Genomic DNA, 72,089 nt, shown 5'->3' with positions numbered 1-72,089 from the left:
AGATAAGCGTCCACATTGAACCAAACATCAGGGAAAAACTAATCAAAGCACTTATCGAATTCAAAAATGTTTTGCATGGTCATACGACGACATGTCGGGTTTAAGCACCAATCTAGTGGTTCAGAAATTGCCCTCTGACCCGGCATTTCCTCCCGTCAAGCAAAATTGAGGAAGTTCAAAACCGACATGAGTGTGAAGATTAAGGAAGAAGTAACCAAATAGCTGAATGCTAAGGTTATTCGGGTCGCTCGATATCCTAATTGGTTGGCTAATGTGGTGCCAGTGCAAAAACAAAGATGGAAAAATCCGGGTATATGTTGATTATCGCAATCTGAACAGAGCAAGCCCAATGACGCTTTATGTTTAACAGATATCTAAGGGAAATGCGTCGACATGGCTATCAATTCTGACGCAGTTAAGGGATATTATGTATGATTTATTATAATTGTAATTGTTGTTTGTTTGTACTTAGCATTTATCGGAGAATGAAATGACGGAGGCAATTCATTCTTCTATCCAAACACTTTAACCTTTGCTTCCCCTTTTGAGCTGTATTTATTCTTTTATACCCCTCTTTTTGGAATCAGTAATGAAAATGAAAGAAAAAGAGAAAAAAAATGATAATAAAGACAAAAGAAAAGTCACAAGAAAAAAAAACAAAGGAATTACGAACTACGTTTGACCTGATTCCTCAAAGAAGGATACGTAGGTGCCTCACGGCTCGGTCATGGTGTAACAAAAAAAAATCCCCAAGCAAGAAAACTGGGGCAGAAGTTGTGTTTGTAATTTTGGGAACAAAGTTCGATTCCAAGAGTTGTAATGTTTTACCCATCAAAATGATTTCGAACCCTCTTGATACCCCTTTTCTTTTAGCCATACACAAAAACCCATATTGATGTCCAAAAAAGACCTCCTGATCAGTATCCGAGAAGTGCAAGTCATGCAAACGGAAGTCGGGAATAACATTCTGATCCCCAGCAGAGAAGAGGATCATAAACTGGAAGTGAATTGATAACCGAAAAGAATCCCCAGTAGAGAGACTCATATCGGCAGCACTCTAATCCCCAGCTGAAAAATAAAATAAAATGAGAGAGTCTTATCGGTAAAAACCTTCACAGGCACCATAAGGCGACGAAAGATGAGAGAAATAAAACGAGAGAGTCTTATCGGTGAAAACCTTCATAGGAACCATAAGACGACGGGAGTTGAGAGAAACAAGAGAGTCTTATTAGTGAAAATCCCTCGAAGGGCACTATGAGGCGACAAGACAAGATTGGCGGAAAGGATCCGCATTTGGCAAAGAGTTGAGTGTCTGTTTATCCCTAGCAACATGAGGTCGTCTGAAGGGTTGATTGATATAAATAGACTGGGTTGATTAATCCGGAATGCGCGACATGATCGTTGGGATCAGTTATATCATTCAGATAAGTTCTTTTCTTTCCTTTTCCCCAGCATTTGTTCAGAAAGACTTCTTCTTTTTCTATTTTTTGAGATCATCACTTTTTCATTTCTTGGTTTAAAGACTTTACCACCCCATCAGTTTGTTTTTGAAAAGGATTTTCAGAGCTTACTACCAGTTGCCAAAATGATGCAAAGCAAAATGCGAATAGGACATGCCAAAGATAAGGCGATAAACCGAAAAGAAGTTGGTCGCAACACCAAATGATGAATGGGTCTAGATCCCAAGAGGACCAAATTTCCAAGGGAAGTTGGAGAAAAACGGGAAAACAACAGTTGAGAAAATTGTGGACCTAATTCCAAGAGGGCCCCCAGCAGATCATCGAGATGTAGGAGCATCCCCGACAGATTTTCGACCAAGTTCCAAGAGGGTCGGACAACACAGAGTGGGGAAGGAAGAAAAGGAAAATTCATCCCCAGCAAAATAATCCTCAGCAAGTTTTGATAGCGTAATGAAACACAGAGCGGGGAAGGGAGAAAGGGAAAAACCATCCCCAGCAGGAGTGGCACGACCACTCACCATGTTTTAAAACTAACAAATTTTCTTTGATTTGAAGCAGGAAAAGGAAATCTTATTAATGGCGAAAAAACATGCCACAAGGAAAAGCACCAAAACTGGGGCAAAAAAATTTCTGCCATTGTCGAAAATTTTCTCGGAGGAACGAGGAAATCAATTCAAGTTTTAAGAGATAGCACGATTTTAAGAAAAACAGTCGGAGGTAAGACAATTTCAAGTTTTGAAGTCGGGAGCCCACCCGTATAATAGAGGTATACAGTTCACTCTTTAAATTTCAAGTTTTGAAGATGGGTCTATCCGCCCTCGAATAAGATATGATGGGTCTATCCACCCTCGAATAGGATATTTTGGGTTCATCCGCCCTCGAATAGGATATTTTGGGTTCATCCGCCCTCGAATAGGATATTTTGGGTTCATCCGCCCTCGAATAGGATATTTTGGGTTCATCCGCCCTCGAATAGGATATTTTGGGTTCATCCGCCCTCGAATAGGATATTTTTGGGTTCATCCGCCCTCGAATAGGATATTTTGGGTTCATCCGCCCTCGAATAAGACAGTCGGAGGTAAGACAATTCCAAGCTTTTGAAGATGGGTTCATCCGCCCTCGAATAGGATATTTTGGGTTCATCCGCCCTCGAATAGGATATTTTGGGTTCATCCGCCCTCGAATAGGATATTTTGGGTTCATCCGCCCTCGAATAGGATATTTTGGGTTCATCCGCCCTCGAATAGGATATTTTGGGTTCATCCGCCCTCGAATAGGATATTTTTGGGTTCATCCGCCCTCGAATAGGATATTTTGGGTTCATCCGCCCTCGAATAGGATATTTTGGGTTCATCCGCCCTCGAATAGGATATTTTTGGGTTCATCCGCCCTCGAATAGGATATTTTGGGTTCATCCGCCCTCGAATAGGATATTTTGGGTTCATCCGCCCTCGAATAGGATATTTTGGGTTCATCCGCCCTCGAATAGGATATTTTGGGTTCATCCGCCCTCGAATAGGATATTTTGGGTTCATCCGCCCTCGAATAGGATATTTTGGGTTCATCCGCCCTCGAATAGGATATTTTGGGTTCATCCGCCCTCGAATAGGATATTTTTGGGTTCATCCGCCCTCGAATAGGATATTTTGGGTTCATCCGCCCTCGAATAGGATATTTTGGGTTCATCCGCCCTCGAATAGGATATTTTTGGGTTCATCCGCCCTCGAATAGGATATTTTGGGTTCATCCGCCCTCGAATAGGATATTTTGGGTTCATCCGCCCTCGAATAGGATATTTTTGGGTTCATCCGCCCTCGAATAGGATATTTTGGGTTCATCCGCCCTCGAATAGGATATTTTGGGTTCATCCGCCCTCGAATAGGATATTTTTGGGTTCATCCGCCCTCGAATAGGATATTTTGGGTTCATCCGCCCTCGAATAGGATATTTTGGGTTCATCCGCCCTCGAATAGGATATTTTTGGGTTCATCCGCCCTCGAATAGGATATTTTGGGTTCATCCGCCCTCGAATAGGATATTTTGGGTTCATCCGCCCTCGAATAGGATATTTTTGGGTTCATCCGCCCTCGAATAGGATATTTTGGGTTCATCCGCCCTCGAATAGGATATTTTGGGTTCATCCGCCCTCGAATAGGATATTTTTGGGTTCATCCGCCCTCGAATAGGATATTTTGGGTTCATCCGCCCTCGAATAGGATATTTTGGGTTCATCCGCCCTCGAATAGGATATTTTTGGGTTCATCCGCCCTCGAATAGGATATTTTGGGTTCATCCGCCCTCGAATAGGATATTTTGGGTTCATCCGCCCTCGAATAGGATATTTTTGGGTTCATCCGCCCTCGAATAGGATATTTTGGGTTCATCCGCCCTCGAATAGGATATTTTGGGTTCATCCGCCCTCGAATAGGATATTTTTGGGTTCATCCGCCCTCGAATAGGATATTTTGGGTTCATCCGCCCTCGAATAGGATATTTTGGGTTCATCCGCCCTCGAATAGGATATTTTTGGGTTCATCCGCCCTCGAATAGGATATTTTGGGTTCATCCGCCCTCGAATAGGATATTTTGGGTTCATCCGCCCTCGAATAACGATATAATCAAAAATTAGTCGCATTGTTCACTTTATTTTTGCCCGAAAGCTCTTCGTGTTTTCGAGCAAAGAGGGGCAGCTGTGAACACCTAATTTTTTACAACATTTAATTTTTTATCACTTCTTTTATGTAAATCTTTTAGGGGGTTTTAACCTACTATTATTTTAGCTTTATTACACTTTTTATCATAGGATAAAAATACCAAAAAAAAATTAAAAGGTGAATTATCACTATTAATATTTTTTTTGTTTTTTTATATAAAAAATCCGAAAATATTTATTTTCTTTTTTTTAAAAAATAATAATAATAAAATAAATTCTGGAATGATTTAAAAAATAAGAAAAAGGGAAGTATTGAATAAAAAAATATAAAAGTAAAAATAGGTGGAATTCTCTTTTTTAAAAAAGTAAAAGAATGTAGAAATTTTAAAAAAATAAAAAGTTTTGTGGAAATTTTAAAAAAATTAAAAAGTAAAAGAAGGTTGGAATTAAAAAATAAATATAAAGGAATCTGAAAATTTTAAAGATTTAAAGTAATTGAAAGTAGCATTTTTAAAAGAAAAATAAAAGATAGTGGTTTGTTTTTTTTAAAGAAAAGTTAAATAAAGTGAGATTCTTTTTAAAAAAAATAAAAAGTGGGATTTTAAATAAGATAAAAGTAATTAAAGTTGGAATTTTAAAAATAAAAGTAAATAAAGGTGAGATTTCTTTTTCTAAAAAAATAAAAGCAATTTGTAAGTGAGATTTCTTTTAATTAAAAAATAAAAAAACAAATCTGAATATTTCGAAAATTTTGCTATAAATAGAAGAGAAAATTTAGGAAGAAGGGGGTTCCAAAAAGAAGAAAAACTAGATAGATAGAAGAAAAAAGAGGGGGCCAGGAATGTGACCGAGCCTTGGTATCTGAGCTGCCTACATATCCTTGGTTATACAGGAATCAGGCCACGTGTAGTTCGGAAATGAGAGAGATGGTAGAGTGTACCGAGGTGAGGAGCCGATCGAGGTGCCGTTCCGTTGAGGTTCCGGTCCGCGGTCCTGTCATTACATCAAAAATGATAACTGAAAAGACTAACTAAACCTATCAGCTACTAGTTACAAGGATTCCTATCTCTGAGTCTTCTGAAACTTGATCTTGAGTCTTGAATGGTGCTTCATACAGACTTTGGATTTGAACCTTGATACTTGTTAGTTGTAGGCGCTAGTTCTTGAGCAGACCACCTCTGTTCTCCACTTCCGTGCTTTGGATTCATCATTCATTTTTTCTCTTTTTTTCTTGTTTTTTTTTGACCAGCCTTTTGTGAATGCTGGGGATTTTTATTGCTTCCTGCTGGGGATTCCTGCTGTATTCCTCTGCTTTATTGATTCTAAGTGTGCTCCTTTATCATATGAGCGGGCTTTTGACTTCAATACTTCAATTGTATTCCCTTATTCTCCAGGTGGGTGCTTGATTTCTATTTCTTTTATCCTTGTTCTCCAGGTGGACGCCTGATTTCTTCCTTCCTTTGTCCTTATTCCCCAGGTGGACGCCTGATTACTTCTTTTCTTTGTCCTTGTTCTCCAGGTGGACGCCTGATTTCTATTTTTCTTTGTCCTTGTTCTCCAGGTGGACGCCTGATTTCTTCTTTTCTTTCTATGTCCTTGTTCTCCAGGTGGACGCCTGATTACTTCCTTTCTTTGTCCTTGTTCTCCAGGTGGACGCCTGATTACTATTTTTCTTTGTCCTTGTTCTCCAGGTGGACGCCTGATTTCTTTCTTTTCTTTGTCCTTGTTCTCCAGGTGGACGCCTGATTTCTTCTTTTCTTTCTATGTCCTTGTTCTCCAGGTGGACGCCTGATTACTTCCTTTCTTTGTCCTTGTTCTCCAGGTGGACGCCTTGATTACTATTTTTCTTTGTCCTTGTTCTCCAGGTGGACGCCTGATTTCTTTCTTTTCTTTGTCCTTGTTCTCCAGGTGGACGCCTGATTTCTATTTTTCTTTGTCCTTGTTCTCCAGGTGGACGCCTGATTTCTTTCTTTCGACATTCGACAACCTTCGTTCTACAGGCGGGTCCCTGACAACCAAAACAAACAAAACAAACGAAATTTCCTAACCCAGTTTGTGTTGGGAAGATTTGTGAGTCGTTAGCAAAATTGTAACTCATTTACACTACTGATGCAATGATGCTAGCAAATACGTCTGCTAAAATAAAACCTCAATGACTCAAACTAGGAAGTGTGTCTCCTATTGTCGAATCGGAATGACCTAAACTAGGAAGTGCATCTCCTATTGGTAATGACATGCCTGCATTTATACTTGTGGGCGACCTAGAATATGGAATGAACAGACAAAATGTATTCCCTCATTATACTGGTGGGCGACCTAGAACTGAAAAGTATTCCCGCATTTTACTGGTGGGCGACCTAGAACTTAAATGTATTCCCGCATTATACTGGTGGGCGACCTAGAACTTAAATATATTCCCGCATTATACTGGTGGGCAACCTAGAACTTAAAAGTATTCCCGCATTATACTGGTGGGCGACCTAGAACTTAAATCTATTCCCGCATTATACAGGCGGGCGACCTAGAACTTAAATGTATTCCCGCATTATACTGGTGGGCGACCTAGAACATAAATGTATTCCCGCATTATACTGGTGGGCGACCTAGAACTGAAATGTATTCCCGCATTATACTGGTGGGCGACCTAGAACTTAAAAGTATTCATGCATTATACTGGTGGGCGACCTAGAACTTAAAAGTATTCCCGCATTATACTGGTGGGCGACCTAGAACTTAAATCTATTCCCGCATTATACTGGCGGGCGACCTAGAACTGAAATGTATTCCCGCATTATACTGGTGGGCGACCTAGAACATAAATGTATTCCCGCATTATACTGGTGGGCGACCTAGAACTGAAATGTATTCCCGCATTATACTGGTGGGCGACCTAGAACTTAAAAGTATTCATGCATTATACTGGTGGGCGACCTAGAACTTAAATGTATTCCCGCATTATACTGGTGGGCGACCTAGAACTTAAATGTATTCCCGCATTTTACTGGTGGGCGACCTAGAACATAAATGTATTCCCGCATTATACTGGTGGGCGACCTAGAACTGAAATGTATTCCCGTATTATACTGGTGGGCGACCTAGAACTTAAAAGTATTCCCGCATTATACTGGTGGGCGACCTAGAACTGAAATGTATTCCCGCATTATACTGGTGGGCGACCTAGAACTTAAAAGTATTCCCGCATTATACTGGTGGGCGACCTAGAACTGAAATGTATTCCCGTATTATACTGGTGGGCGACCTAGAACTTAAAAGTATTCCCGCATTATACTGGTGGGCGACCTAGAACTGAAATGTATTCCCGCATTATACTGGTGGGCGACCTAGAACTTAAAAGTATTCCCGCATTATACTGGTGGGCGACCTAGAACTTAAATGTATTCCCGCATTTTACTGGTGGGCGACCTAGAACATAAATGTATTCCCGCATTATACTGGTGGGCGACCTAGAACTTAAATGTATTCAAATTGTTTCCCCGTTCTTCCGAGAAAATTTTCGACAATTGGCAGAAAACTTTATGCCCCGGTTTTTGGTGATTTCCCTGGCGTTGCGTTTTGCTGCCCTTATCAATCCTTTGTTTTCCTGCAGCAGACAAAAGGATTTATTTAGTGGTGCCTTTCCGGCGGATGATTTTTCCTCTCTTCCCCTTTTCTTGCTCTATGTCCCCATAATTGGTTGGTGGGCAAAATCGCCTGCTGGGGTCTCTAGCCTGCTGGGGATTGGTTTTCAATTTATCCCCTTTTCTGCTTTCTCTTTAAGCATATGCTGTGGGAGTCTGCTTTTAACTCCAGAAACCACTCCCTTTAGGAGTTTACTTCCTCCAAAACTGCCGGGCACGATCACTGCATTGCCTGGGACCGACCTTTAAGACTGTTTGTATTATCCTGCATTGGGTGAATTCCCCTTCGGTTTCTGGTAGTAAGCTTTGAAAAATCCTTTTCAGACAAATTTTTTAGGAAAAGTAATAAAAGATAGAAAAGGAGAAAATCTTTCTGAACCAATATTTGGTAGGAGAAGAAACTCAGAAGAACTTATCTTGGAGGACATGACTGGTTCCCGTGATCATGACGTGCACCATAGGTTCCCGACCCAGTCTATTTGTATCAATCGATTTGCCCGATGGTCTGACTTGCTGGGGATGATAAATGAGTGTCCATTTCGTTGCGAATGTGGAAGCTTTTGTTGATCTGTCTTGTCGCCTCATAGTGCCCTTCGAGGGGTTTTCACTAATGAGACTCTCTTTTCTCTCATCTCCCGGCGCCTTATGGTGCCTGTGAAGGTTTTCACCAATAAGACTCTCTCATTTCATATCCCTCATCTTACGTCGCCTCTCGGTGCCTGTGAAGGTTTTCACTGATAAGACTCTCTCCTTTTATTTCTTTCGAGGAATCGGGGTGTTGTAGATACGACCCTCTCTTCTGGAGATTCCTTTGACCATCAATTCATCCCCAGTCTTACGATCCTCTTCTTTGCTGGGGATCGGTGTATTATTCTCGGCCTTATTTGCCTGACTTGGCATCCCTTGGACATTGATCGGGAGGTCTTTTGGACGTTGATGTTGGTTTTGGTGTGGGGTTAAAGAAAGGCTAAAAAAATGAAAATAATTTGATGGGTGATGTGCTACAACTTTTGGAATCAAACCTTTGTTGGAACTTAAAACATAACCTCTGCCCCAATTTTCTTGCTTGGGGAATTTATTATTATTATTATTTTTTCTTTACACTTGCGCGTTACGCACACTGTACCTATTATGCACACTAAGCTCATTATGCATCCTATATCCACTACGATGCACACTATGACCGAGCCGTGAGGCGCCTACGTATCCTCTTTGAGGAATCAGGTCAAACGTAGTTCCCAACGGTTTTGTATTTCTTATGATTTTTATCTTCCTTTTTCTTTTTCCTTCTTTTCATTTTCTTTTTCTTTTCTTTTCTCCTCTTTTTTTTCTTTTTTTTCCATTAGTGATTCCAAAAGAGGGGTATGAAAGAATAACTTAAGGCTCAAAGGGGGAAGCAAGGGTTAAAAGTGTTTGGATAGAAGAAAGAATTGCCTCCGTCATCTCATTATCCAATAAATGCCAAATACAAACAAATGAACCAAAAATTGCCATAATTAAAGAAATTACGCATAATATCTCTTGACTGCATCTGAATTGATAGCCATGTCGACACATCTACCCTCGACATCTGTCAAACACAAAGCACCGTTGGACAATACTCTGGTCACGATATAAGGCCCTTGCCAATTTGGGGCGAATTTGCCTTTTGCCTCGACCTGATGTGGGAGGATCTTCTTCAATACCTGCTGCCCTACTTCAAACTTCCTGGGGCGCACCTTCTTATTATATGTTCTTGCCATTCTCTTCTGGTACAGCTGACCATGGCACACTGCTGCCAATCTTTTCTCATCTATCAGGCTCAACTGTTCCAATCGAGCTTTGACCCATTCATCATCATTAATCCCGGCTTCAGCGACAATTCGGAGGGACGGAATTTCGACTTCCGCTGGTATTACGGCCTCAGTTCCGTACACCAACAAATAAGGAGTTGTGCCTATGGAAGTTCGGATGGTAGTGCGGTAACCCAACAAAGCAAAGGGTAATCTCTCGTGCCATTGTCTGGACCCTTCCACCATCTTTCGCAGTATCTTCTTGATATTCTTATTGGCTGCTTCGACTGCTCCATTCGCCTTGGGACGATATGGGGTGGAATTGCGGTGTGTAATCTTGAATTGTTGGCATACCTCTCTCATCAGGCTGCTATTAAGATTCGCACCGTTATCCGTGATGATCACTTTTGGGATCCCAAATCTGCAGATGATATGGGAATGCACAAAATCCACCACTGCCTTTTTAGTTACTGACTTGAAGGTTTTAGCCTCAACCCATTTGGTGAAGTAATCAATGGTCACTAGAATGAATCTATGGCCGTTGGATGCTGCTGGTTCGATAGGTCCAATGACATCCATGCCCCATGCTACAAACGGCCAGGGTGCTGACATCGTATGTAACTCTGTTGGCGGAGAATGAATCAGATCTCCATGTATCTGGCACTGATGGCATTTCCTCACGAAAGTGATACAGTCGTGTTCCATGGTGAGCCAATAACACCCTGTTCGAAGGATCTTTCTTGCCAATACATATCCGCTCATGTGTGGCCCACAAACTCCAGCATGTACCTCTGCCATAACCGTCGTTGCTTGACTGGCATCTATGCATCTCAACAATCCCAAATCCGGGGTTCTTTTGTACAATACTCCTCCGCTGAGGAAGAAACCATTCGACAAACGCCGAAGGGCTCTTTTTTGGTCTCCAGTGGCATGTTCTGGATATATCCCCATTCTGAGGTATTCCTTGATATCATGAAACCAGGGTTCGCCATCGGCTTCTTCTTCTATGGCATTGCAGTAGGCGTGCTGATCGCGGACCTGGATGTGCAGAGGATCAACATACATTTTGTCAGGGTGGTGCAGCATTGATGCTAAGGTGGCCAAGGCATCCGCAACCTCATTGTGAACTCTCGGGATGTGTTTGAACTTCACCGATCGAAATTGCTTGCTCAGATCATGCAAGCATTGTCGGTATGGTATGAGTTTTAGATCTCGTGTTTCCCATTCACCCTGAATTTGATGTACCAAGAGGTCCGAGTCTCCCAAGACCAAGACGTCTTGGACATCCATGTCAGCAGCCAAGCGCAGACCCAGAATGCAAGCCTCATACTCGGCCATATTGTTGGTGCAATAGAAGCGTAGTTGAGCCGTAACAGGATAATGCCGTCCTGTTTCAGAAATGAGTACTGCTCCTATTCCAACCCCTTTCGCGTTTGCAGCTCCATCGAAGAAAAGCTTCCAACCCGGTTCCTCAGGCAATTCCAACTCATTTGTATGCATTACCTCTTCGTCAGGAAAATACGTTCTTAAGGGCTCGTATTTTTCATCAACGGGATTCTCTGCCAAATGGTCTGCCAGCGCCTGGGCTTTCATGGCCGTCCTCGTTACATAGACGATATCAAACTCTGTGAGCAGAATTTGCCATTTTGCCAACCTTCCCGTGGGCATAGGTTTCTGAAAGATATACTTCAATGGGTCCAAACGGGATATGAGATAAGTAGTATACGAAGACAGGTAGTGTTTCAACTTCTGAGCTACCCAAGTTAGGGCGCAACATGTTTTCTCGAGTTGAGTGTACTTGACCTCATGTACTGTGAATTTCTTGCTAAGATAGTAGATGGCTTGCTCCTTCCTTCCTGTGTCATCATGTTGCCCCAATACACAACCAAATGAATTTTCCAAGACCGTCAGGTAAAGAATTAGGGGCTTCCCGGGCTTAGGCGGGACCAATACGGGTGGATTAGACAGATACCCTTTGATTTGGTCGAAAGCCTCCTGACACTCTGCCGTCCAACCTACCGCAGCATCCTTTCTCAGCAGCCGAAATATGGGCTCACAAGTTGCTGTGAGTTGAGCGATGAACCTGCTGATGTAATTGAGTCTACCCAGCAAACTCATTACCTCTGTTTTGTTCCTTGGCGGTGGCAAATCTCGGATGGATTCAATTTTGGATGGGTCTAACTCAATCCCCCGTCGACTGACGATGAATCCTAGCAACTTTCCTGATGGAACCCCGAATGCGCATTTGGCCGGGTTAAGCTTGATATCATACCTTCGGAGTCTTTGGAAAAATCTCCTTAGGTCTGCCACATGGTCCTCCTGACGCCAAGATTTGATGATCACATCATCGACGTACACCTCGATTTCTTTGTGTATCATGTCATGAAACACGGCAGTCATTGCTCGCATGTACGTTGCCCCGGCGTTCTTTAACCCGAACGGCATTACCCGATAGCAGTAGGTTCCCCATGGCGTAATAAACGCTGTCTTCTCAGCATCCTCTTCGTCCATTAGGATCTGATGATAACCCGCATAGCAATCCACAAAGGATCCGATCTCGCGCCCAGCGCAATTATCGATCAGGATATGAATGTTGGGTAACGGAAAATTGTCCTTGGGACTTGCTTTGTTGAGGTTGCGGTAGTCGACGCACACCCTGATTTTTCCATCCTTCTTTGGGACTGGTACCACATTGGCCAACCACTCGGGATATCGAGTGACCCGAATGACCTTTGCCTGCAACTGCTTAATCACCTCTTCTTTGATTTTTACACTCATTTCTATTTTAAATTTCCTTAGTTTTTGCTTGACCGGAGGGTATGCCGGGTCAGTGGGCAATTTGTGAACCACTAAATTTGTGCTTAATCCAGGCATATCGTCATAGGACCATGCAAAAACATCTTTGAATTCCATGAGGGTTCTGATCAATTCTTCCCTGACATTCGGCTCAATGTGGATGCTGATTTTGGTTTCTTGGACGTTATCAGCGTCTCCTAGGTTTACAGCCTCAGTGTCATTTAGGTTAGGCTTGGGTTTTTCTTCAAATTGGCATAATTCTCGGTTTATCTCTTCGAAGGCTTCACCTTCATCACATTCAGATTCATCATCACAAACGACCTCTTGCATCATTGAGTCAGATTCAGATTGATTTATTAGACTAGGTCGAAGATCCGCTGTGCATGCCATGTCATTAGAACCAGTAAAAAGAGAACTGTTCAGAAAGAAAAAGAACAAAACAAAATTAAAATGGGACAAAAGAAAAGAACTTTATTAAACTTGCGGGATAAAAGGGTTCACACTTTTACAAAAACGAAAGTAAAATTTGGATTACACCCTTGAATAATCCGGACAAAACAAAACACACAAAACATAAATCAAAGCCTACTACCAAGACTCCCCTCGGACAGGAAGAGGAGTAACTGTCCAATTGTTGGTCTTGGCCTCAGGCCCCACAAACTGTATCTCTGCTCTGCTGGAACCTTCTCCAGCTTCCACCATACTGACATCCGCGAATAGCTTCTCAAAACTCTGATTCAGGTCTTCATTTATACCGATCAAAGGTCCTAGAATCTTTGGGACCGGTGACCCCTTGGCACTTGCTTTGACAAAAGACCTTGAGAGGCGTGGCACTGGTTTAGGCAGAAACCAGACCCTCTTCTTCATTTTTCGCGCTTGCTTCCTATCTGCTGCGGTTGGTTTGAACCCCAATCCGAAAGTTTCCAGATTTTTAGGAAGGGAGACAGGTTGGACAATCCCTTGAAGCTCGACTCCCAGGCCTTTTCCCGGCACAAATCCATTACCCAGCATTTCTGAGACCATCATGACTGTTGCGGCAGCTACCCTAGGGTGCGGGATGATTTCTCCTTCAGAAATTTTGTTGGCCGACCCTGTATCGAAAATCTGGTAGACCCAAGGACCTTTGTCATCAGCGGTCTCTATGAAAGGTACAATGGTTCCGCCCATGGTGCACGTTGTATCCTCGCCGTGTAACACGACCTCTTGTCTTTCCCACTCGAACTTCACCATCTGATGTAGGGTGGAAGGCACCGCTTTGGCTGCATGAATCCAGGGTCGTCCCAACAGCAGGTTATAAGATACTGTGGCGTCCAACACCTGGAATTCCATGGTAAACAGGACCGGACCAATGGTCAGTTCAAGTACAACATCCCCTACAGTAGCTGTTCCGTTTCCGTCAAACCCTCGGACACAGATACTGTTCTTGTGGATCCTTCCGTGGTCGATCTTTAACTGGTTCAAGGTAGATAGTGGGCAAATATTGGCGCTTGAGCCGTTATCCACCAATACTCGAGTTACCACCGAGTCTTCACATTTGACAGCTAGGTATAGAGCTTTATTATGCTCCGTACCTTCCACCGGCAGGTCATCATCTGAGAATGTTACCCTGTTCACCTCGAAAATCTTGCTGGCAATGGTTTCCAGGTGGTTTACAGAAATCTCACTGGGTACATGAGCTTCGTTCAATATCTTCAACAGGGCCCGACGATGCTCCTCAGAATGGATCAGTAATGACAACAGTGAGATCTGGGCCGGTGTTTTTCTCAGCTGTTCGACCACAGAATAGTCTTGTACTTTCATCTTCCTCAGGAACTCTTCAGCCTCTTCTTCGGACACAGGTTTCTTGGTTGCAACTGGGTTGGTTCTTCTTAGCTCCACCGGAGCAAAACATCGACCTGATCGAGTCAGCCCTTGCGCTTCACAACTGACTTCTTCCACCTGTTTTCCTTTGTACATCACCACCGCCTTTTCATATTTCCAAGGCACAGCCCTGCTGTCAATCATCGGCAGCTGGACCACAGGCTTTATGGTCACCAGTTCTCTACATACCCCTTTTAACACGACTGCCGGTGTGGGCGGGATTCCTGATATTACCAACTTGCTTGGCTCGGGTTTGCTTGTTATGGCGGACGGGCTCTTTCCCAATATCACTACCGGCTTGATGCCTTCTCCCTGCGACTGTACACTCGTCCCTCCACTGGTCGAGACTTCTTTCGGGGCGGCTTGGATCATCATCACTGTTTGTGAGGGTTTTCTCAACTCTCCTCCCTCACACACCAACTCAATCATGTGAGTTTCGTGGTGCGCTGGCAGTGGGTTTTGGTTGATGTTAGGAGCTTCTGGTGTCTGGACCTCGATCTTATTGGTGTCGATAAGATCCTGTATGGCATGCCTTAACTTCCAACACTTCTCGGTGTCATGCCCGAGCATCCCTGAGCAGTATTCACAACTTATTGATCGATCCAAATTCTGAGGTGGGGGATTTGGTTCTCGAGTCTGGACAGGACTAACCAAACCCAATTGCCTCAGCTTGTGGAACAAAGCGGTGTAGGTTTCTCCCAACTCCGTGAAAGTTCTCTGCTTCCGCAACCTGTCATTCCTAGCATCTGGATTTCCCCGGAAGCCTGCCCCTGAAGGGTTTCTATACGCCCTCGGTGGAGGATAGGTGTTTTGTGGTGGTGCATATATGTTCTGGGGAGCCGGCGCGCGCCATTGTGGGCGAACCGGAGGCTGAGTGTATGCTTGGGCCTGGTGTACGGAACAATGTGGTTCTCGAGGTGGATAGAAATTTTGTGGTGGGTTGTATGGGTAGTTTGACCTGTGAGGTCTGGGTTGGTTGTAGTGCGGCCTGCCAGCCCTGGACCAACTGCCTGCCTCGATCGTGGCAACCTCTTCTTTCTTTCTTCTCAGCGCACCTCCCGTGCCGCTTTGAATAGCCTGGGTTGTGGCTTTGAGTGCCGAATAGTTCAAGATTTTGTCAGACCTCAGACCCTCTTCTATCATGACCCCTATCTTGACCACCTCGTTGAAAGATTTTCCAACTGTTGTCACCAAGTGACCAAAGTAGGTTGGATCCAGTGTCTGCAAGAAATAGTCCACCATCTCTCCCTCTCTCATGGGAGGATCGACTCTAGCTGCTTGTTCTCTCCAGCGGAACCCGAACTCGCGAAAACTTTCCCCGGGTTTCTTCCCAGTTCTCAATAATGTGAGACGGTCAGGGACTATCTCGAGATTGTACTGGAAATGACCTGCAAAAGCCTGCGCCAGATCATCCCACGTGTACCACCTGCTGGAATCCTGCCTGGTATACCATTCTAGTGCAGATCCGCTCAGACTTTGGCCGAAATAAGCTATCAGCAGCTCATCCTTGCCGCCTGCCCCTCTCATTTTGCTACAGAATCCCCGCAAATGTGCCATGGGATCACCGTGTCCTTCATATAAATCAAACTTAGGCATCTTGAACCCAGCCGGGAGTTGGACGTCTGGGAAAGGGCACAGATCTTTGTATGCTACGCTGACTTGGTTGCCCAGCCCGTGCAAGTTCCTGAAGGACTGCTCCAGGCTTTTGAACTTTCTCAATACTTCATCCTGTTCAGGGGCCTTAGCCGGCTTCTCAATCTCTGCCGGCACTTCCAAATGTGGATTGTAAGCCTGTGGTTCGGGGGCATGAAACGTAGGCTCGGGGGGGTAGTATTGTGTATCGTGAGCCTGAAACAATGGCTCACTGGTCGTTCTTTGCAAAGGGGCTGATGTTGGTCCCACAAAAATGGGAATATTGGGTGTTGGGAGAGGTTGATGGGGTGGTGGAGCTTGGGAATCATGAGGGCTTCTTTCTTGATGATAAAGGGGATTTGGGCGGCTTGTGGAAGGGCCAGAGTGAGGGTATTCCGGCATGTGTCCCAGTGTTTCAGGGCTCTTTTGTGTTTTGGCTATGGCTAGCTGCATTGCATTCATCTCTAGTCCCATCCTTTCAATCTTTTCCATCGCTTCTTTTAGCAACTGGCTCATCGGCCTCTCTTCCTCATTACTATTCTCTGAAGTAGTCATGCTGGTTGCTATCGGTCCTTTAGATCTGGTTTGATAGGAGTGTGTTGCCAGAGTTCTTTAACAACTAATTTGTTTGATTCAGACAATAACAAACTTTGTTAGCGTTAGAGTTTAACAGATTTGATCATAACACATAGAGGATGCAATGCACCTAGGCAGTTAATCGTTTCTACATGCTTTGCTTCAAACAACATGCGTCATCCCGGTTTGCTCATTCGTCCCCTTTTAAAGTACTTTGGGAAACCCTGTGTTTTATTTTATTTTGTATTTTCTTTTCTTTCTTTATTAAAAGCGGTCGAATCTTATGGGGATTGCCTACGTATCACGTCCCCGCGTGAATCAGACCAGGCGTAGTTCTGCCTCAAAGTAAAGACACATAGAAATTCTTCTGGAATCACTTAATTTCATTATCAAAATTTGCTATTACACATTACTTCAAATAAAATAGCAACAGTACAGACTCCACGGTTTTAAACTTGGTTTGAAGAAAAGAAAACAACATATAGGAAAACAACAAAAGCCAAATAAACAAGACTTGACCAAAAACTAATTCTCCAACTTAAGGGCCCGCGAGGCATCATTCGGCCTTTCCGCGGCTCTAGGTGTGAGGTCTCTTTGCAGGCTCTTCAACTCGTTCATAATCCGGTGGACCCAGCCCATGATGGAGACAAGGAGGGTCTTCCGAGGTGTTCGCTCACATGCCAGGCATTTCATATAGATGTAATGCCCGATTTCGTCAATCCTTGCTCGAATGTTATCCCTTTCACTGAACAACTGCCTGATTTGTCGATTTTTCAACCCCAGTGCCTGAGCATTGTCGGCAAGTCGATCCTGGAACAACTCCATTTGTCTTTCCATGCAGGCCATTGCATCGTAGCACTGTCTTCTGTCGTCCTGGGCGTCTCGTGCTTGTTTGACGATCCGATCATGTAGAGTGGAGTTCGTCTCCCTTAATATCCCGACGCTCATTTCATAATCCCTTATGACCTGTTGCCAACGTTTCTTCCGGGCCATTATGTACTTTGCCCATCTGACCTTCATCCTTGCTATGCAAGCTTCTGATTGTTCTAATTCTTCTTGGCTCTGGATGACCTGACTTCTCAAACTTGCTATCAATCTTTCGTCAGAGCGACGCTTCTGTCGGTCAACGTTACTCTTACTGGCTTGGCGAAGGCGGGCCTTCAAGGTTTGGTTTTCTTGGGCTAGCTTGTTTCTTTCAGCCTGCTCCGAGGCGACTTGCACATTGTTCTCAAATACAAGCCTTTCGACTTGTTGCTTTAGCTTCCCGATTTCAACCCGGTAACCTTCCTCCCTTTTTAACCATCCCCATTGCTCTTGTGAATCATCTGTGAAGTGTTGGACGTGTGCCCTTTTAGCAGGTCTTTGCCGAATCTGAAACCTTCTTTCGAACCAAGCATCGTACTTTGGGTCTACCTCACCTTTAGCTAGTTCTCGCACCATGGTCTTGGGCTCCAAGAATCTACATTCATGCCACAGTTTTCTAATCTTCCCCTCGGGGAATATGACTCCCGGGCTTAATTCCAAGGCATGCTTGCTCAGATCTTCATCAGTAGGGACTACTTGAAACCTGCCCAGTTGTCGTAATACCCGATGAGGGGCATATGGCTGGATGCTGCGAAGCCCCATTAAGAGAACATGACATTCTTCAGCCGACATGTAGATCACCTCAGTATCAGTCAACCAACCGAATGCCCATTCAATTTGGTCAGCTGTTGTTGACCTTAACCGTGTAAACCATGCTTCGACACCTTCAGGAAATCTGGCGCCTGTCATGCGCTTCTTGAATCCGCTGATACAATTCCTCTCGGTCAACCCGTGGTTCATGTATCCTACTCGGTGATGGAGATGTTCCTGCATCCATAGCTGAAGTAACAGGTTGCAACCTTGGAAGAACTTGCCTCCTTCTCGGCATATAGTCAGAGCCCGGTAGATTTCGGACAAAATCAAAGGAACCACAGTACTATTGGTTCTTTTGATTGCAACGTCGGCCATACCTACCAGACCTATCTCTATCTTTTTATCCTTCCTTGGACAGACCATGACTCCCAAGAACGCTGTGATGAAAGCCAAAGTACGTCTTGCTTCCCATTTGTTTCTGTTCCCGCCGTGAGTTAGCCCAAGGTTCGGTTCCTCGAAACCCTGCGGGGCTCCGTACCGCTGATACAAGAAATGGAGATCACAACATCCTCTCGATAAATCGTCATGTTGTATCTTCCGACTGATGCTTAGTAGATCCAGAAACGCATGCGGAGACACTGGCCTTGGCGAAAGCAAATATTGCCCTCTTAACCTCTCATTCAATCCCGCATATCCGGCGACTTCCTCAAGTGTTGGTGAAAGTTCAAAGTCAACAAAACGGAATACATTGCGGGTTGGGTCCCAAAATGGTATTAGAGCTTCAAGAATATCTGTCCTTGGCCTAACGCCCAACAAATTTACAAAACCTCCCAATATTCTTCCTACTACCTCTTTGCTATTGGCTTCCAAATCATTCCACCACATGTGGAGTTGTAGGGGGACCTCGCTGAGGGCCGAGAATGGTTCATTTTGCTCTGTGCTCATCCTGCACATTTATTAAGGTGACCTTTTAGGCGAAAACAAAAACCTTTATTTTGACTCTAAACAAAAAATCTTGGAAAACAAAACAAACAATATATTTATTTATATACATGTGTATATGTACATATATGCTTTATGGTATATCATTATTGGTAAAATGAAAAAGGGAGTTGGACCCGATGAGGGTTGCCTACGTATCCCACATCCGGCGAGAATCAAACCGACGTAGTTCGGGTTATAAACTAACTAGTTTATTATTATTATTATTATTATTTTTTTTTTTTTTTTGAAAATAGAGTAAAATAAAATAAAAACTCATTCCTCATTCCCAGCTTGCCATTTTTCTCTTTTCTCTTTTCCTTTTTTTCCTTTCTTTTTTTTCATTCTTTTTTTCATTCTCTTTTTCATTTCTTTTTTTTCCTTTTCTTTTTGTTGTGGTCGAATCTTATGGAGATTGCCTACGTATCATGACCCCGCATGAATCAGACCTTGCGTAGTTCGGACCAATAAGAGATAAACAATAATAAACATTTTTTTTCAATTTTCATATTAAAACAGAGCGGGTTTCAAAGGTTTGAAGATGACCTACAAACTCGAAAATCAAACACCCGCATATTCTAATCAAAAGATTTACAAACGGCCAGTTTCTTTCCCCGTTTGACAAATGCAACCAAACGGCTATTTTTGCAAATGTGGCCCCTTCCAAATTTCACATGAATTTTGAGGCCGGGGAGGATTATTTTATGACACCTTACAAACTTGTCCGTTCTTTTACGAAAATAACCTTTCGACAATTGAAAGATACTCTAAGGCTATTTCGGCAAGAACAGTTTAAGACGCGGCCGAGGCTGGCTCGGCTTATTATGACAAAATTCAAACGGTATTTTTTTTTTCTTTTCAAATTATAATAAAACATGGTGTTGCAAACACGACCCTTCAGCTCCTCGGGGACGAAGATTTTTAAGGCTGTGTGGGTCCATATCTCAAAATGACCCAAAGGCGGCTGTTTATGCCAAATCAGCCTTCCGGCGTCCCTTTCGGGAACATTTGGCTATTTATGACAAAACAGCATCACCTGACTTATTTATAACTCTTTTTTATCGTTTTTCAAATTAGAAAAGTCAATATTGCAAACACGGCCTTTCAACGTCTCGGGGACGAAGATTTTTAGGCTGTGGGGGTCAACTGGACCAAGTCTTAAAAAAAATGACCCAAAGGTGGCTGTTTATGCAAAGTCAGCCTTCCGGCGTCCCTTTCGGGAACATTCGGCTATGTCTTGATGAAACAGCGTCACCCAACTTCTTTATGACAAAATTAAAGTTTGACATATATTTTTTGTTTATTATTATTAATTTGTTTTTGGCTTTTTAGCAAAAGGTGGGGTTGGACCCGATGAGGGTTGCCTACGTATCTCACATCCGGTGAGAATCAAACCCGCGTAGTTCGGGTAAATAAACTATTTTTGAGAAGACCCTTTTCCATTTTCTATTTTTTTATTATATTTTTCCCACAACAATCAAATAGACTATTATTTTTCATTCATAACAAACAAACAAATTAACAAAAAAACATACAAAAACATAAAACATTCCTTCTTTTTCCTTTGTTTTTCTTATTCTAAAGAAAAAGAAATTTTTTTTTTTGGAATTTTTACCTTGCTTAAAAAAATATTTTTTGAATTTTGGATTTTAAAGAAGAATCAAAATATTTTCGGATTTTTTTTTAATTTTGAATTTTCTTTTGAATTTTTTTTGATTATATATATATTTATTTTGGAACAGATAATAAAATCACGTTAACGCCCGACTCTTTTTATTTTTATTTGGCATTTTCATAGACAACCAAAATAAGATTAAAAAAAATATTTTTTTAAAAAAAACAGACTTTTTTTTTATTTTTATTTAATGGCACAACAAACTATTTTCTTTTTGGAAGAAAAAAACAAGACAGAACAATGATGATTTTTTTCTTCTATTTTTCCTTTGCTTTTAATATAACAAACTAATAACACATTTTTTTTATTTTCTCAAAATTTCGGCAGAGTTTCGATACTACTTGGACATTGCTTTTTTTCTAAAAATAAGTAGTTATATCTCTACATTGTTATTTTCTCCTCTTTTTCACGATTTTTTAATTTATGGAAAATGATGACAACATACAAAATCTTTTGAATTTTCATGCTCTTTTTTTTTATATATATATATATATATATATATATATATATTTTATATTTATTGTATTTTTCAAAAATGTGGCATGGGGGACATAGGGAATTCCAAGACTTCTTGGATTCCGCAAATGTTCCCCATGTGCTTTTCCCAAAAATGAAGCATGGGGGACATAGGGAATTCCAAGACTTCTTGGATTCCACAAATGTTCCCCATGTGCTTTTTCCCAAAATGTAAAGCGTGGGGGACATATGGAATACCAAGGCCTCTTGAATTCCACAAATGTTCCCCATGCTTTTGATTAAAATAAGATCATGCTGGAAAAACGTGCGGCCTTCTTATTAAACGTGATCAACATAACAATTCACCCTTGAATAAGTACAACATGTAGCACATAGGATGCCAAAAGATGGTCTATTATTTTCAGGTTGCTTGTCCTAGACGGACCCAACCCCTGTGTTGAGTCCCCTAAGTCAAATGCACATGATGCAAATAAACGTTCCTACTAGGGATCCGGCATGAAGCTGAGTTATTCTAAGTTGATAACCTGGGTATTTGTTCTAGACCTGGCTTACCCGAGCGGACAGCTCGAGCCGAGGGGCAGCGTACCGGGAATACAGAAGCTTCACCGGCTTAGCAACTTGTCCGAACCTCGTTCTAAATTGGGATTTGACACTATACAGAAAAGAAGCCGTACGAAGTACGCCCTTCTTCATGATTTAGAAGACTCAGAGAGAAGATGGGTTTCGGCACAATTTATATACAGTTCACGTAATATCAAAGCAGTAAAAGGCAACCAATTAGCACATTAAGCACAAAACATGTAATAAAATCAGATAATAAATAAAGCCAAATAACAACAATTATTCTAAGCTCGAATTCTTAACCCTGAACCAGTGGTTCTGGGTTACAAGGTTCCCCAGCGGAGTCGCCAGAGCTGTCACACCTCCTTTTTCCGCACCCGCGAGGGTGCAAGGGAGTTTTTCCAATTAAAGGACAATCGAGACGGGATTGGTTTATTTATTTCAGAGTCGCCACTTGGGAGATTTAGGGTGTCCCAAGTCACCAATTTTAATCCCGAATCGAGGAAAAGAATGACTCCATATTACAGTCTGCGTACCAGAAATCCGGATAAGGAATTCTGTTAACCCGGGAGAAGGTGTTAGGCATTCCCGAGTTCCGTGGTTCTAGCACGGTCGCTCAACTGTCATATTCGGCTTATTTATCTGATTTTAAATACAATTATGAACCAATGTGCAAATTTTAACTTTTAACCGCTTTATTATTATTGTTTTTACAAGAATGTGAACATCGCTTAAAACACGTCTTTGGACTGCGTCACATGAAATGCACCCACAATCCGGAACGCATTTTATTTGATGTTTTGAGATTTGGATTTGGGTCGCATGAAATGCACACCCAAGCTTAAGAAAGTAAATTATTAAACACGCGCCTAAAGAGACTATCGCGTTATTATTTTGTGGAGGCCGTGAAATTCGCTAAATGACCCTCCTGAATTCTAAGTAATTTTAAACAAGTATTTACTGAGGGCCCCGCAATTTATGTTTTTGGCGAGGCTCGTCTCATTTTTTATATTTTTATTTTTTATTTTTTAGGATGCCGTTTTTATGTCTTTAACCATACTAAACCTTACAGCTTCTTTACAACTAAAATCTCATAACTTGTTGGAAGTTTAATAAAAAGAATTTTAGCGAATGAGTGTTTCGGGAGTAGTAACAACATATACTAACAATAATTTTTTTTTCGAATGAACTAAGCGAAGGAAAGGGCGAACAAATTAACATCAAACTTGTGTCATAGAACGACTAATACAACTAAATCAAATGACATCAAGTAAACAAGAATAACATAATACAAAGATGAACCAAAATGCATACGGTGAAACATAAGCAGAAAATTTTCATGCCAATCTCTATATTGCATCTTCGAACATTTAAAGTAACATTTCCTTATCTAATACTTGAGGTTTACTGACCTGTGAACCTCGGCAACCTCAGGACGATAAACACGACCCCGACGGAGCTCAAGCCGGACCTCACTGGACGAGGAACAACGATGAAACCTCGGACAAAACACCTCGACGAGCAAAAGCAAACTCACCGGAAAAACAGAAAGCTCGGACCAAAGTCGACCTCGACGGAAAACAGAAAACTCGGCAAGGCAGAATCGAGGCAACCAACAGCTGCTCGAAAATGATGAAACAATGCCGACAGTAGTAAGGTCGACGCCAGGGGGGGCTACTGACGGACTTGCTTTGGGTGTTTGTTGACGGGGGTTGACTGGTTAGGGTTGTGACGGAGAGGGGTCAGCTGGGGAGGGTTTGGAGGTGGAACGAGGGTGGTCGTTTGGTGGTGGCGACGAGCAGTGGTTGACGCGTCGATGGAGATGGTCGTTTGGTCGTTGGTTGGACGTGGACGCATGTGGTTTCAGGCGTTGATGAAGGTGACGGAGGGAATGGTGGTTTGTTGGTTGTTTGAACAGTTGACGATGGTGGAGCTGGGGGGGTTGCGGACGGTTTGGGTGAGGGTTTTTGGACGTGAGGGAGTGGTTTTGGGTGGTGGAAGGGCAGTGGTCGACGGTGGAGGGACGACACAGGCGAGACGGAGAGGGGTCAGCTGGTGTACTGTTTGGTCGTTTGGTTTTGGACAGTCGATGGTCGTGAGGCAGCTGCGACGATGTCTGGTGGTTGACGACGAGGGGTCAGCTGGGGAAGGTGACAGAGGTGGTGTTGTTTATGGTGGTTTTGGGTGGTGGAAGGGCTGGTTGGTTTGGACGTGAGGGGGAATAAGGTGGTTGATGGTGACGGGGGTGCGAGGATGGTGAACGACGGAGGGAGCTGGAGTTCCGGCGTCGGGGGGTTGCGACTGTAGAAGAATGAAGCGACAATGGCGGACTACTGGTTGCGACGGAGTTTGGATAGGTTGTTCGGGTGGTGGTCTGTTTGGTCGAGGGTGGTTTTTGGGTGTAGGGTTTGCTAGGTTTTTTGTCAGGAAGAAGGAGAGTCAACAGTGCCTCTTCTCCCAATTTTAAAATCTGTCCCCCTCCCTTTTGTGTTTGCCCGGGTATTTGATACCTCTTTGCCAAGAAAAATGAGCCCCACGCGTGGTGGGGTTCGAGGTTTGTGTCCCCCACGCGTGGTGGGGTTCCCCATGTGTCATGGACTCGGTTTATTATGGGCTAGGTCCGAAAATTAGGCCTAAAACCGGGTAGTTTGAACCCGAATATTATTCTTTTGCCCGGACCCGAGAAATAGGAACACGACGTTGCTCAACTAGTAGTCCTATGCAAGCAAAATAACTACCAAAAATAAGACTAATATTTAAACAAAACTGTATCTTTTTTTTTTTTGAATATTTTTTCAAGATTTAAAATAGCTACAAAAAACTATTTTTGTAATTTTCGTTTTTATATATAAAGATAAAATATGAAGTAATATTTTTTGTATTTTTTCAAAATTATAATGACTGCAAACATTAATAGAACTATATATTTTTTGTAATTTTCGAATTTATATAAAGTACCAAAATAAAGTACAATTTTTGTATTATTTTTTTTCAAGTTTATGAGAAATACATAAACTAAAATTTATATATATGTATTTTTGTGATTTTTTTCTTTTTGCAACGAAATAAAGTAAAAACAGTTAAAATGTCTATATTAGACCCAATTACATATTTATGCTAAAAAATGTGAAAATCCTCGGGGAGGGTCAAAAATCACGTGCTTACAGTTTTTTTTAAAGAAAAGTTAAATAAAGTGAGATTCTCTTTTAAAAACATAAAAAGTGGGATTTTAAATAAGATAAAAGTAATTAAAGTTGGAATTTTAAAAATAAAAGTAAATAAAGGTGAGATTTCTTTTTCTAAAAAAATAAAAGCAATTTGTAAGTGAGATTTCTTTTAATTAAAAAATAAAAAAAAAATAAAAAAAACAAATCTGAATATTTCGAAAATTTTGCTATAAATAGAAGAGAAAATTTAGGAAGAAGGGGGTTCCAAAAAGAAGAAAAACTAGATATATAGAAGAAAAAAGAGGGGGCAGAGAGAGGTATACACTCGATATACACTCTGGATACACTGGATATACAGGGACAAAATTCATTTTGGAGAGAGTAAAAAAGATAGAACCAAATTTTCTGAAATATTGAGAGTGGAAGAACACCATAGAGAGTTCAAATCTAGAAAGAAAAAACAAAGAGAGATTTCCGGACTATTTTTCTTCTCCATTTTTACTAGTTTTCTCCGTGTTGCTGGGACTTCTGGATTGAGGTGTTGAAGCTACTGTGTTGGGCTTTCTGCTGTTGTATGTTGTTGTGTTACATACTACTTTGCTGACCTTCTTCTTCTTGTATTGACAATACCAGGTACACAACTGTAACTTTGGCATATTGTAAGCTGAAATATGAAAGCATGAATACATATGAAGAATGGAACTTTGAAGTTTTAATTTAGCTTTTTCTTTGTTTCTTTTACTAATTGTATTTAGGCTATTTCATGTATTATTATTCTGTAAATTTCTGTCGCTTTGTATAACTAGGCATCTTGTAGTGATGTATTAAATAATACTTTGTTTTAGCTTGATTATTAGGTAGTATATATTTAAGAATGCTCATTACTGTCAAACTGTTTAATAATTGGAATAAGAGGAAACATAAGTTGGTGTCTTTAGTGAATCGGCTTGGCAAAACTGATTAGTTCACTAGCTATGAAGGTTTTAATACTGTCAACATTAGGTTAATCGTAAACATGTAGCTAAATTTAGTTAAAGCATGTAATTAATTAGGATTTTTTCTCTTTTATTTTAGAGACGAATTTAATAGAAATGTAGTAACTTTAGGATATCCTTAAAATAAATGAGGCGTGCTTCGCCAAAATAAATACAAAATTGCGGCGCCCTCAATAATTATTTGTTTTAAAATACTTAGACTTAGGGACGGGCCGTCTAGTCAATTTTACAGCCCTACCCAAAATAATGATACGCTAGTTGCTTTAAGCGCGTCTTTAATAATGTTATACTCTTAAATTCGGGTGCACATTTATGTGACCCAAATCCAAATCTCAACGGAGTTGAAATGTGTCAATAACCACGGGTACATTGATGTGACGTGGTTCGAGATACGTTTTTCACAATGTTGTAATTCTCTGTTAAAATAATAATAATAATAAAAGCGGTAAAGAGTTTAAAGTTTGCACATAAGTTCATAATTGTATAAAATCAGATAATCAAGCCGAATATGACAGTTGAGCGACCGTTCTAGAACCACGGAACTCGGGAATGCCTGACACCTTCTCCCGGGTTAACAGAATTCCTTATCCGGATTTCTAGTGCGCAGACTGTTAAACATAGTCATTCTTTTCCTCGATTCGGGATTCAACTGGTGATTTGGGACACCATAAATCTCCCAAGTGGCGACTCTGAAATAAATAAATAAATCCCGTTTCGATTGTCCTTTAATTGGAAAAAACTCCCTTCCGCGCCCCTTTGCGGCGGCACGGGCGAAAAAGGAGGTATGACAGACGACATACTCCTTCTGATGCAATCCAAGCTCTTGAAGGAACCGTTTGAGCCATATCATCTCCTTGCCAGTTTCTGTAGCGGCAATATACTCCGCTTCAGTTGTAGAGAGTGCAACACACTTCTACAACCTCGACTGCCATGATATAGCTCCCCCGGAAAATGTAAACAAATATCTAGTAGTGGATTTTCTATTATCAATGTCACCTGCCATATCAGCATCTGTATAGCCCTTCAAGATTGGATCAGATCCTCCAAAGCACAAACAATCTCCCGTGGTACCTCTCAGGTACCTGAGTATCTACTTGACTGCTTCCCAATGTTCCTTTCCAGAATTTTCAAGAAACCTGCTGATAACACCACAGCACCAACTACGTGAGCAATATCAGGTCTAGTGCATACCATTGCATACATTAAGCTTCCGACTGCTGAAGAATAAGGAACTTTAGCCATGTTCCCTTTCTCCTCCACTGTTGTAGGACACATCTTCTTACTCAACTTTAGATGACCAGCAAGAGGTGTGCTGACTGGCTTAGCATTCTTCATGTTGAAGCGTTCTAGTACACGTTCAATGTACTTCTCCTGAGATAGCCACAACTTTCTACTTGTTCTCTCTCGAACTATCTTCATCCCTAGAATTTGTTGTGCTGGGCCCAAGTCCTTCATATCAAATGACTTGGACAGATCTCCTTTCAACTTTGCTATCAACCCCTTGTCTTTTCCTACAATTAACATGTCATCCACATACAACAACAATATAATAAAGTTATTCTCAGAAAATCTTTTGAAGTATACACATGGATCAGAATAGGTCTTTAGGTATGTTTGACTTTTCATGAATGAGTCAAACTTCATGTACCACTGCCTTGGTGCCTGCTTCAATCCATAAAGACTCTTATTCAATTTGCACACCATGTGTTTCTTTCCAGCTACTTCAAATCCTTCTGGCTGCTCCATATAAATCTCCTCTTCCAAATCTCCATGAAGAAATGCAGTTTTCACATCCAACTGCTCCACTTCAAGATCTAGGCTAGCTGCTAAGCTCAAAATTGTTCGAATAGAAGTCATTTTGACAACAGGTGAGAAAATTTCGTCAAAATCAATACCTTTCTTTTGTTCGAAGCCTTTAACCACCAATCGAGCTTTGTATCTGACCAGCTTGCCATTTCCATCTTTCTTGAGTTTAAAGACCCATTTGCATTTGAGTGGTCTTTTACCCTTTGGAAGTTCAACCAGCTTGTATGTGCCATTTTTCTGTAGAGATTCCATCTCTTCTTGCATAGCTTTCATCCACTGGTTCTTTTCTGGATGGGACAACACCTCCTTAAGACTTTCTGGCTCCCCCTCATCACTGATGAGGACATACTCTGTGGAAGGGTACCTGCATGACTCTACCCTTGGCCTCTCTGATCTCCTCAGAGGTTGAGGTTGTTCTTCTCCCTGAGTGGGGTGCTCCACTTCCTCGACACCTTCATCAAGTTGCTCCCCCTGCTCAATAACCTCACCAGGTTGCTCCCCCTGCTCGGCAACCTCGTCGGTCGTACTTTCTGCACTTGTGGGATTGTTAGAAGTAGAAGGAATAGTAACAAAGGTTAGGAATTATACCATTCTTCGCCTTTTCTGACATATCAGCAGCAGTTCCAACTTCACTTTCTCGGAAGACTACATCTCTGCTTCTGATGACCTTCTTCTTTACAGGATCCCACAGTCTGTACCCGAACTCTTCATCTCCATATCCGATAAATATGCAGGGAACAGATTTATCATCCAGCTTTGTTCTCTGCTCTTTTGGTACATGTGCAAAAGCTCTGCAACCGAACACCTTCAGATGCGAGTAGGACACCTCCTTGTTGGTCCAAACTCTCTCTGGGATTTCAAACGCCAACGGAACTGATGGACTCCTATTGATCAGGTAACAGGCTGTCTGAACTGCTTCACCCCAGAATGACTTAGGCAGTTTAGCCATTCTGAGCATGCTTCTCACCTTCTCCACAATGGTGCGGTTCATCCTCTCGGCTACGCCATTGTGCTGTGGGGTTCCAGGAACTGTCTTTTCATGTCTGATCCCATGACTTGAACAATACTCTTCAAATTCCCTTGAAGTGTACTCACCTCCATTGTCACTTCGGAGACGCTTTAGCTTTCGACCCGTCTCCCTTTCTACTAGAGCATGAAACTTCTGGAAAACTTGAAACACCTGATCTTTGGTTTTCAAAATATAAACCCATAATTTTCGTGAAGCATCATCAATAAAAGTAACAAAATATTTGTTACCGCCCATTGATTCAATTTCCATTGGGCCGCAAACATCAGAATATACTAAATCAAGTATATTCAATTTTCTTTCAGACGATGTCTGAAATGAGACTCTATGCTGCTTACCAAATAAACAGTAGTCACAAGGTTTTACCGTTGTACCTTTGGCATAAGAAATGAGTGATTTCTTGGCAAGAATCTGCAATCCCTTCTCGCTCATATGACCCATTCTTTTGTGCCACAAATCTACAGAAATCTCATCTTGTGCCGCGTTCAATTCACCTTGGCATATTTCTGCATTTGTCCTGTACAACGTGCCACGAGCAACTCCCTTTGCAATCACCAATGATCCCTTAGTGAGTCTCCACTTTTGATTTGCAAAATAGCTCTCGTATCCATCTCGGTCTAAAGCAATTCCCGAGATCAAGTTCATCCGTGTACATGCCGCACATCCTTTAGAACTAATGTGCATCCGACATTTGTCTTGATACAAATGTCACCAATCCCCGCAATCTTTGAATAACTTGTGTTACCCATTTTCACTGTGCCGAAATCACCTGCTACATATCTGCAAAAGAGATCTCTTACCGGTGTGGCATGGTGAGATGCCGCTGTGTCAACCTCCCATTCCGACTCTGGACCTGACAGGTACATGCATTCCTCTTCCTCATTTATAAAAAGGACAACATTATCATTATTTTGCACCATGACGGCTGTGTTGTCCTCATTCTTCTGGCCACTGGTTTCACCTTTGCCCTTGCTTGGATTTGAGCAATCTCTTTTGAAGTGACCTGGTTGATCACAGTTGTAGCAATTTCTAGCTCTTGATTAAGATCAGTTCTTTGACTTCCCACGAGCTCCGGATCTACCATAGTTGCTCGAACTCCTTTGATAACTCCTGCCTCTACCTTCTGTGATGAGAGCGTGTCCTTGATTTTCAGGCTTCTTTCTTATGTTCTCATTGAGTAGAAGAGCCGATGTGACATCTTTCAACTCAATAGTAGTCTTACCGTGCAAGATGGTTGTTGCCAAATTATCGTACGAAGATGGCAACGAGTTCAATAGCAAGATGACTTTATCTTCTTCCTCGATTTTCACTCCGAGGTTGGCAAGCTGTGTGATTAGTCCGTTAAACACATTTAAATGTGACAAAAAATTTGTACCTTCACTCATATGTGGGCGTATAACTGCTTCTTCAGGTACAATTTATTTGTCAGCGTTTTGAACATGTATAGGCTTTCCAACCTTGTCCAAATTCCACGTGCAGTGTCTTCATCAATGATGTTATTTACCACATCATCTGATAAGTGCAACCTGATTGCACTAGCAACTCTTTCATCCAAGTCAGCTCAATCCTCAGCTTTCATGGTATCAGGCTTTTTGGAATCAACATCTAGAACCTTGTGTAATCCTTGTTGGATGAGCAGATCTTTCATCCTTCTTTGCCATGTTGAGAAACTGTTATCTCCGTTGAATTTTGCTACCTCGTACTTTACTCCGGACATTTATATTTTTCACCAAGTATAGTACTACCGACAGTGAATAGTATTTCAGTGAACGAGCAGAACCTGTGCTCTCATACCAGTTGTTGGGAATAAACCCCCTACCAAAATAATATTCACGATAATAAAAGCGGAATAATAATGTAGCACCGAGATACGGTAATTAACAAGAATAAAAGAGTAACAATGACACCAAGATTTTTACGTGGAAAACCCTTCTGAATAAGGGAAAAACCACGACCCCGAGAGGAGCAACTGATATCACTATAGTAAGGAATTTACACTTTGTAGGCCCGAGTGAAAATACTACAAAGACCATTACAATACTCAAAAGAAATAACTCTCTTTTGATATTTCACTTCACTACAATATCGCTCACACTCTCTATTTTTCTTCACAGATTATTTTCTTATACCCTGTCTGTGAAACCTCACTCTTTCTTTCTAGCTCTCAGATATATTTTCCTCTGAGATTGTGATAAAAGAATGAGAGCCGAAACTCTCATTTTATAGGCAAAATATGCCTACCAACCTTGACCTTTCAACTTCTGCATCATGTCATTTTTGACAGAAAAAATGAGAAACGTGGGCTGCCTCGTTCTACCAACTTTGAAAATGAAGAAAAAAGGAGAGAACAACTTCCTTAAAATGTGGGCTGGACCCCACAATTTCTTCATCTTCTTTTACGTTATTGCCTCTTGGAAACGTTCAAAAAGTAAAATTATCTATTGAATTCAATTTTGAATTATATAGGAGTTTATTTTAGTGCGAACTAGCCACTCGTTCTATTTCGTTGAATAATGCAAATAACATACTATTAAGTTTCTTTTTGAGGCATTTCTAGCAATATTAATATAGTAATAAGTCTTCATCCAAAACAAATTCAAAGTTGGAGTTCGACAATATCATATAAAAACCAAGAAAGTGGAGTTGCAGTTTTAAATAATTCTAGAGTCTGTTTCTAGGAAGTAACCTCTATGTGACTTGTTCAAATTTTTTTCTCCCGTTCTTTTTTACACGTTCAAAGCACTATTCCTCTTTTTGTTAAACTATTTAGAATAATTTTATAGCTCACTATTACAAGTAAGCAGACTATTCGTCTTATATTTCCATCATCAGTATTCAGTTGCTGCTGAAGTTAAGCTCTTCTATCTTCTCGAGATATTTGGATTAGTTTTACACAATGGAGTGCAAGATTTCCTGGAACTCTTATAACTTAATGTTTCTCCTTTTTGTGCTATGTTCTGGTGCAGGTATTTCATTATATATTCAAGTAGTAGCTCTTTACATTCAAAATTCAATTGGAGTGATTCTTGTTTACTGATAAAATCTGTAATCTAATTAATTGAGTTTCTTACTTTCTATCGCAGCTGCCTTTGACGCATTGGATCCAAATGGAAACATAACAATCAAATGGGATGTGCTTTCTTGGACTCCTGATGGTTATGTGGTAAATATATTGGTACCATTATGTTATTCAAATTTTAATAGGCAGTTTTAGATTTTTGGTACATGAATTCTTGAAATTTTTCAGGCAGTGGTGACAATGAACAATTACCAAATGTATCGTCCGATAATGAGCCCTGGATGGACTTTAGGATGGACATGGGCAAAGAATGAGGTAATTTGGTCCATGCTGGGAGCACAAGCTACTGATCAAGGGGATTGTTCAAAGTTTCGAACTAACATTCCTCACAGTTGTGATAAAAATCCTAGCATTGTTGACTTGTTGCCAAATACCCCTTTTAACCAGCAAATTGCTAACTGCTGCAAGGGTGGTGTTTTGGATTCGTGGGGAAAAGACCCTTCTGCTGCTGTCTCTGCATTTCAGATTAGTGTTGGCTCTGCTGGGACTACAAACAGAACTGTCAAACTTCCCAAGAATTTCACTTTGCGCGCTCCAGGACCTGGATATACCTGTGGTCCTGCTAAAATCATTGCTCCCACTATTTTCATCATGCCTAATGGTAGACGAATGACAAAGGCAATGAGTAAGTTTGATTTTCGATAGTTCTAACCGAAGAATGAAAGTAAATAGTGTTGGCTAAGTCTGTCTCTAACAGCCTGAATATTTTTGCTCGATGTGCAGTGACATGGAGAGTGATATGCACTTACTCTCAGTTCTTAGCCTCCCCGAGACCAACATGTTGCGTCTCCTTGTCTTCTTTTCCCAATAGAAGTATCATACCTTGCCCTTCGTGTTCTTGTGGCTGCCAGAATAGCAGCAACTGTGTCATGTAAGATATGCATTTCCCATTGTTCAGAGCTTTATATTAAGTACTAGTAGTCGATACTTTTCTCTCTTATGAAGGTACTGATGCGCATAACACATTTAAACAAGTAACAATTGGCCTCGTTAAGTAGCTATAAAAATAACGAACAAGTGTAATTGCAGGAAGACACCGAGTGGAGAGGGAGTAAATGCGCCAAAGAAAGTAAATAAGCCAGTGCTGCAATGTACAAAACACATGTGCCCTATCAAAGTGCACTGGCATGTGAAATCAAACCACAAGAAGTATTATAGAGTGAAGATCACCATCACAAACTTCAATTACCAATTCAACTACACACAGTGGACACTCGTTGTTCAACATCCAAATTTCAACAATGCTACCAAAGTTTCCAGATTTGCATACAAGCGTCTCATGCCTTATCAATCGATTAGTATGCCCTCTATCTCTTTATTTGATTCATATGAATAAAAAAGACATATTCTTTGGTTATTATCCATCAAGGCGTTCATCGGGCTGATGATATTCTAATTATGCAGATGATACTGCCATGTTTTATGGGAGAAAGTCATTTAATGATGTCCTGATGCAAGCTGGACCAAAAGGAAATGTCCAGTCAGATTTAACACTTGAGAAGGATGGAAACAAACTTACACTAAGGAAAGGTTGGGCTTTCCCTCGGAGGGTTTACTTCAACGGCAATAACTGTGTGATGCCATCTCCTGAATCTTAGCCGTTTGTTCCAAATTCTTCCGGATAAAGAGTGTTGCCCAACTGTGGTTCTTCTGTTTCTCTTGGTATTCTTAGCCTGTGGTGGTATTTGGTGATAAATATTGAAGAACAGGAATGTATTAATGAGTATTACAATACACTTGACAATTTCCAGAACTTGTGAAGAGTTATAATGAAAAATAAGGTGCTTAATCAAGCACACTGAAATCGTCCAACTTTTCTTATAGATATCAATTTTTACCGAGGCATCCGAGCTCACGTGCTAGGATTTCTTCAATTTGAAAAACATCCTTGACACAGCTATCCTGCTCTTAACGATGTATAATGCTCCCAAGAATATTAAATTAAGTTGAAAGGTGTTTAACTAAAAATCTGAGTCTTTGATCAAAACTAGAAATAAAGAGAAATTCGGGTTACTGATAATCTGGAGACGAAAATAATAGAAGATTTCTGAGAATAATAAAGTAATAAGTAATTTTGTATTTCAGTGTAATCTCAATAATATTTCGTGTCCTTACAGATGTTGAGTCCTTCTCCTTTTATAGTTGATTCTAGGAGAAGATGTAATGCCTTTGTCTTAATGAGGCAATTATGAGCAATAAATGACATTTAAAAGAAACGTTACACAATCATTTCTATTTAATTCAGATTCTCTAACGTATTTGATATTTAATGTTGTATTTAGACGCTTTTACGTCATCAGATTCGTATCTTCAACATCTTCCGATCTTTGATCTTTAAATGACTCGAATAGGTACGAGACTCGTACCTATTTTAGTAACGGTCCACACCTATGTTGCTTTCTTTTCCCCATATCTGTTGTCGCCCGTGCCTCTTGGTTATTTATTGCGTTTTGACCTTTTGACCAGTCCACGTGTCATGACACGTCATCTTCAATATTGTTTTTTCCCAATACAAAAGGGAAGACATACAAGAAAAAAAAAACTCTGCTCTTCGAATACGTTTTACAACTGCAAGTTGCGGTTGTGGACTGTTATAGATAATGATTGCTTAATATTCTCATCAAATTCGGATTCTTATACTGTTACAGGGTAGTAGTTTTTTGCGTTTTTAAGGGAAGGGGTGGAGGTTAATAATTTTGTTATACATAATCAAGAGCAATTAAGACGTAACATCTACTATAAAGGGCCAATGAAGTCACTAATCAGAAGTGATAATATATCCCACCTAGGAAATGACTGCTTAGCTATTGCGTTCAAATGTCCCATTTTCTCCCGCCTTTCACAACTTTTCATAGGTGAGAGTATTATAGAGTGGGGTTGGAAAAATGATATTATGGCATAAAACACCCAACAACCATTAGGTGTAGCATCAACATGAATTTATCTTCTGCTTAAAATCCCTCTCTTTTAATACTCCAACTTCATTCTTTTAGAAATAACATAAGATCCTTAAAGACATATGAGACTAAAGATGTCTCAGAAAGGAATGTCTTTTGAGGGAAAAGATTGTTCCAATCAATGCCAACTCCTCCTCTTATTTCCTCTAGCAAAGCTGATCTCCTTCGCATTCGTCTTGTCTGCTATCTTGCCTCATGCAGGTACAGTACATACCTATAGATAGGAAATTGTGTATTATAATAGCCTCTTTCTCTTTGTTCTTTGGTAATCAATTACATATTCTTTTCTACCTTCAGATGCATTTGATCCATTGGATCCATTTGGTAACATCACAATAAAATGGGATGTCATGTCTTGGACACCAGATGGCTATGTAGTAAGTATTTTCTTAAAACAATATCATGTCACGAAAGATTATACGAGTAATTGACAATGTGAAAAATTCATCCAGGCTGTAGTCACAATGAATAATTTCCAAATGTATCGGCACATTATGAGCCCGGGATGGACATTAGGATGGAACTGGGCAAAGAAAGAAGTGATATGGTCAATTGTGGGAGCACAAGCAACAGAGCAAGGTGACTGCTCTAAGTTTAAAGGAAACGTACCACATTGTTGCAAGAAGGACCCTGTAATTCTGGACTTGCTTCCTGGAGTTCCTTACAACCAACAGTTCAGCAATTGCTGCAAAGGTGGTGTTATGGCATCTTGGGGCGAAGATCCTTCCGAGTCAGTTTCTTCCTTTCAGATTAGTGTTGGACTTGCTGGAACATCAAACAAGACGGTGAAATTGCCCAAGAATTTCAGTCTGCTTGGTCCAGGACCAGGCTACACTTGTGGCCCTGCTAAGATAGTTCCATCCACTGTTTTCCTCACTGCAGATCACAGGAGAAAAACTCAAGCATTGAGTAAGTTTCCCTATTTTTTTCTCTGTTTTCGGTCATTTCAAGAAGGGCATTAATTCCATTTTGTCGGTTTGGAAAAGTTAAATAAATAAACAATCAGGTTGATGAAAAAATTAATTGCAGTGACCTGGAATGTGACATGCACCTATTCTCAGTTTCTGGCGTCCAAGTACCCGAGTTGTTGTGTTTCTTTCTCAACTTTCTACAACGACACCATCACTCCTTGCCCAACCTGTGCTTGTGGTTGCAACCGTAAACACAACTGTATCATGTAGGTATTCTTTTCAGTGGAACTGTATTGAAATGGAGAAAAACAAATTCTCAAATCTTGAACAGTGTCTTAAAAGTCGTGGGCGTAAGGCGAAACATTTTACATATGCCTCAGCGAGGCGTAAGCCCCGAGGGATGGGGCGTAAGCCCCATAGGTATAATAATTTTTAATATTTTTATAAAATAATATAACTACAGTAAATATTTATAAACATGTAAAATTGCATAAAAATGAAAAAAACTGTAAATATGTGATATATATATATATAATATGTGATATATATATATATATAATATGATATATATCACATATTATATATATATATCACATATTTACAGTTTTTTTCATTTTTTATGCAATTTTACATGTTTATAAATATTTACTGTAGTTATATTATTTTATTGTAGTTATATATATATATATATATATATAGAGAGAGAGAGAGATGTGCTTCATCCCCACAAAAAACTAGTCAAAACAATCTATTATACGCTACTTAGAAGCTCAAGTAACTTGAGTTGAAAAGAATAAAGTATTCTATATGGAGGAACAAAAAGGATGATTAACCTGCAATTTGAACTTTGAATTTGCTGCAATGAAGGAGAATGAAGTTCTCTTTGTATTTGTAAAAAAAAAATTGAGTATTCGTTGCTTTTGGGAGATATTAGCAGACTAACGTACAAGATAAACAATTGGGAAAGACCTTCAACCAATAAAAAAAGGTCTTTGACTTTTAAATTTAATACATTTTAGTTCCTTTTTAAAACTTTTGAGTAATTACCAAGCTGAATTTTGAGAATTTGGATATTACATAAAGGACTTATGCAACAAATTTTGTTTTAATTTGCAAAAATCTCTGGGGCTTACACCTCACTAAAAAAACGTGCCTCAAACGTCCGGACGTACGCCCCGAATGCCCGGGTACGCCTCGATCGCCCAGGCGTACACCCCGAATTGCATACTTTCGCCCCACACCATCGCCCTGGGGCATTTTTGGTGCGCCTCGCCCCGAAAACGCCTTTTAAAACACTGATCTTGAAGTTTTGTAATTGCAAAAGTTGAGCTTTTCCACTAACAATTGCTAATCAGTCTACTGGGATTCTGATGATGCAGGAGCGACTCAGAGAAACTGAAAAAGAAGGGAATAAACACTCCAAGAAAGGATAATGAGCCATTGCTGCAATGCACCCACCACATGTGCCCAATACGCGTTCACTGGCACGTTAAGATCAATTACAAGGATTATTGGCGAGTCAAGATTGCTATCACTAACTTCAACTACAGATTGAACTATACACAATGGACACTTGTTGCACAACATCCTAATCTCAACAATGTAACTCAAGTTTTCAGCTTCAACTACAAGCCTCTCGTGCCATACCAATCCGTTAGTGAGTGCATATGAATGCGAATTTAGTACTTTTTTTCTCATTCTTAATTTCGTGCAGAAAAAAACTGAACTGAACTTAACGATCATGCTTGATACACAGATGATACTGGCATGTTCTATGGCATGAAATTTTACAATGATCTCTTGATGGAAGCTGGACCTGCGGGGAATGTTCAGTCTGAGGTGCTTATGCAAAAAGATAAGGAGTCATTTACACTAAAGTCTGGATGGGGATTTCCCCGCAGAGTCTACTTCAATGGAGCTGAATGCAAACTCCCTCCTCCGGATTCATACCCAACTTTGCCCAACTTTACTGAAAAACGACCATTTTCATTTTCAAGCACTGTAATTTGCATGATTTTGATGATTTTCCTAACCTGGTAATGGCAAAAACATTTCTAGGACAGAAGCAACAACAGAATCTGCTGGCCCTTCTGATAATATTAGACTGTATTCCATCAATGAAAGAGCTTGCTTAGGTTGGTTTGTATTGCATGCATGTAGAAAGAACAGTGAGATTGCACCTGTCTATTTTTGTCGTATATCTGGAGATAGCATTTCATTTCACTTATGTATAAGATTCTAGCTTTCTGCCAAATCTTTCTCAACATCATTCAATAGTGTACATCAAATTTTTCAAGATGTAGGGCACTGATGCATTATCATAAAGGGTTACAATTCTCAAAGATATACAATTCATCTGTTAAATCTCAATGCAATTGAACTGGAACACAGCAAGCCAATAGTTACATCTACAAAATCACAAGTACACCTTCACATTTGGGAACCTTGGACTGAAGTTGCAAAAATGATGCCTTTAAATTTACTGAAGGCATCCAGGTTGATATAAACAAGGGTAGAAAATTCTCTCTTTTGGAAGCAATGACAATCCTTAGTTCTATTTCTTTCTTACAATATTACAAGGTGTGTGAATATAGTAGAATCAGAGACACCAAAACTGCTGTCAGAGAGTGAAGTAGAGCGAGGGCACTATGGGCACTAGCATTTGGTAGGTAAGGATAGGCATCCGGAGGTGGCATAACACAGTTGTCCCCATTAAAGTAAACCCTTCGAGGGAAAGCCCATCCCTTTTCAAAGGTGAACCTCGATTTATCCTTCTGAAATATGATCTCTGATTGCACATTTCCAAAAGGTCCACCCTGCATTAGCAAATCATTGTAAAATTTGATTCCCCAAAACATAGCAGTATCATCTGTAAAAGATCAATTAAAAGAAAATCAGTTAGAAAGCTCAAATGTATATAAAAAGTTGTATTAACTTATCAAGGGGAAAGATTACTCACTAATGGAACCATACGAGACCAGTGGCTCATAATTAAAGCTGAATATCTGGGTGAGATTGTCAAAGTTGGGGTGCTGAACAACAAGATTCCACTGGGAATAGTTCATTCTGTAGTTAAAATTTTGTATGGTGAGTTTTACCCTCCAATATTCTTTATAGTTGGTCTTAATATGCCAATGAACTCGAATTGGACACATATGCTCAGTACATCGAACCAGAGGATTGTAATCATTTTTCCCTGAGCTTACAAGTGCTGAAGCTAAATATGGAGAGTCCGGTCTGTCAGAGAGCATAAAAATATCTTATGAATATTAAGAAGTTCCTGAAGCTAAAATGAAAAAGAAAGGGAGACTTTGAGATTAAAGATAGCGTCCACTCACTCTACACATGTTCCAGGTTGTGTTATGTTATTTTTGCAACCACAGGCGCATGTTGGGCAGTTCACAATGGTGTCATTGTAGAAGGAGGAGAGTGAGACACAACAGGTAGGTGTCTTCTGAGCTAGGAACTGTGAATACGTGCAAGTAACATTCCAAGTCACTGCAAGGAAAAAAAGATACAAGTAAAATGATTATACCACTCGCTAGTAGAAAAAAATAAAACAAATTTCATGGTCAAAAGGTAGGCGTCTTATACCGATGTGTCATGTCATTAGTGTCTTGAGAAACTAAAGGAATGGAATAGAAATAACAATATAGTTAATTGAAAAAGAAAACATGCAACCACTGAAAAAAGTTTTTCTTGCATACTCATAGCTTGATAATCCACTATAACTTACTCAAAGCTTGAGTGACCCTTCTTCCATCTGGTGTTGGAAACTTGCTTGGTTTCCCCTTCTTCGCAGGTCCACAAGTATATCCAGGTCCTGGTGCCTTGAGGGTAAAGTTTTTCGGCAACCTCACTGTCTTGTTGCTTGTTCCTGCTTGACCAACACCGAGCTGGAATGAGCTCACAGCTTTCTGTGGATCTTGAACCCATGAGCTAATTACTCCACCTTTGCAACAATTTGCAGTTTGCTGGTTATACGGAGTTCCTGGCAGCAAATCAACAATGGTTGGGTCCCTTTTGCAGCAATGAGGAATATTTCCCTTGAATTTTGAACAGTCTCCTTGCTCTGTGGCTTGACTTCCCGTTGCACTCCAAATTACCTCTTTTTTGGCCCATGTCCAACCGAGTTGCCATCCTGGTGCTTGAATATGACGATACTTTTGGAAGTTATATATTGTAACAACAGCCTGCATAATTCAGGGGAGAAAATACTCTTTGGGTCAAGCACTCTGGATGGTATTTTAAGTGATGAGTGATTTTGCTACTAGATCAAAAGGAAAAAAAAAGAAAAAAATTTGAACTTCCATGTTGCACTAATTCAAATAGACAAGGAAATGATGCACTCAGAGAAACTTATAAAAACAAACATATCAACTTAAGTGTAGTCTTATGGGTCCTAAAACCTTTGATATATAAAATATGCTTAGATTGAAAATATGGACCAGCACAGCCTTTGTGTTTTTGATTAATACAGTGTACCTCTCTAAAAAAATGCTCAGATAGGAAAGATTATATAAGGGACCGATGTACTCTGCAGAAAGAGCTAATGAAATTAGAGCACATCATTGCCATTAAGGCTATTGTAGCATTTTATATTGGTAAAGAACAGAATTAAATACTTGAACCACCCTGAGGTTAGGTTGTTTATTCTGTGGAAGTGAGATAAGAGGGGACCTTTAAGATGTGTGTGTCCTATCATGTTTCAGACAAAACACAAAAGGAAAGATATATTCATCTATGTTTCTTCATGAGGAGTGAGGGATCAAAACGAAATCCCTGAATGGCAATCCAATTAGATTGGAAATGAGATAATGATATATTTGAAATGACGATCCTTCTAGATAGAGTCATATCTCCCTTTCCTGACGTTGAAGGATATTTCACTAGTAAAATAAGAGCAAATACACTCACATTATATCCATCTGGAGTCCAAGATATGATATCCCACTTGATGGTAATATTTCCATTTGGATCGAGTGCATCATAAGCATCTGCAACAATATTCAGCAAACAGTTAACTTCTTTACGCGAGCTCTAGAAACAGAGGGGGAAAGGACACCAAACAAATAGTGTTAGTAGTGGTTTAATTTCTACTATTTCTTGGAGTTTATTGCATATCCCAAAATTTGTTCTTCATAGAGACAAACAAAATTTCTAGAACTCATCCTTATAACTGAGCTAACAACAATCAGTAACCTGAACTAACTCGTCAACTTAGCCAACAAAAAATGCATATAGCCACAGTAACAGATTGCACAATTTTGATGTCCCAAGCATTATAAGTGTAACAGTCAGAGGTAAATATAATATGACAAATCTGAGATTATGTAGGTGAATCTAATATCAACAATGTGAACTAACTAATCAATCTAAACAAAATTCAGTAAAGTCACAATTTAATGAATACATATCAGATTGCTAGAATACAATTGGTTGACTTAAAAAGTAGGTGAATTTAATAGTCCTAGGTAAAATTAACTTAAAGGCATGGAAACAGATTTTGCTTCAAATAAAAAAGTAAGATAAATACCACCATCTTCCTGTTCGACAAACTTAAAACAAAACAAGGAACAAAACAAACAAGATGCAGAGAACCTGACTAAAACAATGGGGGAATGTCGATGCATAGTATTAAAAAGATAATACTAGAAATTAACAATAAAGTCTTTTATAAGAAGGTCAAAATGTTCTAGAGTCTTCTACTGTGCTGCAGAGTAACCAAAGCTTAGCATGCACATCAACGTGCAAGACATTCTTGTTCCGTCAATAAACCAAACCACACTCAAAACTCGAATATCCAAACTATCTTTGACCAAAAACTTAAAATCAAAACAACTACACCAATGCCAAAAAATCTTCTTCTTCTTCTTCTTCTTTTTTTTTTTTTTTACTTTTATGACTCACCCACAATAAAAGAAAAGGAAGAACAAAGAACAACTTAGTCAGGTTGATTCTGCAAAACACCTTAGCATAATAAAAAATAAGAAGGAATGTTATATACTTTTTAGGGAAAATTTCATTAGTTGACGGAGGGAATGACACATTGAGTACTCACCTATAGATTTAAAGCATATTAGAGAGATCAAGAAAGCGATCAGAATAATAAAATTGCCAAATTTAGTGATTGATCTTGAGCTGGAACTAAGGCAAACCTCCATTGTTGAGTTTAAAAGCAAAAATGGTTGAGTATTTCTGGATTTTTGGAGTTGGGAAGAGTGACAAATATTTTGTGTGGGGGAATGCAGGTTGGCAGAGTAGGAGAGAGAAAGAAGATGGAAGGGAATTAAAATGTTGTAATGGCAAGGAATTAGCCTTTTGTAAACTGTGTTAATTAAAGGGAAGGGGCGAAATAGTCTTTATTGAGCCAACTGTCACCAGATTAGCCAATATTTAATTTTTCTTTGAGATTATGATTTTAATTTGGAACACTGATTGTAGCTTTTAAATTTTTATGGTACTAATATATCATCTTCTATTGCTTTTTTGAGCCGAGGATCTCCTGGAAACAGTCTCTCTACCCTTCGGGGTAGAGGTAAGGTCTGCGTACATATTACCCTCCCCAGACCCCACTTGTGGAATTATACTGGGTCGTTGTTGTTGTTGTATTGTAGCTTTTAAAGGAATTTTCAGGTTTCCATTAAATGCCACGGCAATAAGAGGGAAAAACAAAAAGGAACCTTTCCAATAGAGGAAAAAGAAAGGACAAATTGCCAGCCCTTTGTTGTAATTTTGGGAAAAGAGTTGCAGAAAAAGAAAAAGAAATCTTGTTTGACGGAAAAAGGAATTGAGGGGAGAGGTGCTTCACATTTATTTACCTTGTCAACCTTGTTTATCTTGTTGAAGATTTAAGGGGTTGTTTGGTTGGGTGTATAAGAATAGTGCGGAATAAAGTGTCTTAGTAATGCAGAGATTAATAATGCAAGCATTCGTTATACAGATATTATTTCTTATCTACTGTTTGGTGTGATGCATTAAAAATTATAATGCATTACATAATATTTAAGAAAAATAGTTGTTTATAATAATGCCCTCCATAGACAAGAGAGGTTGTTCTGATGGTAAGCAACCTCCACTTCCAACCAAGAGGTTGTGAGTTCGAGTCTACCCAAGAGCAAGGTGGGAAGTTCTTGGAGGGAAGGATGTCGAGGGTCTATTTGGAAACAGCCTCTCTACCCCAGGGTAGGCGTAAGGTCTGCGTACACACTACTCTCCCCAGACCCCACTAAGTGGGATTATACTGGGTTGTTGTTGTTGTATAATAATGCCCTCCATATTCTCTAGATTTAAGGGACTTTAAGGATAATTTTATCTTTAATCATACTAATGCATGCATTAATAGTCTTGTTATTACTAATGTCATGATTTTCTATGTATTACTTACAGAGGCGGATCTAGGATTTTCAGAGGATGGGTGCACTATTACTTTTTAATAAAAAAATTAAACAAAAATGTTGGCAGGGGATTTGATGGATTTGATTCCCTGACCTTAGGCTATTGGAAATAAGAGACCAAAACCAATGCACCACTTGGTCTCTTTTGACCATGAGTTCCATCAAGTATATATACCTATTTTCACTAAATATATACATCATATCTATACTTTAATTTGAGGACCACGGGTTCACGTGAACCATGTTTTACATGGTAGATCCGCCCCTGATTACTTATACATAGGATAATATCAAGTATGATGTATAACTAACGCAAGCATTAGTTATACACATATTTAAAAAATGTAACAAACAAGATATTAGTAATGCACAAATCTAATGCTTGCATTATTTTTTTTAATACCTCCTACCAAACGAGATTTAAAATAAGAGATTTAAAAAAAAGTGATTGCTTTTAATTAAAATTAACTAGTTCAGTATGGGAAAAATCTAGGGAAATTCGGCAAGGGAATAATTGTCCAAGTAAAAATTATTTTAGATTGACTTTCCGCGTTCTTTTTTTGTCATAACTTCATGTGTTCAACCATGTAGTGAAGTACAAGATTTTCAGAGCAGATTGTGAAATTCACTTTAAAAAGTAGTGATGATCTCGTGTTTAATTTTTTCTTTTTAAGTGTAATATGATATATCTAAGAATTTAATATTTGTGAAACTGCAACATGTATAAGTGATTGACTTATCATAACTTAAATGATTTTGAATGGGAATACTTCGTGGAATATAATTGGCCATTATATGTGCAAATGATTATGATTAATGACGTTCTAAACTGGATCATTTATTTAGGTTAAAAGCACTCAAAAAGTGGTTAGTAGAGCTGACGTGTTAGCATAATCTTCTTTCTCTTTTCGTTCCTGATAGTTTTCTTTTGTTTTTGTTTATTTTCCGGTACTCGATATTCACCTTGGAGCTCGATTAAATTCGAATTCACACCAAGACTTCCCACATTGTGGGGTAAAGACTCCTTAACAAAGGCGGCTCTATCTTCAAGACTCAACTCGAAACCTCTAACTAAGAATAAAAGAGTATTTACCACTACATTGATTTCTGTAGTTACTTGACTTGGAAGGCTAATTCACATGCCTCATGGCTTTTTTTGGGCTTAGAAAGGAAATTAATGCAATGCAACTTCATTAAGAAATAGCTTTATAAAAAATTATTACGGTTGTCAATTTTCGTTTCTTTATAGAAACTTCTATTCAGTTGCTTTTTGGCAAGACACAGACTCTCACTTCCCCAAGAAAATATTTGTGAATTGTAAATTGTAAATTGAAAATTGTATGTATCTGGAAACGTATAATACGTGCTTTTATTTCAACACGCAAAGAACTGTGTCAAAATGAAATTAAATTGATGAACCAATACAGGGGGGGAAATGAGAAAGGAAAAAACAAACGCACACACAAAAGATATACAAATAGCACCAAAAAGATATATTATATTGCCTGTCAATGAAAACGCTGGTCATTACTTTACATTAGCTTACAATTATATGGAGTGATCAACAACAACAACTCAGTATAATCTCATAAGTAGGGTCTGGGGAGGGTAATATGTACGCAAATCTTATCCTTACCCTGAAGGGTAGAGAGACTGTTTCCACGAGACCCTCGGCTCAAAAAAAAGCAACAGGAGTCGATATATTAGTACCATAAAAATGCATAATAAAATAACAACAATATAAGAAATATGAAATTCAGAATACGAAATACGAAATAGATGGTTGGTATAGTAAAACTAGCAGGAACCCTGCATCAATAGACGACCAATGACATTCTTAGTCTAACTCCTAACTGGCTAGTCTCACTCTATTGTGCTGTAGAAATATTCACACTCTCCCCTAACCTATAACCTTAATGCTCGACCTCCATAATTCCCTGTCAAGGGCCATGTCCTCAGTAATCCTAAGTCGCGCCATGTTCTGTCTGATCACCTCTCCCCAATACTTCTTAGGTCGCCCTCTACCTGTCTGATCAATAAATTTTAAATACTTTGACACATCTTTCTGCTCTTAAATAAAATTTTCGTTTAAATTTGGGAGAAAAATTCCATTAAGATGAGACACTTGGCACAAATCTGAGATGCAAGAAGCTTAAAATTCTTTTGTTATGATACCTGACTGTGAAGGGTAGTGGTGAGTGGCGCCTGGGCGTGTTAAGTTGGGTTTGAGTGGTGGAAAATGAATTGAACAAATACATATAGAAATCAAACTCTGCTCATATTTCAGATTAAAAAATACGGGTTGAAAATTAATGAGCGGCTTAAAAATGAGTTGACTCATATAATACAAATTTATGTTTCAAGAAAAAATGTATTACCTAAATAAACTAGTAGGAGTATTACATTTCTTAAAGTTGTTGCCCAATTTGTATTGAGTGCTTGTCATCTTTCTTTGCTTTTTCTTTTCTGGTCAAAATTAGCAATTTCAATTTGAAAGTAGATTATAATGGTATCTTTTTTTATATATACTCTATTAGAAGATGGTGTGCAACACAATTTGTGCGTCCCTCGACTAATTCACCAAGTGCCTGCCACCTCATAACAATATAAGTATCGGATAACTCTGCCCACCAAGACTAATCAGATGAGAAGAAATTAGTTAGATATTTGCTTCCTCCACAATGCTACCAAGTACCAATCTAGCTTAACTCTGATCTAATTGAACATTATCCTCCTTTTTTTTATAACTGTGGTGCAACTTGCGCCTATTTCGACTAATTCCATGGAATAACTACCACCTCCCACCAACAACGGGTACCTAGTAACTTTATCCACTAAAACTTGAACAAATGGAAAGAAATCACTTAAGTGTTTATGACTCCGCTGGAGTTTGTCCTCAAGTACTTTGTAATAGCAGCAGGATGATCGCTCAAAGTTATAATATCCTGAAATTTTAGTCACATATATCCAAAATGCAGATATTTATGTGCAAAGCATTTCCTTATACGCAATCCTATATTTGAGTCATCACACTTCATATGTGCTTAGTAAGACAAATCCTCCAAATTCCCTGTTAATTTTCCATGGTCCATCCACAATAATCTGCAGCATTTTCACTATATTCAACCACATTATATTGAATATTTTCCATCCATTCAGTGCTTCCATTACCAGGTTGTCCATGATCATGCAACACAAATCCTGATAAGGTAATTCACTTAGATGTGAAGATGACTCCTATTATGATGTCTTTCGATTCAGATTCTACATGTCTCATTTGTAAGGGCAAATTCTGCAAATATAACAAAATGTCTACAATAGTATGAAAACCTCTTGATTGGCATGAATATCAAGCAATCTTGCATAGTAAGAAACACATGACCTAAGTTTTCTAAAGAGTTACCAAATACAAAGAATACCATGCAAATCATCAGTTCCCTCCTCCAAAAAACTGATTTTGCAGGCACGCCATTATTTATCTCCAAAACAAAAAGAATTCTTTGGTGGAACTCCTGCTTTCCTAAAAAGAATCGGACTTAACTGCGCGCATTTACAAAACTTACCCAACGATAAAGCACCATAAGGGACATATGAAGATATGGATTTTGGGTCAGAGTCGGTCAATAAACAATCTAATTGCTAGCAGAGGGGAAAAAGTAATATGCAAAATATGCTAGAAGAAACAACTTTAGACCAAAGGGCACCTGAGGGTGAGGATCTCCATGATCTATATTGAACATCATATTCTTGCATCCGACTCCAATAAACCAGCACAAAATATGCGTGCCAATACAGACAAATGCATGATGAATTCAACGCCAACAATTGCCAATTAATCTAGTCACAAGTAATTTAGATTTATCCGTTACAAGAGAATATAAATACTCAAGTCCATCCGAAGCATAGAAGAATATTAGGACTTTGTTATGCAAAAGGAGATATGACAGCAAGTTCGATCTTTAGTTCAAGATGGATTCATGAGATACAAAAATATAAATTGGTTCATCAGTTACAAATCTTAAATGCAAAAAAAAAAAGGAGCGTCCAGTGCTGCGAATCAATTTTTTTATTTCTAATGTTGTCCAGTTATATCAAAACAATGGGGGGGGGGGGGGGGGACTTTTCAGCATACCACTTGAAAAACCCTCTAAAATCATCAGATACAAAGGGATCAATATGCTCGGAAGGGATCAATATGTTCGGCGCTGCATTTTCCTAGGTTTCTTCACAAAACTCAGGCGAATTGTCTTTAGCTTTCTCCTCTTTCTAGCCATTTTCTCAGGCAGTGTCTCCTGTTTCTTCTCCTTCTTCACAGATGTCGGTTTCTTCTTTGTATATCTAGGATTCACCATATAGGCCTTTGGCTCAACTGGCAATCCATTGTTCTCAGCTTCCTTGTAAAGGGCATTTGCTTTGTCAACACGATTATGAGCAACCAACTTTCCCATCAACAAATCATAAGTCTTTAACCCCGGTTTGTGACCATCCTCTTTTATCTTTGCAAAGACAATCATAGCATGATCAATTCTCTCAATCCCACATAATATTTTCAACAGTTCATAATAGGCCTTCTTATCAAGTGCATCCCCAAAACCTGCAGATTTCATTCTATCAATCATCTTGTCGTCCTCTCCAATCCTTACAGCCTGGTACAAGCTCTTAATAAGTGTCAAAAAAGTCATCTCGGAGAACAACCCCATTGCCTCATCCTATAAAATAGATTCATAGCATCCTCTGTTTTCCTGATCTTACACAAGTTAGTGATCAACACATTAAAGGTTTCCACATCTCTAGGAACACCCTTCTCTTCCATTTCCACCAACACATTCTCTGCCTCGGATTGAAGCCGAAATGGATCGTTTTTCCTACAAAGCTTACAAACACAATCAAGAATTTATATGTTGCAGTACCAATTTCAAACCCTCCTCTATACATCTCCCCAGCTAACCTCTGCGCCTCATCAAGTTTCCCATCAACACACCAACCCCTTATCAACATATCACATACATATTCATCAGGGAAAAATTCATTAGCTAAATTCTTCACTATTTTCTCAGTATAACTAGCAAAACCATGCTCACACAACCTAGAAATAACCAACTTCAAAGAATTTAAATCCCTAACTAACCCATAATCTTTTGCCATGTTTTAAAAAAATGTCATTGCTTGAGTGGGCCTCCCGACCCGTACAAGCCCATCAACCATGGACTCAAACGTCTTAAAACCGGTTACCCTTCGGCCATCAGTAAGCACATCATTTGCAGCTTTAAAATCCTTTCTCCGTCCAAAATAATCCACAAAGAAAGATAGAACTTCATCATCAAGATTGAAACTTTCTTTGGATTTAACCTATTTGAAAAACCCTAAAACAGTTCGGTCAGCATCTGGGGAAAGATTGAGTGTGGTAAGGATCAGGGAAGGCATTAACGTTATGTGGGAGAAAGAAAGATCGAGTCTTTCTGGAATGGAGAGAGATTCCGCGTCCAGTTCTTTGACAAGCTCAGACGATATAGACTGAGCAATTGTTTCTTCTTGATCCTTTACAGGATCTTCAGATTGGGATGAAAAGGGTTTAAAACTGGTGCAATATAGTGAAAACGGAAATGGGTCATGGGGCAGTGATGAAGTGAAAATCTGGGTTTTGGAAAGGGAGAATTGGGAACAGGGAAGGTGGTAGGATTGATTCGTTGCCGATGAAGAAATACAACGGCGGATCAGTGTTCGAAGGTGGAGGCATGTTAATGGGGATGTGAGTCTACGTATTTTCACTATCTGTACTATGTGAGAAAGGGAGACGGCTATGGCGGATTGTTAAACCCTCTCTGCTACTGCTACTGCCACAGCTCTGAGCTAAGCTGGTGTGGTTTTGGGCTTTCTCATTGGGTTTTGGTAGGCTTTTGGCCACCAGTGTGGAAAAGTTATACATTTAGCCATTCCACAAAAAATATTCATATTCCCAAACCAAATATACATATATACTATATATTAATTACGTATATCATAGTCTATATTTATTAATTATTTTTTTAACGACGACTAACTTACAACAACAACAACAACAACCCAGTGTAATCCAACTAGTGGGGTCTGGGGAGGGTAGTGTGTACGCAGACCTTACCCCTACCTCGGAGGAGTAGAGAGGCTATTTTCGAAAGACCCTCGGCTCAATAAGACAAAAGGACAAAAGAAAACAATATTAGTAACACCACATAACAATATGAATATATATATATATATATATATATATATATATATATATATATATATATATATATATATATAGAGAGAGAGAGAGAGAGAGAGAGAGAGAGAGAGAGAGATATGAAAAATAAGAACAACATGAAATCAAGAGGCATGATACCAAGCAAAAGCAAAATAGTATCCTTACCAAACTAGTCCCCCAAAGTTATGACATAAGACAATACTCAGCTACCTCCTAGCCTACAACCTTAATACTCGACCTCCACATATTCCTATCAAGTGCCATGTCCTCGGAAATCTGAAGCATCGCCATATCCTGCCTAATCACCTCCCCCAATACTTCTTAGGCCGCCCTCTACCTCTTCTCGAGCCCTCCACAACCAGCCGTTCACACCTCCTTACCGGAGCATCTGGGCTTCTCCTCTGAACGTGCCCGAACCACCTGAGTCTTGCTTCCTGCATCTTGTCATCAATGGGAGCCACGCACACCTTCTCTCGAATATCATCATTCCTAATCTTATCCATCCTACTACGCCCGCACATCTACCTCAACATCCTCATTTCTGCTACCTTCATCTTCTGGATATGTGATTTCTTAACTGGCCAACACTCAGCCCCATACATCATGGCCGGCCTAACCACCACTTTATAGAACTTACCTTTGAGTGTCAGTGGCACTCTTTTGTCACACAATACTCTAGATGCTAACCTCCACTTCATCCATCCTACCCTGATACGGTGCGTAACATCCTCGTCGATCTCCCCTCCCCCCTGGATAATAGACCCAAGGTACTTGAAGCTGTCTTTACTTTGGATGACCTGCGATTCAAGCCTTACATCCACGCCCACTTCCCTCTGCTCAGCGCTGAACTTACACTCCAAGTATTCCGTCTTTGTCCTGCTAAGCTTGAAACCCTTAGATTCAAGAGCTTGTCTCGAAACTTCCAGCTTCTCGTTAACACCGGTTCGCGTATCATCAATTAGAACTATGTCATCAGTGAATAGCATGCACCATGGCACATCCCCTTGAATGTGATGTGTTAACGCATCCATCACCAGGGCGAATAGGAACGGACTGAGCGCAGAACCTTGGTGTAACCCCATAACTACCGGAAAATCCTCAGAGTCGCCTCCCACTGTCCTAACCCGAGTCTTTGCCCCATCATACATGTCCTTAATCGCCATAATGTAGGGAACCGACACGCCTTTTGCCTTCAAGCTTCTCATAAGAACTTCTCTAGGAACCTTGTCATACGCTTTTTCTAGGTCAATAAACACCATGTGCAGATCTTTCTTCTTATCTCTGTACTGTTCAACCAACCTCCTAACAAGGTGTATAACTTCTGTAGTAGAACGACCCGGCATGAAACTAAATTGGTTGTCGGAGACGGATACCGTCATCCTCAACCTTGCTTCAACTACCCTTTCCCATACTTTCATAGTATAACAGGGTAACTTAATTTTCAGTACCCTTTCCCATACTTTCAACTACCCTAACAACGAAGACTAACTTAATTTTTCAATAATTGGGGAAGTTACACATTTTCGTTCTATTCAAATATACCCCTAACTTTTGTACTTGTCTCATACACTCTATGTTAACCTACTGACTCATAGGGGTCTTTACCATTATCTACCGTCTTAAATATGTTTTTCCCACAAATGTATTTCTAACCGAAAAAAATAAAATGTTACTCATGAGTTAGCTGATAGTACGATAGAAGCCACATAGAATATATTTGCACCTTTTTCATTTTTAGGAATATATTTTTAATAGAATAAACCAAATATATACCAATAGAAATAAAAGAATGCCATGCATATCTTTATTTATGCTTTCGCAGGTTTTGGTTATAATTTCGAGAGATGGTGTCACTGCAAAAGTATACCGCTCCATTGTAGGACCCATAAAAGGAAAAAAGGAAATAAAGAAAAAGTTTAAAAAGTTGGTGAAGTCAAATTAGGGTGGCTGAAATTTTTTCAATAAGGGCGGCTGAAATCTGGACTTTACAAATTGAGGAACCAATCAGATTGGTTGGGTTGGTGAAAATGTGCCTATAAATATGAGCTTCATTCGTTCAGTTTAAGTGCACCAAAATAACGACAGAAGCATAAAGTAGTGAGAGTATTCCACAGATTGTGGTTTGTGAGATAACTAAAGAGTGATAATAATATTGTAGTGAGGTATTTTAAATAAAGAGTGTTATTTCTTTCAAAGTTGTAGTAGTCTCTTGACACTACTGAGTTATAATATTATAGTGGTAATATTGTTCCACTCGGGTATTGCATTTTATCCCGCTAAAATATTTGGTGTCATTGTTACTCTCTTGTGTTATTATTATCTACTGTGAATATTATTCCGGGGCAAGATTATTTTTTATCCCAACAACGTGGTATCAAAGACATGGCAAATAATGGTCCGCTATCTTTTCAGTACCCCCATCTCACAAAAGATAATTACGAGAAATGGTGTCTACGTATGAAAGTCATTCTTGGCTCCCAGGATGTGTGGGAAATCGTAGACAGAGGGTATGCAAAACCAGATTGTTACAACCCATATCCACACACGTTAGTTCATGCCATATATTAGTTAACATAAATCCAAGAAGGAATTACCTTTGAGATGATAAGAAGTTAATCATATTGGTCTTAAGTGATACAAGGGTGTATAAGGGTGATTAAAAAATATTAGAAGTTAAACGAATCAAGGATATTGTAACTCATATTTTCAGGTAAACCTAGAGGTTCTTAATACACTCAAGAGGTCATGTATTAAGGTATTTGAATAATATAATATCCATATCATAAGTTTTGAAGTCAAACGAGTTATGAAACAAAAGTCGACAAACATTGTCGCAACTTAGGTTCATAATTTTACTTAAACATTAGGTTAAATGTTTCTATGATTTTATCCTAATTTACAAGGAATTACAGGGTGATCTACCCATAAAATTAAATATCTATGAGTCTAGTTTCCAACTCATTAAACCTTTTGTCAATACAATCTCGGAGTATAGAGATATTCATATTTTCGCAAGCCTGCGCAGATTGGTAGATGACAAATAGGTGCATCACCTACTTGCCAAAATGATAGGACAAAATTAAAAGACCTAAGTCGGCCAAGAGAGGAATTTTAAGGGGTTATGAACTCAGTTATTTCATCCATATTTCAGACCCTCAAAACCAAAGTTAACCCCTGCAACTCCTCCCCAAAAATCCCACACAAACCCTAATCGATTTTCCCTCTCTTTCAAGTTTTATTTGAAGGTAAAACCTAGAGTTTGAAGAACCAAGGGAAGGGCTGAGTTATCCAACAAGTAAGGTATGTTACTGCCATCTTTCATACATTTTTATCTGCTGTGAATTCATGGTAATTCGTTCTATACATGTAAGAACTCACGGGACGGTGATCGGAAGCCGTGAGTTCGAGTTATTCACTTGTAGTGGACTGTTTTGTGTTGCTATTGGGCTGCGTGTTTTACTACTATTTTGTGGAGTTTTGGAGATAGAAGGGTGTGGAGAAATACCATATATATGTAGGGTTGTGGGCTGATAGTTATTCATAATATTTCCGGGTCGTTTGACACGACTACAGTGGTCGTCGTATGTATGATGTAATTAGGTTGTGCGTGGACTATTTTAGGAGGCTCAATATGTTTATTATTGATGTTGTTTGGGCTGTTTGGTGATTGTTTTGAATGGTGTGAAGTCATATATATAGGGGAGGTGCTGTTCATTTCAACATAAAATAGGTTGTGGTCGATACATAATAGTTATGACGCTTAAATGACAACAATAGTATCGTTTTTCTTATTGAAGACTAAGGAGTTGTGACAATTGCATAGCTTGTGATTGGGGCAGTATATGTCACACCTCCTTTTTCCGCCCCCGCGAGGGTGCAAGGGAGTTTTTCCAATTAAAGGATAATCGAAACGGGATTTGTTTATTTATTTCAGAGTCGCCACTTGGGAGATTTAGGGTGTCCTAAGTCACCAATTTTAATCCCGAATCGAGGAAAAGAATGACTCTATATTACAGTCTGCGCACCAGAAATCCGGATAAGGAATTCTGTTAACCCGGGAGAAGGTGTTAGGCATTCCCGAGTTCCGTGGTTCTAGCACGGTCGCTCAACTGTTATATTCGGCTTGATTATCTGATTTTATACAAATATGAACTTATGTGCAAAATTTTATCTTTTTACCGCTTTCTTACTTATTGTTATTATTTTACGAGAATTGCAACGTCGTGGAAACATATCTCGAACCACGTTACATCAATGCACCCGTAGTTGTTTGGCATATCTCGACTCGGTTGAGATTTGGATTTGGGTCACATAAATGTGCACCCGAGTTAAGGAAAATAAATTATTAAAGGCGCGCCTAAAGCAACTAGCGTCTTGTTATTTTGGGGAAGGCCGTAAAATTCGCTAAACGGCCTGTCCTCGAATTCTAAGTATTTTAATATATACATTTAGAGGGCCCCGCAGCTTGTGCATTTTTTGTTTGTCGAGGCTCGTCTCATTCATTATTAAAAAGAATTTGCAACGTCATGGAAATGCATCTCATACCACGTCACAATCAATGTACTCGTGATTAGAGACACATTTCGATTTCGTTGAGATTTGGATTTGGGTCACATAAATGTGCACCCGAGTTTAAGGAGATAACATTATTAAATACGCGCCTAAAGCGACTAGCATATTATTATTTTGGGTAGGGCCGTGAAATTTGCTAAACGGCCCTTCCCGACTAAAAATAAATTCTTAAACCTTTACTGAGGGTCCTGCAAATTTTTTATTATTTTTTTGTTTGACGAAGCTCGTCTCACTTATTTATTTATTTATTTTTAAAAGTAAAGTAACTACATTTATATTTTTATTTGTTTCTAAATAAAGAAAAATCCTAGTTAATTACATGCTAAAAAAACCGTAACTTATTTAATTAATAGATTACAACAGATGCTAACGAAAATTATACTTGAACTTGTAAAAATGAAAAAATTGTTTCGCGCCTTATTCCATAAGCTAATATTACTAAAAATGGAATTATGTATATAAAAAACGTACAAGATTGACTAACGTTACTACAATTAGCCATTTTTAACTGTGGTGAGGTTAACTAAATGATCAAAGCTATAGACTAATTCATTAACCCTAATGGATTCGCAATTTAACTATACTTTATTGAAACTACTCTACATTAGTGTAAGTATACTTAATTATTAATACATAAAATTATCGACTACGACCTTTATTTATTTATTTATTTATTTATTTACTTTTATTATTATTATTGGAGCTATAATGTTGACACTACCCAACCACCTTATTTTTACATTTTTATCAAGTCCACAATCTATCTATGTGAGATTATTTGTAACATGAATTAATGCCAATACTGATGAGAGTATAATCACTTAAGAGGACTAATGGAAATTAGTTTTAACCATCTAAACGAAATACTAATTGGGTTTTGACTAAATACTCTATCTCATTTATGGACTACTTGAATATATGCATGGAAACAAACAACTAACTAGAGATATGCTACTTATCATGATTTACCCCATTAATCTAGTAAAATTGAAAGGTTCATGTTATATCAGCGCATGACCATTTATACGATTTCTTCTCTTTTCAATCCAATTATACAAAAAAAATAAAAAATAAAAAATAAAACAGTTCATAAAAAAAAACTAAATAGACCAGATTGTCTACTATCTGCTTTATTGAAGCGATTCGATTTTATTGCTGCATTTCAACATCAAAGCTTTATCACTACAAGATTCGAATGTGTACCTGGAATTCGAACTACAAATAGAGAAAAGAGATCATGAGCAACAATGTACAGCAGTAGCACAGCAACAGAATCCCACAGCAAATAACAGCAACAAAACAGCAATAACCAATGTAACAATGGTCAGAACCAAACTGAAAACCCCAGAAAGCTTGACTGAAAATCAGTAGTACTAAACGCAATCCAACAGATGGCAGTAACAAAGTTCTGATTTCAGCAGTAAAGAAAAGAACCTCACTTTCAGTTTTTAGCTCTCAAAGACTGATTTTTAGTTCTGAAAAATTAGCCTATCTCTCACTTTTAATTTCTGAAAATTTCTATTCTCTCAACTTCCAGTCTCAATCCTTTTTTTTCCTCGTCCCCTTCTCTATATCAACTCCCCTTATTTATGGGCTAGAACTAAACATTATTTATTCAAAGCTTTTCACTTTCATCCTGTATATTCCCTCTCATGTGCATCTATACACTTTTATCATTAATCTCATGCTTATTTTCTGATTTTCCACCCTTAAAGATACCAGACATGGTGTATTCTGCACTACTAATTCCCTTTTCATTAAATAATTCATTAATTATACACTGAATATTAACTGGCATGCTACTAACACTAATCATTTTAAATCTTTTGACACCCAAAAATACCCCTGAAAAATCCCCTATTATTATTGCCTTGCCCTCACTCTTAGCAATATGTATTTAAACCTCTCTGATTTACAACTACACCAAATCACTACACAGCTACAACCAATCCTTAAGTCAAATTCACACAAAATGATTCAAGCATCAAAACATACCAATGAAGTGATTCATGCTGTATTCGTCCAAACAAAGCAGTCATAAACTAACTATTCGACGAAGTTGTTCAAATCGAATGTAGCTTATAACGCACACTCAAACAAACAGAAGAAAAATCTTGACCAAATAAAAAGGTCTTGAAGAAGAAGGAGAACTAATGAACAAAACAAGATTACAAAATAACACTTTAAACAAAGAATCAATAATCCGAAAAATAGAATAATAAAAAAAACAAGATTAGGAACAACATTTAAAACCAAAGCCATAACAGAAAATAAATAAAAATGAACTAAATAATCTTGAAAGAAAATCCTAAAACTTGAACGAACCCAAGTCGAGCTCGGAGTTGAACTATTGGAGGTTGAACAGACTGTTTTGTGGACGTTGAAAAAGGACGAAGCAGCAGCTGGACGTTTGGACTATGGCGGATTAGCATGGAGGGGCGAGGGTGTCGTGAGGAGTAGCAGCGGCAGTAGTTGATTCGTTGCTGCCATGGCGTCGCAACAGTTGATTCGCTGCTGCAATGGCGTCGCAACAGTTGGTCGACGGGGAGGGGCAGCAGCGGCAGGTCGGTGTTGGGCAGTGGAGGTGGTCGATGACGCAGCTGGAGGTGGTAAGGAGCAGCTGCGGCAGTGAGGTGGCAGTTGGGTTTTTTTTTCGTTTTTCTTTCGTTCAAAATGATGAAGAAGGTGAACAGTGCCTTCTTCAATTTTTCAGAAATTTTTTTCCCCATCCTTTTCCAATTTTTCACGTTCTGTCCTCTTCCTCCTTTAAACAAAACTTTTTCTTGCTTTTTACAAATTTTCCTCTCCTTTTCACGTGCTCCCCCCCTTTTCAAAATCTTTTTTTTGCTTTTAAAATTTCTTCTTTTTCTAGCCTTACCCGTGTTGTCCCCTTCTCCAAAACTTTTTGCTTTTTAAATTCTTTTAATCCCTTCCCCCTCTCACGTTCTGTCCCTTTTCAACAAAATTTTCCTTTTAAAATTCCTTTCTTCTTTTCTAGCCTTAACCGTGTGTTTGTAGTCTTTGCCAAGAAAAATGGACCCCACGTGTCTAGGGGTCCAAGATTTGTGTCCCCCACGTGCGGTGGGATTCCCCGTGTATGGGGTTCCGTCTGTGTTCCCCACGCGACCATGTGTGGTGGACTCGGATTATTATGGGCCAGGTCCGAAAATTAGGCCTAAAAACGGGTAGTTTGAACCCGAATATTATTCTTTTGCCCGGACCCGAGATTAAGAACACGACGTTGCTCAACTACTCCTATGTAAGCAAAATAGCTACCAAAATAAGGCTAATATTTAAAGCAAAACTATTTTTTTTAATATTTTTTCAAGATTAAAATAGCTACAAAACATTAATAAAACTTATTTTTGTAATTTTTATTTTTTAATATAAAGATAAAATATAAAGTAATATTTTGTATTTTTTCAAAATTAAAATGACTACATGACATTAATAGAACTATATTTTTTGTAATTTTCGAATTTATATAAAGTACCAAAATAAAGTACAATTTTTGTATTTTTTCAAATTTATGAGAAATACAAAAACAAAATTTATATATATATATTTTGTAATTTTTCTTTTGCGGCGAAATAAGATAAAATGGTCAAAATAGCTATATTAGACTCAATTCAAATATTAACGTCTTGTAGCCCTCTTTTCTTTTTTTTCTTTTTTATTTTTATTTTTATTTTTGATAAAACTAAAATTCTAAATTGAGCTACAAACTAAATTGACTCCAAAAATACTAATTAAACTCGTAACAAAAATTATCATACACAATTAAACATCAATTAGAATAAAATTGCTTAATTTGACATTAAATGCTAACAATGCAAAATATTCCTATTTTTGTGAATTTCATTTTTTGTAAAACAAACTTAATTAAATACTAAATAAAAATGTGATATATTTTATATTTTTATTAATTAAAACAAATAAACATGCACTCATAAAAATACAAATAATTATACAAAAATACCACACAAAAATAACAAAAATTGCACACAAAGGAAAATTATTTTATTTTGAATTTTTTGGGAGTAATTCTTTCATAGGGCAAAAATCACGTGCTTACAGCTGCCCCTCTTTGCCCGAAGACACGAAGAGTTTTCGTGCAAAGATAAAGTGAGCGATTTTTGCCCGTCCGAGTACTCCGTGTGAAGCATTTTTTTGAAAAAGATTTAACCGAACCTTTGCTTCAAAGGTTTCCTACATATCCTGGGCTAAACAGGAATCAGGTCAATGTAGTTCGGGAAGTCTTGGTAGCTGGGACTACCGGGGAACTGTGGTTCTGCTGTTACTGCTATTGTATATTGTTACCACTTCCTTACTGATCTCCTTATTACACCGTATCCAAAAAGAAATCAAGAAAATCAGAAGCTAGGCTAGCCTATGGATCACAAGATCTTATCTATTTTCAACTTGTCTTTGCTGCCTTGCTTTCTTGTCGGATTATGTTTCTTCCGGTGCCTTTCTTCCGTGAATTTCTGGCCCTTTGCTTTTCTGAATACCAATTTTCATCATTTTGCTCGGTCCGCTGGGGATATGGCTTCCTTCATTAGGCTTTTCGGCGGTTCCTCTAGGGATACGGCTCTCTTCATCAGATCTGTTATGCTGGGCATAATTTTAATGTTCACATGCCACTTCTTTCAAGACGCGTCTTTTCTTCCTTTTGACTCATGCGTTTGAAACTTGTGCTGGGACCTCTTGTTGCAACTTTCTACTTTACGGTGCTGGGGATTTTTATTGTTTCCTGCTGGGGATTCCTGTTGTAACCTTCTACCTTCCGGTGGGTTACTGATTTCAAGATCTGCAGTATAAGACTCAAAAGTATTCCTCTCGTTATACAGGTGGGTGCCTGAATGCAAAAATATGAAATGTATGCCCGCATTATACTGGTGGGCGACCTAGAACAGAAATGAAAAGACAGAAAATGTATTCCCGCATTATACTGGTGGGCGACCTAGAACAAAAATGTATTCCCGCATTATACTGGTGGGCGACCTAGAACAGAAATGTATTCCCGCATTATACTGGTGGGCGACCTAGAACAGAAATGTATTCCCGCATTATACTGGTGGGTGACCTAGAACAGAAATGTATTCCCGCATTATACTGGTGGGCGACCTAGAATAGAAATGTAATCCCGCATTATACTGGTGGGTGACCTAGAATAGAAATGAAAAGACAGAAATGTATTCCCGCATTATACTGGTGGGCGACCTAGAACAGAAATGTATTCCCGCATTATACTGGTGGGCGACCTAGAACAGAAATGTATTCCCGCATTATACTGGTGGGCGACCTAGAACATGAAATGTATTCCCGCATTATACTGGTGGGCGACCTAGAATAGAAATGTAATCCCGCATTATACTGGTGGGTGACCTAGAATAGAAATGAAAAGACAGAAATGTATTCTCGTATTATACTGGTGGGCGACCTAGAACGGAAATGTATTCCCGCATTATACTGGTGGGCGACCTAGAACAGAAATGTATTTGTTTCCTCGTTCCTCCGAGAAATTTTTTTGACAACGACAGAAAATTTTCTGCCCCGATTTTGGTGACCTTTCTGGCATCGCGTCCTTCTTCCATCATCAACCTTTATTTTCCTGCAGCAGACAAAAGGACTTTGTTAGTTTTAATCCCAGTGTTAATTTTCCGGTTTTCTTTTCTTGCTCTGTGCCCCCACCACTGGTTGGGGGACAAAGTTGCTTGCTGGGGATGACCTGTCTGATGGGGATGGTTTTCCCCCTTTTCTGCTTTTCTCTTTACAGAATCAAACTGTGGGAGTCCGCTTCCCTCCCGAAACCACTCCTTTAGGAGTTTTATTTCCTCCCGGAATGGCAAGGCATAGAATTGCATTGCCTGGGGATATCTTGCACCGGATTGATTTCCCTTTCTTGTGGCGTCTGACCACTTCGGATTTGGGTCCGGGATTTATCAACATTCTGCGGGGAAACCTTCTCGGAACTTGGTCCACAAGTCCTTCACCCGTCATTTTCCGCTCTCTTTACGTCACCCTTCTTTCTACACAATTCGTCCTTTGGTTTTGCAGCCGATACCTTTTGTCTTATTGCCTCGGCTCTTGGCCTATCCTTTCGTATTTTGCTTTTGTACCCCTTTGATCTCTGGTAGTAAACTTTGAAAAATATTTTTCAAAATGAATTCTTAGCAAGAAAAATGAAAAAGATAGAAAAGGAGGAAAATCTCTCTGAACCAATACTTGGTGGAAAAAGGAAAAGAGAAGAACTTATTTGGAAGACATGACTGGTCCTTGTGATCATGACATGCACCGTAGATTCCTGACTCAGTCTATTTTTATCAATCAACTTGCCTGATGACCTTACTTGCTGGGGATAAACGGGTGTCCATTTCTTTGCGAACGCGGACCCTTTTGTTGATCTGTCTTGTCGCCTCATAGTGCCCTTCGAGGGGTTTTCACTAATGAGACTCTCTCTTTTCTCTTCAGCTCCCGGCGCCTTATGGTGCCTGTGAAGGTTTTCACCGATAAGACTCTCTCATTTTATATCTCTCATCTTTCGTCGCCTTGTGGTGCCTGCGAAGGTTTTCACCGCCAAGACTCTCTCATTTTATTTCTTCAACGGAGAATTGGAGTGCTGTCGATATGATCCTCTCTTTTGGAGATTCCTTTGGACTATCAATTCATTTCCAGTTTATGATCCTCTTCTTCGCCGGGGATCAGTGTATTATTCTCGGCTTTTTTTTTTTGCCTGACTTGGCACCTCTTGGATATTGATCGGGAGGTCTTTTGGACGTCGATGTTGGTTTTGGTGTGGGGCTAAAAGAAAGGCTATCAAAAAATGAAATAACTTCGATGGGTGATCCGCTACAACTTTTGGAATCAAACCTTTGTTGGAACTTCAAAACATAACCTCTGCCCCAGTTTTCTTGCTTGGGGGATTTTTATTTTTTATTTTTTACACTATGTTGAGCTACGTGCGTTACGCACACTGTGCCTATTATGCACACTATGTACACTATGCACACTATGACCGAGCCGTGAGGCGCCTACGTATCCTCTTTGAGGAATCAGGTCAAACGTAGTTCCCACGGTTTTGTTTTTCTTGTGATTTTATCTTCTTCTTTTTCATTTTCTTTTACAATTTTCTTTTTCCTTCTCTTTTTTTTCTTTTTATATTTTTTTTTCATTTCATTAGTGATTCCAAAAGAGGGATATGAAAGAATAACTTAAGGCTCAAAAGGGGGAAACAAGGGTAAAAAGTGTTTGGATAGAAGAAAGAATTGCCTCCGTCATTTCATTATCCAATAAGTACCAAGTACAAACAAACGAACCAATAATTGCCATAATCAAAGAAATTACGCATAATATCTCTTGACTGCATCCGAATTGATAGCCATGTCAACACATCTTCCCTCGATATCCGTCAAACACAAAGCACCGTTGGACAATACTCTGGTCACGATATAAGGCCCTTGCCAATTTGGGGCGAACTTGCCTTTTGCCTCGACCTGATGTGGGAGGATCTTCTTCAATACCTGCTGCCCTATTTCAAACTTCCTGGGGCGTACCTTCTTATTGTATGCCCTTGCCATTCTCTTCTGATATAGCTGACCATGGCACACTACTGCCAATCTTTTCTCGTCTATCAAGCTCAACTGTTCTAGTCGAGCTTTGACCCATTCATCATCATCAATTTCGGCTTCAGCGACAATCCGGAGGGACGGAATTTCGACCTCCGCCGGTATTACGGCCTCAGTTCCGTACACCAACAAATAAGGAGTTGTACCTATGGAAGTCCGGACTGTAGTGCGGTAACCCAACAAAGCAAAGGGTAATCTCTCGTGCCATTGTCTGGACCCTTCCACCATCTTTCGCAGTATCTTCTTGATGTTCTTATTGGCTGCTTCGACCGCTCCATTCGCCTTGGGACGATATGGGGTGGAATTGCGGTGTGTAATCTTGAATTGTTGGCATACCTCTCTCATCAGGCTGCTGTTAAGATTTGCACCGTTATCCGTGATGATTACTTTTGGGATCCCAAATCTGCAGATGATATGGGAGTGCACAAAATCCACCACTGCCTTTTTAGTTACCGACTTGAAGGTTTTAGCCTCAACCCATTTGGTGAAGTAGTCAATGGTTACTAGAATGAACCTATGACCGTTGGATGCTGCCGGCTCGATAGGTCCAATGACATCCATGCCCCATGCCACAAACGGCCAGGGTGCTGACATCGTATGTAACTCTGTTGGCGGAGAATGAATCAGATCTCCATGTATCTGACACTGATGGCATTTTCTCACGAAAGAGATACAGTCATGCTTCATGGTAAGCCAATAATACCCTGCTCGAAGGATCTTCCTTGCCAATACATATCCGCTCATATGTGGCCCACAAACTCCAGCATGTACCTCTGCCATGACCGTCGTGGCTTGACCGGCGTCTATACATCTTAACAATCCCAAATCCGGGGTTCTTTTGTACAAAACTCCTCCGCTGAGGAAGAAACCATTCGACAAACGCCGAAGGGCTCTTTTTGGTCTCTAGTGGCATGTTCCGGATATATCCCCATTCTGAGGTACTCCTTGATATCATGAAACCAAGGCTCGCCATCTGCTTCATCTTCCACCGCGTTGCAATAAGCGTGCTGATCACGAACCTGGATGTGCAGAGGGTCAACATACATTTTGTCAGGGTGGTGCAACATTGATGCTAAGGTGGCCAATGCATCCGCAACCTCGTTATGAACTCTCGGGATATGTTTGAATTTCACCGATCGAAATTGCTTGCTCAGATCGTGCAAGCATTGTCGATAAGGTATGAGTTTCAAGTCCCGTGTTTCCCATTCACCCTGAATCTGATGTACCAAGAGGTCCGAGTCTCCCAAGACCAAGACGTCTTGGACATCCATGTCCGCAGCCAATCGTAGACCCAAAATGCAAGCTTCATACTCGGCCATATTATTGGTGCAATAGAAGCATAGTTGAGCCGTAACAGGATAATGGCGTCCTGTTTCAGAAATGAGTACTGCTCCTATTCCAACCCCTTTCGCATTCGCGGCTCCATCGAAGAAAAGCTTCCAACCCGGTTCCTCGGGTAACGCCAGCTCACTTGTATGCATCACTTCTTCGTCGGGAAAATACGTTCTTAAAGGCTCGTATTTTTCATCAACGGGATTCTCTGCCAAATGGTCGGCCAGCGCTTGGGCTTTCATGGCTGTCCTCGTCACATAGACGATATCGAACTCTGTGAGCAGAATTTGCCATTTTGCCAACCTCCCTGTGGGCATAGGTTTCTGAAAGATATACTTCAATGGGTCCAAACGGGATATGAGATAAGTAGTATACGAGGACAGGTAGTGTTTCAACTTCTGAGCTACCCAAGTTAGGGCGCAGCATGTTTTCTCGAGTTGAGTGTACTTGACCTCATATACTGTGAATTTCTTGCTAAGATAGTAAATGGCCCGCTCCTTCCTTTCTGTGTCATCGTGTTGCCCCAGTACACAACCAAATGAATTTTCCAGGAGCGTCAGATAAAGAATTAAGGGCTTCCTTGGCTTAGGCGGAACCAACACAGGTGGATTAGATAGATACCCTTTGATTTGGTCGAAAGCCTCTTGACACTCTGCCGTCCAACTTACCACATCATCCTTTTTCAATAGCCGAAATATGGGCTCGCAAGTTGCTGTGAGTTGAGCGATGAACCTGCTGATGTAATTGAGTCTACCCAACAGACTCATTACCTCTGTTTTGTTCTTTGGCGGTGGCAAATCTCGGATGGATTTGATCTTGGATGGATCTAACTCAATACCCCGTCGACTGACGATGAATCCTAACAGCTTTCCTGATGGAACCCCGAATGCGCATTTGGCCGGGTTGAGCTTTATATCATACCTTCGGAGTCTTTGGAAGAATCTCCTTAGGTCTGCTACATGGTCTTCCTGACGCCAAGACTTTATGATCACATCATCTACGTATACCTCAATTTCTTTGTGTATCATGTCGTGAAACACAGTAGTCATTGCTCGCATGTACGTTGCCCCGACATTCTTCAATCCGAACGGCATTACCCGATAACAGTAAGTTCCCCATGGCGTAATAAAAGCTATCTTTTCCGCATCTTCCTCGTCCATCAGGATCTGATGATAACCTGCATAGCAATCCACAAAGGATCCGATCTCGCGCCCAGCGCAATTATCGATCAGGATATGGATGTTGGGCAATGGAAAATTGTCCTTGGGACTTGCTTTGTTGAGGTTGCGGTAGTCGACGCACACCCTGATTTTCCCATCCTTCTTTGGAACTGGTACCACATTGGCCAACCACTCGGGATATCGAGTGACCCGAATGACCTTCGCCTGCAGCTGCTTAATCACCTCTTCTTTGATCTTTACGCTCATTTCTGTTTTAAATTTCCTTAGCTTTTGCTTGACCGGAGGGTATGCCGGGTCAGTGGGCAATTTGTGAACCACTAAATTGGTGCTTAATCCCGGCATATCATCATATGACCATGCAAAAACATCTTTGAATTCCACGAGGGTTTTGATCAATTCTTCCCTGACATTTGGCTCAATGTGGATGCTGATTTTGGTTTCTCTGACATTATCAGCGTCTCCTAGATTCACAGCCTCAGTGTCATTTAGGTTAGGCTTGGGTTTCTCTTCAAATTGGCACAGTTCTCGGTTTATCTCTTCGAAGGCTTTATCTTCGTCATATTCAGATTCATCGTCATAAACGACCTCTTGTATCATTAAGTCGGATTCCGATTGATTTATTAGACTAGGTCGAAGATCCGCTATGCATGCCATGTCATTAGAACTAGTAAAAAGAGAACTGTTCAGAAAGAAAAAGAACAAAACAAAATTAAAATGAGACAAAAGAAGAGAACTTTATTAAACTTGCGGGATAAAAGGGTTCACACTTTTACAAAACAAAAGTAAAATTTGGATTACACCCTGGAATAATCCGAACAAAACAAAACAAACAAAAAACATAAATCAAAGCCTACTACCAAGACTCCCCTCGGACAGGAAGAGGAGTAACCGTCCAATTGTTGGTCTTGGCCTCAGGCCCCACAAATTGTATCTCCGCTCTGCTGGAACTCTCTCCAGCTTCTACCATACTGACATCAGCGAATAGCCTCTCAAAACTCTGATTCAGGTCCCCATCCATACCAATCAATGGTCCTAGAATATTTGGGACTGGCGGCCCCTTGTCGCTTGCTCTGACAAAAGACCTTGAGAGACGTGGCACCGGCTTGGGCAGAAACCAAACTCTCTTCTTCATTTTTCGCGCTTGCTTCCTATCTACCGCGGTTGGTTTGAACCCCAAACCGAAGTTTTCCAAGTTCTTGGGCAGGGAGACAGGTTGGACAATCCCCTGAAGCTCAACTCCCAGGCCTTTTCCCGGCACGAACCCGTTGCCTAGCATTTCCGAGACCATCATGATTGTTGCGGAAGCTACCCTAGGGTACTGAAGGATCTCACCCTCAGAAATCTTGTTTGCCGACATCGTATCGAAAATCTGGTAGACCCAAGGACCTTTGTCATCATCGGTCTCTATGAATGGCACAATGGCGCCACCCATGGTGCATGACGTGTCCTCGTCGTGTAGTACGACCTCTTGTCTATCCCACTCGAACTTGACCATCTGATATAGGGTGGAAGGCACTGCTTTGGCTACGTGGATCCATGGTCGTCCTAGCAGCATGTTATAAGATACTGTGGCTTCTAATACCTGGAATTCCATGGCAAACTGGACCGGACCGATGGTCAATTCAAGCACAACATCCCCCACAGTGGCTGTTCCATTTCCGTCAAATCCCCGGACACAGATGCTATTCTTGTGGATTCTTCCGTGGTCGATCTTTAACTGGTTCAGAGTGGATAATGGACAAATATTGGCACTTGAACCATTATCCACCAATACCCGAGCAACTATCGAGTTTTCGCATTTGACAGTTAGGTAGAGAGCTTTATTGTGCTCCGTACCTTCCACTGGCAGATCATCATCTGAGAATGTTACCCTGTTCACCTCGAAAATCTTGTTGGCAATGGTTTCCAGGTGGTTTACAGAAATCTCGTTGGATACATGAGCTTCGTTTAATATTTTCATCAGGGCCCGACGATGCTCCTCAGAATGGATTAGTAATGACAGCAGCGAGATCTGGGCCGGTGTTTTCCTCAGCTGTTCGACCACGGAGTAGTCCTGTACTTTCATCTTCCTCAAGAACTCCTCAGCCTCTTCTTCGGACACAGGTTTCTTGGTTGTAGCGGGGTTGGTTCTTCTCAGCTCCACCGGAGCAAAACACCGACCTGATCGAGTCAGCCCTTGCGCTTCACAACTAACTTCCTCCACTTGTTTTCCTTTGTACATCACCACTGCCTTCTCGTATTTCCAAGGCACAGCCTTGCTATCAATCATCGGCAGCTGAACTACAGGCTTTATGGTGACCAGTTCCCTGTATACCCCTTTCAACACAACCACAGGTGTGGGCGGAGCCCCTGATATTACCAACTTGTTTGGCTCAGGTTTGCTTGTTATGGCGGACAGGCTCTTATCCAATATCACTACCGGCTTGATGCCTTCTCTCTGGGACTGTACCCCCGTTCCTCCACTGGTCGGTCCTTCTTTCAGAGCGGCCCGGATCATCATCACTGTTTGTGAGGGTTTTCTCAACTCTCCTCCCTCATACACCAACTTAATCATGTGAGTCTTGTGGTGCGCTGGCAGTGGGTTCTGGTTGATATTAGGAGCCTCCGGTGTCTGGACCTCGATCTTATTGGTATCAATAAGATCCTGTATGGCATGCCTCAACTTCCAACACTTTTCGGTATCATGCCCCAACATCCCTGAGCAGTACTCACAGCTTACTGATCAGTCCAAATTCTGGGGTGGGGGATTTGGTTCTCGAGTATGGACAGGACTAACCAAACCCAATTGCCTCAATTTGTGGAAAAAAGCGGTGTAGGTTTCTCCCAACTCGGTGAAAGTTCTGTGTTTCCGCAGCCTGTCATTCCTAGCATCCGGATTTCCCCGAAAGCCTGCCCCTGGAGGGTTTCTATATGCTCTCGGTGGAGGATAGGTGTTTTGTGGTGGTGCATATGTGTTCTGGGGAGCCGACACGTGCCATTGCTGGCGAACCGGAGGCTGAGTGTATGTCTGGGCTTGGTGTATGGAGAAATATGGTTCTCGAGGTGGATAGTAGTGCTGTGTTGGGCTGTATGGGTAGTTTGGCCTGTGGGGCCTGGGTTGGTTGTAGTGGGGTTTGCCAGACCTGGGCCAACTGCTTGCCTCAATCGTGGCAATTTCTTCTTTCTTCCTTCTTCCCAGCGCACCTCTCGTGCCGCTCTGAATAGCCTGGGTTGTGGCCTTGAGTGCCGAGTAATTCAGGATTTTGTCAGACCTCAGGCCCTCTTCTATCATGACCCCTATCTTTACTACCTCGTTGAAGAATTTTCCAACCGTCGTCACCAAGTGACCAAAGTAGGTTGGATCCAGTGTTTGCAAGAAGTAGTCCACCATTTCTTCCTCTCTCATGGGAGGATCCACTCTAGCTGTTTGTTTTCTCCAGCGGAACCCGTACTCGCGAAAACTTTCCCCGGGCTTCTTCCCGGTCCTCAATAATGTGAGACGGTCAGGGACTATCTCGAGATTGTATTAGAAATGACCTGCGAAAGCCTGCGCCAGATCATCCCAAGTGTACCATCTGCTGGAATCCTGCCTGGTATACCATTCTAGTGCCGATCCACTCAGACTTTGGCCGAAATAAGCTATCAGCAGCTCATCTTTGCCACCTGCCCCTCTCATTTTGCTACAGAATCCCCGCAAATGCGCCATGGGATCACCGTGCCCTTCATATAAATCAAACTTAGGCATCTTGAACCCAGCCTGGAGTTGGACATCCGGGAAAGGGCATAGATCTTTGTAGGCCACGCTGACCTGGTTGCCCAATCCGTGCAGGTTCCTGAAGGACTGCTCTAGGCTTTTGAATTTCCTCAATACCTCATCTTGTTCTTGGGCTTTAACCGACTTTTCAATTTCTGCCGGTACCTCCAAATGTGGATTGTAGGCATGTGGTTCGGGGGCATGGAATGTAGGCTCAGGGGGATAGTATTGCGTATCGGGAGCCTAAAACAATGGCTCGCTGGCCGTTCTCTGCAGGGTGGCTGATGTGGGTCCCGCAAAAGTGGGAACATTTGGTGTTGGGAGAGGTTGATGCGGTGGTGGAGCTTGGGAATCGTGGGGGCTTCTTTCTTGATGATAACGGGGATTTGTGAGGCTTGTTGAAGGGCCGGAGTGATGGTATTCCGGCATGTGCCCCAGTGGCTCAGGGTTCTTTTGTGCTTTGGCTAAAGCTAGTTGCATTGCATTCATCTCTAGTCACATCCTTTCAATCTTTTCCATCGCTTCTTTTAACAACTGGCTCATCGGCCTTTCTCCCTCGGTACTATTCTCTGAAGTAGTCATGCTTGTTGCTACCGGTCCTTTGGATCTGGTTTGGTAAGGGTGTGTTGCCAGAATTCTTTAACAACTAACTGTCTGGATGCAGACAACAACAAACTTTGTTAGCGTTAGAGCTTAACAGATTTGATAACAACACATCGAGGATGCAATGCTCCTAGGCAGTTAACCGTTTCTAACATGCTTTGCTTCAAACAACATGCGTCATCCCGGCTTGCTCATTTGTCCTTTTAAAGCACTTTGGGAAACCCTGTATTTTATTTTATTCTTGTATTTATTATTTTTCTTTTTCTTTCTTTATTAAAGGCGGTCGAATCTTATGGGGATTGCCTATGTATCACGTCCCCGTGCGAATCAGACCAGGCGTAGTTCTGCCATAGAGTAAAGAAACACAAAATTCTTTTGGAATCATTAAATTCATTCTCAAAATTTTGCTATTACAAATTACTTCAAACAAGGAATAACAATGGTACAGTCTCCACAGTTCTTAACCCGATTTGACTAAAAGAAAAGAAAACAACATATGGGAAAGCAACAAAGTCAAATAAACAAGACTCGACCAAAGATTAATTTTCCAACTTAGGGGCCCGCGAGGCATCATTCGGCCTTTCCGCGGCCCTTGGTGTGAGGTCTCTCTGCAAGATTTTCAACTCGTTCATAATCCGGTGGACGCAACCCATGACGGAAATAAGGAGGGTCTTCCGAGGTATTTGCTCACATGATAGGCATTTCATGTAGATATAATGCCCAATTTCGTCGATCCTTCCTCGAATGTTGTCCCTTTCAACGAACAATTGCCTGATTCGTCGTTTCTTCAATCCCAGTGCCTGAGCATTGTCGGCAAGTCGATCCTGGAACAACTCCATTTGTCTTTCCATGCAGGCCATTGCATCGTAACAATGCTTCTGTCGGCCTGGGCATCTCGTGCTTGTTTGATGATCCGATCATGAAGAGTGGAGTTCGCTTTCCTTAATATTCCGATGCTCATTTCATAATCCCTTATGACCTGTTAAAGACGCTACCTCTGGGCCATTGTGCATTTTTGCCCATCTGACCTTCATCCTTGCTACGCAAGCTTCTGATTGTTCTAATTTTCCTTGGCTTTGGATGACCTGATTTCTCAAACTTGCTATCAATCTTTCGTCGGAGCGACGCTTCTGTCGGTCGATGTTACTCTTACTGGCTTGGCGAATGCGGGCCTTTAGTTTCTGGTTTTCTTGGGCTAACTTGTTCTTCTCAACCCGCTCGGAGGCAATTTGCACGTTGTTCTCAAATACAAGCTTTTCAACTTGTTGTTTTAGCTTCCCGATTTCAGCCCGGTAACCTTCCTCTCTTTTTAACCAGCCCCATTGTGCATGTGATGATTCCTCAAAGTCTTGGATGTGAGCTCTCTTAGTTGGTCTCTGGTGCTCAAGCTCTCTTCGGTACCACGTGAGGTATTTTGGCGACACTTCGCCCTTGGCCCTGTCTCGTACACAAGTATCTACCTTCAGGGTTTGACATTCATTCCAGATTCGCCGAACGACCGCCTCAGGGAACTGCCCACCAGGCCCGATTTCGATCACCTGACTACTGAAATCCTCTTCTTTTGGGATTATTTGGTATCGTCTCAACTGTCTCAATACTCTGCATGGTGCGTAGGGCTGGATACTTTGGAGACCCATCAACAATAAATAAGATTTGGTGGCTGACATGTGTATGACTTCCTCTATGGGTAGCCATTCGAATGCCCACTCTATCCGGTTTGCTGAAATAAAGCGCAGTAGCGTGACCCATTCGTCGACCCCTTCTGGCAATCTGAAACCGTCGATCCTGGTGGGAAACTCTTCTATACAAGTCTTTTGTAATGACCCATATTTTAGCAATTGAGGGCGATGACATAGATGCTCTATCATCCACATTTGCAGTAGTATGTTATATCCTTCGAAGAAAACCCCTCAGGTTTTGCAAATAGTGAGTGCGCGGAAAATATCTGCTATTATCATTGGTGCTAGAGTGCTGTTTTCTTGCTTGAGCAAAGTGCTGACGACCCCAGCGATTTGTATGTTAATTTTCCCATCCTTTCTAGGGAACACCAGAAAACCTAGAAAGGCTATCATGAAAGCAATACATCTATGCCATTCCCATTTCAAACGGCTTTCCCCACTGCAAATCTTATTCTCGGGATTGTTGAACCCTCCCAGATGACCGTACCTGTCGTACAGAAATGCAAAACTACAAAACCCTTTTGATAACTCTGGGTTATGTACCGTTCTGCGGATCTTTACGATGTCCAGGAATTTGTGTATGGTTACGGTCCTTGGTGCAATGAGATACTGCTCTTTCATAGGGATGTTAGGACATCCAATGTACCCTGCCAACTCCTCCAGTGTCGGGGTGAGTTCGAAATCTGAGAAGTGAAATACGTTGTGAGCCGAGTCCCAAAATGAAATTAGAGCCCTGATAACGTCCCCTCGTGGATCGATGTCCAGCAATCCAACCAAATTTCCCAAGTATATTTTGACCGTATCTTGCCCTGATCCTCCCAAGTCGTTCCACCACATGCGTAAGCCCAGAGGAACTTTGTTTATAATGGCCTCAGATGAACTCCTACTTGTGCTCATTCTGCACATTTATTAAGGTGATTTTAGACAAGGAATTTTTTTTATTATTATTTTGACTCCAAACATTTTTTTTGAAAGAAATAATATGTGTATATACATACATGGGTATATATATATATATATAATTATTGGTAAAACAAAATCGGGGAGTTGGACCGGATAAGGGTTGCCTACGTATCCCACATCCGGTGGGAATCAAACCGACGTAGTTCGGGTAAGAAATTTATCACGGTTTTTTAAAAATATTTGGACACTGCCTTTTAAGCGAGAAATTTTGAAATTCCTTTTTCATTTTTTATTTATTTATTTATTTATTTATTTTTCAAATTTCCCGTTACCACCTGCCGGTCAACATGCAAATTTGAAGCAAATTAATGCGATAACAGATAAAATGCCACATGATGGTCTTTTTTTTGTTCCAGGTTGCTATTCCTAGACGGGCCCAACCCCTGTGTTGAGCCCCCTAAGTCAAATGCAACGTGATGCAAATAAGCGCTTTCCTACTAGGGATCCGGCATGAAGTTATGTTTTACTAAGCTTCAAACTGGGCTTTGTTCTAGACCTGGCTTACACGAGCGGACAACTCGAGTTGAGGAGGGGGCTACGTACCGGGGACCCGCGGGGTCGTCCGGCTTTGTAACTTATCCGAGCCTCTTTCTACTTGGGTATGACACTAACAGAATAGGGAGTCTCGACCAGCGAGCTTCTCCCCGGAGGTAAGAAGAGAAGGGTTTCGGCGCAGTTTATATATACAGTCAAATAATATCAAAGCGGTAACACACATCATTTTGCACATGAATCACATATAAGAATATCAGATAATAAAGAAAGCCAAATAGAACAATTATTCCAAGCTCGAATTTCTAACCCTGAACCAGTGGTTCTGGGTCCAGGATCCCTAGCAGAGTCGCCAGAGCTGTCACACCTCCTTTTTCCGCCCCCGCGAGGGTGCAAGGGAGTTTTTCCAATTAAAGGACAATCGAAACGGGATTTGTTTATTTATTTCAGAGTCGCCACTTGGGAGATTTAGGGTATCCCAAGTCACCAATTTTAATCCCGAATCGAGGAAAATAATGACTCCATATTACAGTCTGCGCACCAGAAATCCGGATAAGGAATTCTGTTAACCCGGGAGAAGGTGTTAGGCATTCCCGAGTTCCGTGGTTCTAGCACGGTCGCTCAACTGTTATATTCGGCTTGATTA

At 40.4% G+C, this 72,089-nt stretch overlaps 3 protein-coding genes and 1 pseudogene across 3 annotated transcripts; 2 read left to right on the top strand and 2 right to left on the bottom strand.

Moving 5' to 3' along the window:
- The first annotated feature begins 31,491 nt into the window (after nucleotides 1–31,491).
- Nucleotides 31,492–33,670, top strand: LOC104229773 (COBRA-like protein 4). Its single transcript, XM_070171504.1, has 6 exons — nucleotides 31,492–31,659; nucleotides 31,777–31,856; nucleotides 31,941–32,397; nucleotides 32,496–32,643; nucleotides 32,802–33,070; nucleotides 33,177–33,670. Exons 1-6 carry the CDS (start codon nucleotides 31,590–31,592, stop codon nucleotides 33,368–33,370), a joined length of 1,218 nt encoding a protein of 405 aa, XP_070027605.1. The 5' UTR covers nucleotides 31,492–31,589; the 3' UTR covers nucleotides 33,371–33,670.
- A 1,072-nt stretch (nucleotides 33,671–34,742) lies between these two features.
- LOC104229772 (COBRA-like protein 4) lies at nucleotides 34,743–37,894 on the top strand. The gene is made up of 6 exons (XM_009782471.2): nucleotides 34,743–34,930; nucleotides 35,027–35,106; nucleotides 35,182–35,638; nucleotides 35,759–35,906; nucleotides 37,020–37,297; nucleotides 37,397–37,894. Exons 1-6 carry the CDS (start codon nucleotides 34,792–34,794, stop codon nucleotides 37,678–37,680), a joined length of 1,386 nt encoding a protein of 461 aa, XP_009780773.1. The 5' UTR covers nucleotides 34,743–34,791; the 3' UTR covers nucleotides 37,681–37,894.
- Nucleotides 37,895–38,167: 273 nt separating this feature from the next.
- LOC104229771 (COBRA-like protein 1) lies at nucleotides 38,168–41,950 on the bottom strand. Its single transcript, XM_009782470.2, has 6 exons — nucleotides 41,702–41,950; nucleotides 40,558–40,637; nucleotides 39,377–39,833; nucleotides 38,979–39,138; nucleotides 38,600–38,877; nucleotides 38,168–38,509 (listed from the first exon to the last, which is right to left on the bottom strand). Exons 1-6 carry the CDS (start codon nucleotides 41,802–41,804, stop codon nucleotides 38,214–38,216), a joined length of 1,374 nt encoding a protein of 457 aa, XP_009780772.1. The 5' UTR covers nucleotides 41,805–41,950; the 3' UTR covers nucleotides 38,168–38,213.
- Nucleotides 41,951–46,978: 5,028 nt separating this feature from the next.
- Nucleotides 46,979–50,639, bottom strand: LOC104229774 (small ribosomal subunit protein mL104 (rPPR9)-like; annotated as a pseudogene).
- Between the last annotated feature and the right edge of the window lie 21,450 nt (nucleotides 50,640–72,089).

Source organism: Nicotiana sylvestris, chromosome 3 (assembly GCF_000393655.2).
Source record: "Nicotiana sylvestris chromosome 3, ASM39365v2, whole genome shotgun sequence".
NCBI classification, from domain to species: Eukaryota; Viridiplantae; Streptophyta; class Magnoliopsida; order Solanales; family Solanaceae; genus Nicotiana; species Nicotiana sylvestris.
This window is presented reverse-complemented; position numbering and strand designations above follow the sequence as displayed.

Bases quoted from the DNA above. Each gene is read 5' to 3' on its own strand.
- LOC104229771 (XM_009782470.2), bottom strand. From the start codon at position 41,804: ATGGAGGTTTGCCTTAGTTCCAGCTCAAGATCAATCACTAAATTTGGC. The intron at 39,834-40,557 runs GTGAGTGTATTT...TGAATTATGCAG, and splicing joins GGACTCCAGATGGATATAAT to GCTGTTGTTACAATATATAA. The intron at 39,139-39,376 runs GTAAGTTATAGT...TTTTCCTTGCAG, and splicing joins AAGGGTCACTCAAGCTTTGA to TGACTTGGAATGTTACTTGC.
- LOC104229772 (XM_009782471.2), top strand. From the start codon at position 34,792: ATGAGACTAAAGATGTCTCAGAAAGGAATGTCTTTTGAGGGAAAAGAT. The intron at 35,907-37,019 runs GTAGGTATTCTT...CTGATGATGCAG, and splicing joins CGTAAACACAACTGTATCAT to GAGCGACTCAGAGAAACTGA. The intron at 37,298-37,396 runs GTGAGTGCATAT...CTTGATACACAG, and splicing joins CGTGCCATACCAATCCGTTA to ATGATACTGGCATGTTCTAT.
- LOC104229773 (XM_070171504.1), top strand. From the start codon at position 31,590: ATGGAGTGCAAGATTTCCTGGAACTCTTATAACTTAATGTTTCTCCTT. The intron at 31,857-31,940 runs GTAAATATATTG...GAAATTTTTCAG, and splicing joins GGACTCCTGATGGTTATGTG to GCAGTGGTGACAATGAACAA. The intron at 33,071-33,176 runs GTATGCCCTCTA...CTAATTATGCAG, and splicing joins CATGCCTTATCAATCGATTA to ATGATACTGCCATGTTTTAT.